A 72,089-nucleotide genomic window follows, 5' to 3' on the forward strand; every position below is an offset into this window, starting at 1 on the left:
AGAAATGTGAATTTATTACTCTCTTTATTACGTAGATCCGGCTTCTATGGCTTACACACTTGTTGCTCCATTAAGCATGCTATTGCACATGCTGCATATGCCCACTTTGATTTAATGCTGACTTTTGAGTACCAAATGTACGCACGTTAAGCTCTTTATATAAAACATGTTTTTTTATTAACTAAAAGAAATCAACACAGTATAGTCATCTAAAACTTGAAATGACGAAAATAATTAATAGAACGATCCTAAGTTCCTATTTCCTAACACATTAAAAGTTATTTGTATTTAATCCTAACATGTTTAAAGCTAGGTTGCAAAATCGCTAGGCGACTCCTAAGCGATCGAATGGGGAGTTGGGTGTACTCGGAATACCCGGAAAGTACTCAGATTTTGTAAATATAAAAAATTTTTTGAATATTATATACATGTAAAAATACCATAAATTTACTAATATTTATAACAAAATAACTGAATATCAATATTAAATAAAAGATATACATTAATAAATGCTAAAACATTCTAAAAATTATTAATCATTAATTAGAAAAAATGATATACTTTCTTTAGTATTTTGGAAGTACAAATTATGTTTTATTTTCTTAAGTCAAAATCGATGCGATTCTAAATGAGGTTGACCACCATTGATCGTTTCTTAGTAACTAGCCGGAGTTAAAGAAACTCGTCTCGACGCCATGCCTTGTATCAAGTACTCGGGGAGTCTGCCTTATAAATCTACTTTTACAACATTAGTTTAAAGTGAGTGAAAATCTAAAATCACAAATTACGAAACGAGACGTTCTATAGACATTTGAAAAGAAGTACACGGTGAACATAACCAAGACAACTTTTTTTGATAACCAAAATAACTTAATAGTATACCGAGACTACAAATACATTGATAATGCATTCTTGTAATAAATGAAGCAAGTGCCGCATGACACGGTCACATTGAATACCAATGTCTAGCACGTGATTAGATCTCACTTTGCTGTACTAGATTCAGATATCTAGCACTATTTAGTCCCGCTAATCCCAACTCCATCTCCACAATTAATCAACCATACTTTCATCTTTTATTTTCTTCAACCCATTGATCACCAATGGCCAAAATGTTGATCATCTTTGCTCTATGCCTTCTTCCCGCACTTTTAACCGCTGACACGATCACCAATAGTCCATTCCAACTCAAAGGTCGTGTCTACTGTGACACTTGCCGTTGTGGATTCGAAACATTTGTCACCAAATACTTATCGGGTATATATCTTTACCTTTTTCCTTAACTTGTTTGTAGCAAATTGTACTAGAAAATATTTTGTGAAAGTTTATATTTTGTTATATTTAGGTGCAAAGGTTAAGGTAGAATGCAGAGACAGGGATTCACTGAACCTAAGGTACACAACGTGAAGGGGTATGCACCCGCCTTAACATCGAGCGGGGCGGGTCAACCCACAAGATATAGACAAGAGGCTTGAAATCAGGATGTCATGAAGACACAAAGCCAAAACCTATGCGCAAGCTCATGAAACATCTGCGCGTGGCGCATATCACATACGCGCAAGCGCATGAAACATCTGCGCGTGGCGCATATCACATACGCGCAAGCGCATGAAACATCTGTGAGAATAAAGAGAAGACCTTGCGCATCCCGGGGATAGGCGCATAAAGGCCGCGCGTAAGCAACACACAACAAATGAGACAATAGTCTAATCCAAATCAGGATAAGGACAACCATGATTGCTCATCAGGCAACCTTCCAGAAGGTATCTTTTAAGGAATAAAGAATGTGCTGATGTTGACAGCTGCCAATGAAGGGTGGACAACTCAGCAAAGCCCATGTGCCACCACGTGATGGCACATGGGTCAGGTGAAATACCTTGGTCAGAGAATAATCAATGAAAATGCACCAGGTGTCCTAAGTACACGTGGCGCGAAGCAATAGGAGGAGGCCAAAAAGGCCCTAATTGGGTCTGAGCCCAATCATTGGAAACCCTAATACTATAAATACCACACCACCTCCACAGTTGGAGGCAGGCAAGAAAATATACTCTAAGTCCTTTACTCATTTTCACATCTTGATTATCTTCTCCTACAATACCTGATTCTCACACCGGAGGGTTACCCCAAAGAGGACCCCTCAGTCCCTTTCTGAGGGGTAAGCTCACGGTGCTGTTCGTTTTGTAGGTGGAAGAACTCGTATCCCGGAAAATCATCGGTGATATAGCACACTCGTACCCGAGGAACGTTGATCGTATACAAGTAAGTCGATACACACTTCTTCTTCTGGAACTCGTCTGAATATTTCATGGCATAAGCGCAACGAGTCACACCCTGTGAAATCAGCCAATGACGATCATGCGCAAGAGAAGAGACAGACGCCTCAAAAGCAGGAATCTGAGAGTTTAACAACTCAACAGTTTCTTTGGCTTGCTTCAGCTCTTCCTTTTCGGACGCCGCCGCCGCCAAGGCCTCTTTCTTCTCTGCTTGCGCAGCAACAAGCTCTTCTTTCAGGCACGCAACCTCACTTTCCAACAAAGATTTTTCAATATTAACCTGCGCAATAGTTTGGTCACGCGCCTCCACTGTCAACTCCATGTCACGCGCTTGACGCGCGTGCTTTGCCGCATCTGCCTCTGCCACTTGCAGTTTCTCCCGCGCAGCTTGCAGCTCAAGCCCGCGCTTCACAAAAGCAGCGTTGGAACTTGCCCGGTTCTCGCTAAGTTCTACTTGGAGTTTCTCAGCTTTCTCTCGGGCATCAGAAAGATTCCAAGCAGAAATCTTAGCCTCTTGCTTGGCCTCCACAAAGGCATCACGTACCTTTATATAATCATTGTGAAGCTCTTGGGAGGCAGCAAAAAACGCAGACCCAGCAAAAAGGTGGTCATTAAGCAAATCCAAGCGAGCGCAGTCCTCTTGAAACCTTCTTTCAGCTGGAGGAACAGAGTGAGCCCAAAAGTCTTCACATACGCCCAAGGATTGGAATGAGCTTTCTTCAGTGATACTCCAGCTCGGGCGGTATATGTGATCGGCTCCCTACAAACACAAAGCAACGCAAAGAAACGTTTTAGTTATCTAAACACTAACTTGGAAGTCTGCACAGCGGAGCAAAATAAACTTAAACCTGAGGAGAACCGGCAGGAAGATTATCGCCAGCTGATGAGCTCCTGCCTGCCCCATGAGAAGAAGGCTGCGCCACGAAATCACGTAGCGCTGTAGGGCTTACGCGGCCACCATCAGAATTTTCAAAATCAACCTCCTCATCATCCTCTATAACAGGTCTCTTCTCCTGCGACTTGGAAGAATCAAAAATAGTCTCACGAGGAGGGCTGCGCGCAGGAGGAGGTGAGGGAGGTCTTGACGCTGTTAGAGTAGCGCGAAATATAGTCTCCTGCTCCTTAGTGATTCCAATAAGGAGAGATTCAGTACTTGTTGGAGCAGGAGCAGAACTAACGGCGCCAGCGCTAGCAGTGCCACCAGCAGCTTGTGTGCCAGCTATAATTCCTATGAAAAAACCAACAAGGAGAAATGATTCATGACTTGAACTAAAGGAAAAAATCAGACAATCAAAGCGCAATAAATACCTTGGCGCACCGCAGTCCGCGAATTAAGCATCGTCGTGAAGTCCATTTTCCCCCTTTTTGAGGGCAAAACAGAGGACTTCAAAACAACCTTCGGCATAGCCTTGGCACCTTGCTGCGCCTGAGGTTGAGCCACCAACGTTGCCGGCTCTACAAACATTTGAGTGAACAAAGCTTCATTAATAACTCTATCGGAATCACGCTCATAAAACAACAAAATATAAACAAAGTATACCTGTTGGAGAAGACGAAACAGCAGGCGCAGCACCGCTTCCCTTGTCCGCTGCGCGCAGAGATGAGGTGGCAGCACCATACCTCGTGTGGACTGGAGGACTGCCCACACCTTGAGGCAAAGAAGACGAGAAAAATTGGAAGTAAAACCCTTGGTTTTCTCAAGTCCCTTCACTTGAGTAGAAGGAAGATTCTGGGCAACAGAGGCATCATTTTTTTTCTGTTTTTTACTGGCCCCTGCGCTAGTCTTGCCTTTAGCCTTACGCTTGAGTTTTTGCGCTTCAGCTTCTGCCTCCTCCCCTTCCTCTTCCACAGGCTCCAACTCATAATTAGCGAGCGCATCTACAATGCGCGCAACAGAAATGTTAAAACCAAATTTGTTATTCTAAGGGCCTAAACACAAATACAAGGGCTTACCAGGCGCATCGCTGTCAAAGCAAAACTCTAAGTCGACAGGGATGAACATATCATCGAAGCGATCAGGTAAAGCAACTTCCCCAGCGTTCAGGGCGACAGAGCCACCTTCTGTATGCTCGTCATAGGTGGCGTGGATGTATTCCTTGCTTTCTGCATAAAACAAGACAAGTGATATCAACAAAACGAATTATACTCGCGCAAAATTAATGCAATGAACAAACAACCCACCTAAGCCATCAACATGGATGACAGGCTCAGTCTCACTGTCAGTCCACCTCTTGCTCATACCAACCCCCACCAACGCTTCCTCGCAAATATTCTTGGCGGGGGATGGTTCAGCAGTTAATTTTTTAACCCATGTGCCCGTTGGGTTCTTAAGGACATTGTCATCCGCGAGCGCAGAAGTGATCGCGCGCACAGTCATGTGGATTGGAATAACACAAGCTTTGACGTAGAAAAACTTCTCAGTCCAGTCATGAAGGCTCTTAAAAGTGACAGTAGAGCATTTAACCTTCTGACTGCGCGGAGTAAACGAAAACCAAGAATCTTGAACCTTTGGTTTATAGAAATATTGAAAGCGGCGAGGAGTAGGCTCTTCGCGCTGAGCTTTGCACATAAACTCAAAATGAGTCATGCGCACCAACCCAAAAGGGTGAACTTGGGATATGTGAATCCCATAAAATTGAAGGAGCGCACCTATAAACCTTGTCATCGGAAGACGAAGGTTACAGTGAGTAAGAAAATGAGAATATAGAGAGATATAGCCGGCAAAAGGATCCGCAGCCGTCTGCCCGGCTGCCGGGAACAGACAACCATACTCAGGGAGAAAACCCTGAGAAGCAATGAGACTATCAAGCTCAGGCTGTTTCAACTTGCAGGGGATCTCGTCCCATCTTTTCGCCGTTTTATTCTTTCCCCTCTCCTCCGACGAAGCCTCGGCAACCCGAATACCCTTGCCGGTTTTCTTCAAAGTAGACATAACCACTGATTTTACACGGCCTTTACTAGGGGAAATTGTGGTGTCTGGGTTATCAGACATACAATTGCGAATCGAACAATATGGTTACTTTAAGCACGGAATTCAGGGACGAAGACGAAAGCTCTTAATCGGAATGTAAATGATAAGCAAAAGCTCTGAAATGACAGTGAAGATGAAGAAAATACCGTTCAAAAGGTTTGGTTTTATAGGCCCAGGGGAGAGAAAGAGAAACAAGTAATAATCAGATCTACGCTCACGCGCCCCCACTCGCAGGCGTAGGCCAACATAAGCGCGACACGTGTTCCTGACACCGCATGAGGAGACGTGAAAGGCCACTGTAGCACCTCGAGCACACGAAAGGTCTGACACATAACGTCTCTATCTCTGATGCATGTCAACACCAATCAACCACGTGCATTGACGATTCGTTTTAACCAAAGGGATGGAATTTCGCGCAACGCGCGTACAAGAAAAGAAAAAAAAAACAAGCCCTATTGAAAAAGCAAACTTTTAAGTCTAATATCTATCTTACCTCGCTCGCGCGAGACAAGACACACATTAGACTGGGGGGCTTGAAGGGGTATGCACCCGCCTTAACATCGAGCGGGGCGGGTCAACCCACAAGATATAGACAAGAGGCTTGAAATCAGGATGTCATGAAGACACAAAGCCAAAACCTATGCGCAAGCGCATGAAACATCTGCGCATGGCGCATATCACATACGCGCAAGCGCATGAAACATCTGTGAGAATAAAGAGAAGACCTTGCGCATCCCCGGGATAGGCGCATAAAGGCCGCGCGTAAGCAACACACAACAAATGAGACAATAGTCTAATCCAAATCAGGATAAGGACAACCATGATTGTACTCATCAGGCAACCTTCCAGAAGGTATCTTTTAAGGAATAAAGAATGTGCTGATGTTGACAGCTGCCAATGAAGGGTGGACAACTCAGCAAAGCCCATGTGCCACCACGTGATGGCACATGGGTCAGGTGAAATACCTTGGTCAGAGAATAATCAATGAAAAAGCACCAGGTGTTCTAAGTACACGTGGCGCGAAGCAATAGGAGGAGGCCAAAAATGCCCTAATTGGGTCTGAGCCCAATCATTGGAAACCCTAATACTATAAATACCACACCACCTCCACAGTTGGAGGCAGGCAAGAAAATATACTCTAAGTCTTTTACTCATTTTCACATCTTGATTATCTTCTCCTACAATACCTGATTCTCACACCGGAGGGTTACCCCAAAGAGGACCCCTCTGTCCCTTTCTGAGGGGTAAGCTCACGGTGCTGTTCGTTTTGTAGGTGGAAGAACTCGTATCCCGGAAAACCATCGGTGATATAGCACACTCGTACCTGAGGAACGTTGATCGTATACATGTAAGTCGATACACGCTTCTTCACAATGGAAGCAGAGACTGACGAGACTGGAACCTACCACATGGAAGTTAATAGTGATCATGGCGATCAGAAATGCGAGTCCACCCTTGTTAGCAGTGGGGACTCTGAATGTGCTGAGCCCAACATTGGTCGTAACCGTGCCACAGTCATCCTTACCCGCAACAATGGCATGAACCAAAATGTTCGTTATGCGAATGCAATGGATTTCATGAAGACAACCCCCTTGGCCGGTTGTACCGAGCTCATCAAATCTTACTTTGCCGAGGACATCTAGTTTGATTTCTTCTTATAGTTATTGGTTTTAAACATCTTGGTAAAATGTCTCATTTGCTTAAGAATAATAACACAGTTTAGTGCATGTTATATTGTCCCCTTGATCATAAAGGTACAATCATTATATTGTTCTTTAAATTCTCTTGTTTGATTAACAAATTATATTGTTCTTTGATTTCTCTTGTTTGATTAACAAAATGTGTACTTTCCTACTTGCAATCTCTATTCCTACGTTCTAAAAGAGAACAATATATTTTGTTGTATTTAATTTTCCTAGCTAGGAGTCATTCATAAAAAATAACAATACTAAATGAGTATTATCAAAGACACTTGGTCGAAATCAAAATTACTAACTAGTGCTGACAAGAATTTGTCGGTGAAGGCATGGCGCTAGTTCGGTGGGTAATCTTGCAGTTGTTGATCCAAGTGATAATCTTAAAGATGTGACCTACACATCAAGTTAATTGCATAATCAGTTGCCTTCTTGTCTTCTTTTTTTCTTTTACACCCAAAACAAAACCCCGCATATTTTTCCCACGCTGAAAATTCTTCACGACATAACTCCAGTAGGGATATTTTTACCATGAAGTTGGGTACTAGTTGATTGAAGTGAATCACCTTATCCATCCATATTGCCAATAATCGAAACACAATATACGAACGGGTTCAATAACAATTCAAAACCAATTACAAACTAATTAGTAGAAGTTAAAACGAAACGAAACACAAAACCTCACGAAGATGAATAAAATACTCCCCAGAACAAAAAAATCGTTGGAGGCTCTCCCAATACCAGCTCGAAGCAAATTAATAAGCATGGATCGAATAAGGCTCTAATATCATGTAAATAGACGATAATAAACAGATATTATAGTTATAAAAGCAAGACCATAAATAAGAAAAGCTATCTAGCTTAACCTAGCTAGATGGCGAATTGAAAACACGATTCAAAAATAACACACTAATAACTTGCCTCAAGCACTGAGATTCTCACACCAACCGTTTACCGTTAGCTATTTTGGATAAGCAACTTACAAAAAAAAAGGTCCATTGAAGATTTTCAACTAAGATTTCTAACTTGTTGAGTATTAAGGTCAAAATGGTGCAAGTATTGTTATGGTAAGGATAAAAAGTTGAGGGCTCAATTTTAATTGTTTAGTTACTCGGTGTAATGTGTAAGTCATAGACACCCCACTCCACGGTAGGCGAAAAACGACCTGCACACCGTCACATAGGGGTGTTTTTAATGCGTTAGCAGTGCAAGCTTGAGGATTAATATGGCCTTGAAGTGGGAGAGTGTTTGTTTCTTTAGTTTATTTGTTTTTAATGCGTTAGCAGTGCAAGCTTGAGGATTAATATGGCCTTGAAGTGGGAGAGTGTTTGTTTCTTTAGTTTATTTAATTTCTAAACCAATCAGATTATTACAGAACACACATTCTTAATATTTTTTTTCTTTATTTAATTTTTATATGAAATCATTGTTAAATCTTAGACAAGTGAATCAAGAACACCAAACACGATTTTGCATAAAATGTTTATGTGACTCTTTTCATTAATAAGAAACAATAACAAAATAGTTTCTACACTCTAACAAAAGAAAACTAATGATGGTTTATATAACACCCAATACCATACTCCTACTCAAATTAGGAAACATAATTAAACTAAACTTCTAATCTAACTATCTAAATATACTAATAAAAGAAAATAATGAGGATGATGTGGCAATCACATATTCATTCTTGGCCTAATCTCTCTTCTCATTCATCCTACTTATCCATGGGTTATGGAGCAAAACCATATTGACAAATGAGTTATAATTTACTTTCTAATTCTCTAATCTCTCATTTAATTCATCCTAACAATCGTCATTGGTCAAGATAATTTTGACAAATAGGGTTATAATTTCATTTCTAATTATCTATTCTCTCATTTTATCTATCCTAACAATCTATGAGCCATGTGACAAAACAATTTTAAGAAATGAGTTATAATTGTCATTCTAATTCTCCAATCTCTCATCTTATTCATCATAGTTATCCACGGGTAATTGGTCAAAACAATTTATGCAAATATTGTATATAAAAAAATCGATTTTGTAAATTTGAGATTTTAGACTTTTTATTGTTTGTACTATATATTTTATTTTTACCTTTAATTTTGTTCATTTCTTTCAAATAATTGATCTTTTTATTTTTATTATTTGACAAATCCCGTGTAATACATGGGTTCAAAAGCTAGTTTATTTAATAATCTTACTACTCTAATAAATAACTACTACTACATGCCACTTGTCACACTCTCATCCATTCTCATACTTTCTAACCAATTTTCTTAAATATTGATACTACATTGGTCATTACCCACCCACTTTATTTATTATTTAAAGCTCCTATCTTTTATCCAATCAAATCCTAGATCCCAAATTTCTCTCAACTACATCACGTATGCCTTTCCATCGTCCCTCTCAATGGCCTCCACCACCACCCCAAGTGCCGGCAACGAAATAGACCCATTTTAAGTTATTTAGGTTTAAGCAAACCTTGTCCCATTTTAAGTTAATAACATAATGAACTGTTCGTGTTATGTCCCATTTTAAGTTATATAGGTTTAAGCAAACCTTTATAACATGATTGTGTATGTATACAACAAAATAATCAGCATAAAATGAAGTATTATGTTGTGAAAAAGTTAAGTATGGATAAGTATACGAATTTATAATTTTATTTTTTTTCACTCAGTGCAAGGATGTTTCATTGAGCAAAAAGGTATAATTTATGAATTATTAGTACTTTGTCCCACTTTAAGTTAATAACATAATGAACTGTTCGTGTTAACCTATAAGTGAACTACACGGTCTTTATAAATTTCAAAATAATTAAAAATTCGTATACTTATCTACTCTGTATATTTAAATTTTTCCAATAGTTTAATCTGCTCAACTTATTTTTCGGGCCCGTGTTATCTATCTATTCTAATAAAAGATTACCATTTTTGCCCCTTGACAATCTCATAATTTTTTTTCAACCAATTTCAATATATGGTCCTTATCTTTTAAGTCATTTCAATTTATGAATTCAAGGTTATTTTACTAAATGCAGATACTTATGGTATTAACATTAACGGTGAAATAAGGAAATATCAAAATTGAATTTGCAAACTTGCTATAATAAAATTTGAAAGTCACATGTAATTGCAAATTAAAAAAAATAAGGTGCATAGATGTCGAAGAATTTGGATTTGTATTGTAAACTGCAAATTGTATTTAAGATGTGGTTCAAGCAGTAGTGCATAATATTTTTATATAATTTGGTTTCAAATTTGAATATAAAATTTTCTCATATGTATTTGAACTTAGGAAATGTATATTTTCTTAATTTTCTACAAATATTTTGTATAAATATTGCAAACATGAAGAATATCTATTATATATATCTTGGTGTTTAGCATTAAATCATTGATGTTGAATATTATAATTATAATTCATATGTATACGATTTACTATATCTACTATGTGTTATCTATTTATATGATTATTTTGTGTAGTATAAAGGGTTTTAACAATAAAAAGATCAATATTTAGTTTTCAATATTTTATTTCATAACTCAGACCAAAATGTTTCAGAAACATATATTTTATTACTTGATTTATACTTTTTTTATACTTAAATATATTTAATTTAATATGCCTTATAAGCTATATTACTTAATTAAAAACATTTAATACTTTAAACCAAACAATTTGTTTCAATCCCATTCCATTATTTTCGTTTTTCAAAAATCATTTAGGATATTGAAACATAGAATATCGTTTTCATCGATTATTTACATAATTCCAATATTATATTAACTAATTAATTTTATTTTTATACAAATATAGCGAATTGAGGTTATGTTAGTGTTACCCGTTGGTTAGTACATAATTAAAGTGTTTATTATGGTTATATTCAAAATAGTAAACAATAAACATTTGATTTATAATATGTGGAATGAGAACAATCGACTTTGAACTAAATCCTAATAACGCCAGCGGCTAAGGCTTAGCTCTTAATACTTAAATATATATAATTTTAAAACTAAAAGTTTATTCGGGTTGATCCGAAACCTAGAATTCGGACCCAAGAACCAACCCGAATTACTTCGGTTCAGGTTCGGGTTTGTATTTTCTTGGATTCGAGTTTCTCGGGTCGGGTTAGTTTGGGTTCGAGTACGGGTTTTCTTGGGTTGGATTTCAAGTTACGGGTAAAAGTGACAACCCTACTTTCAACTATTATAAATAAGAATCATTACATTCACTTATACAACTTAAATCTTCTTATATTTTTCTAACTCAAAATAATCACACTATTATTTGAACATAGTTTTAAAGTTAATATGTATTTGTCATGTTTATGACGATTACATTCATATGAAATTAAACAAATCATTTTGTTATATTTTAATTTTTGGTTTTTATGTTGCTTTATTATAAAATTTTTAATTGTAGAATATAAAGTCAATTAAAAATTTTGTCATACACGGAATATCAATGACAACAAATTTATCATGATAAATCAATTTCAAATTCTAAAGATTCTAAGGATGATTATATCATCAAAGTTCACGTAATTTGGTATTTGGGATAATCATATGTTTTTTTGATAATCATGAACATATGTTCTCAAATGACATCATATTAATTGATTAAAAGTTATGATATTTTATGTGCATGAATATTGTTTTTATTAGTTTCATGGATACATTATCATTTATCTAGAGTTGGTATATAATTGGAGAATCTTTTTTGTCACACAGACAATAATACATAGCTATAACAAGAGTTATAAACAGACCTATATGATACCTTATTAATAAGCAGACATGAAATAAAGATTTTAATGTGTTGATAAACAATGTATACCTACTAATACAATCACAAATGTAGTGTGAATATAAGTTTTTACTTATTTCTAACATATTTATGTAATCTTATTTATGTATTTTTTGTAATTTTAGTGTAAATTGTCACTTAATAGTTAAATCTTAAATTTTTCATCAATTACCCGTGTAGTACACGGGCCTCAAACTAGTAAATAATAGATAACTATGACACCAAATTATTCAACTTGGTCAAGTCCCGTATCGATAATCAGCACACAAACTAAACGAATAACTCGCGTTTATATTAATCAGAAAATATTACTCTAAAAACTGATTACAAACCCTCAAACCCTAACTCGGTTTGACTCTTGATGAACCCTAACTCGGTTACATCTTGTCCACCCTAGATGAACCCTAACTCGGTTACATCTCGTGTGTGCCTCTTGGATGAACCCTAACTCGGTTGCATCTCGTATCACCCCACACAATCTATAATGTCTAACCATGACATGTTTATATAGGACTAACCTAACTTGCTATCAAAGACATTACCTATTATAATTACAATACAATTAGGAAACATAACCACTATGACCTACTTGTCAATATTTGTCCCTCAAGTTCACCGACTTGTGACTTGGAGTCTGAAATTACTTCCAACACTTGGTCCATGAACTTTAGATCTCCACCAGACCGCCCATTGAGATCTTCCATACCACCCTTACACTTTTCGTATTAGTCGTTCGGGTCCTTCAAGTTGGTGTTGCTCCAAGTTTTACAATCATTACACCCTTTTTTGGTGGGGCGTTTTTCACCTACGTACACATCATTTACTTATTATTATACTTTTTTGTTTGGAAGTATCAGAGATGTCCTTGAGTGAGTCGAACCAATTGTTTTGCAATGGGATATTCAAGCTCGTCCCTTATACAAGATTGCAAGATATATTGATAGTTCATTCTTGTAATAAATGAAGCAAGTGCCGCATGGCTCGGTCACATTGAATATCAATGTCTAGCACATGATCAGATCTCAGTTTGCTCTTCCAGATTCAAATATCCAGCCCTATATATTTAGTCCCGCCAATCCCTTACGCCATCCAAACAAATCAGTCATACTTCCATCTTAATTTACTTCAGCCGATCATGGCCAAACTGTTGATCATCTTTGCTCTATGCCTTCTTCCCGCGCTTTCAACCGCTGCCACGGTCGCCAGTTGTCCATTTCTTCTCAAAGGTCGTGTCTATTGTGACACTTGCCGTTGCGGATTCGAAACATCTGTCACCAAATACTTGGCTGGTATATCCTCTTCATCATAACGCTTGCCCCGAAATGACCTGAAACATCTTCATCTTTTTCCTTAACTTGTTTTCTTGTTTGTGGCCAATTGTACTAGAAAATATATTGTGAAACTTTACATTTTGTGATATTTATAGGTGCCAAGGTTAAGGTAGAGTACAGAACCTGAGGTACACCTTAGAAGAAGTGACCGACGCGACCGGAACCTATCATATGGAAGTTAATAGCGATCATGGCGATCAGAAATGTGAGACCACCCTTGTGAGCAGCCCAGACTCTGAATGTGCTGAGCCAAACATTGGTCGTAATCGTGCCACTGTCATCCTTACTCGCAACAATGGCATGAACCAAAACGCTCGTTATGCGAATGCAATGGGTTTTATGAAGAAAACCCCCTTGGCCGGCTGTACCAAGCTCATTAGATCTTACTTTGCCGAGGACATCTAGATTCATTTCTTATGGTTATTGGTTTTTAAACATCTTGGTAAAATGTCTCAATTGCTTAAGAATAATAACACAGTTTTAGTGCATGTTATGTTGTCCAAATAATCATCATGATATATTCTTTCGGTTTCTCGATCCTGTTTGTTTACTAAAATGTTATCCATAGTAGAATGGAATACTATAAGATGTTACCGTTAATAATATTCCTAAGAATCATCTTAAAACAAAGGAAAATTAAAAGGTTTAATCATCAAGCGGTTAGATTTGTGTCAAGTGTTTTTAGGTGTGAACGAAAACTCTAACTTTACTTGTTATATAATTCGTAATCATTATTACAAAACACCGGACGTGTCCTCAATCTATAACTCTTTTAACTCGGTGAATTTGATGAGATCCAAACTAGCCAATCAAAACTGGTTGGATCTATTTTCGCCACACCAGGAAAATGGACACGGCGTGAGCTTGACGTGAGAGTGGTTTAGGCTCTTGATACCATATAAATGTATAGAGATTATGATCCAAAGTGAATGTTATTCGTTGATCTTCTTACGTGTATTTGAATGTAAACAAACTATATGATGTTATAATCTTTATCCTAGTTTAAAAATTAATCCTAGAAACTCATGAAGACATGTATAAGTGATACTTTGTTTAGTAATGTTTGATTCTAGTAGCTTCAATATGTGAAAATTAATGTTTTCCGGTTATTCAAAACTGGTTGATTCAAACAGTCATTGGCAAACATAAGTCAACTTACTCATAAATCAAATAGCAGTGAACAGTGAAGAGGATGAAGTTGATCTGATAGTATTTCTTCAAAGGAATGGAAATTAGAGAGAATGAAGATGCTATGACCCACCAAGCACGTCTGCCTGAGAGAGCGAGTGACCCACACTCCAAGTCCGCTGCAGGTTTGCAGAGCCGGGCCTGCAACACTCCTCAATGCTCCACAACGGTGGAGTCCGGCTCCCTCCACGTCCTTCGGCTGCCACATAGGGTTTCGAACCTCAGGACATGTAACCCGACGTGGATGCTAATTTTTCTTTTTCAACCAGTATTACCCTATGTCTCAATGTGAAGGTCATATAATAAAAACAAATCACTCAGAATGTTTTTTTTGTCAACACTATTCATTTACTCTCCTCTGTGTGTATCTATTACCATTAGTCCATTATTCTACCGTTTGAATATATTCTCACTTTTTCCTCCTTTTCATCATTAACATCTTGAGTACCCACAATCACTAAAACCCTTCAATCCATTCACCATAATTTCACACTATGCACATTCCCCTGCTTCTTCACTCTCCAAATCCCACCTCATTCCGACCAAATTCCTAATTTCACCAACTCTCCAAAAACCCCAATCCTTTTGCTTTGTTTTAGGCTTTATTACCCACATTTTCGGACCAAATTGCTGATTTCACCAACTGGGTTTGCTTTATTATTCACAAAAACCCAATCTTTTTTCTGGGTTTTAGGGTTTATCGTTTATTACCCACATTTCAAGAAAATGGGTATTTCACAGTCAAAAGCCGATAAATGCGAAGCTTTAAAACTATGCAAACAAAGAAAGAAATTCATCAAACAAGCAATCGACTCACGCTACGATTTCGCAGCAGCTCATCTTGCTTACACCCAATCGCTTCGTGAAATCGGAATCGCATTACGCAGATTCGCAGAATCTGAACTCTTACTAGACTCGCCGGTGACGACAGTAAGTTACATGAGGTCTAGTGCCACCAATGCCGTAACCGTTAGTCTTAACCCATCTGTTATTGATATTAGTTCTAGGGTTTACGTAGATGATATCGACACGACACCGTTTACAATGCCTCCGCCCCCGCCCCCGCCCGAATCGGGTTCTTCGTGGGACTATTTTGACCCGGCGGATGAACCCGAGAGCTTTCGGTTTGTGGGTCATGATGGGTTTCATGTTAATTTTAATAACATGAGTGTGCAGAAACAGTTTAGTGTTAAGGATACTGAGCAAGTTAATCATGATGATGTGAACTCGGTTGCTTCGAATAGTGAAGTGAAAGCGGTTGAGTTTGAGGACAATGAGTCTGGTGCTGGGGCTTTGGTGTGTAGAGTTTCGCAGACGGAATCGAATAAGGATAGTTGTTGTTTGACTGAGGGGTTGACTGAGGCGGAGGAAGATCTGACGGAGTTTATAACGCATCGGGCGAAAGATTTTCTTTCTAGTATTAAGGAAATCGAGGGGAGGTTTTTTTGCGCGTGTGAATCGGGGAAAGAGGTTTCGAAGATGCTTGAGGTGGATAAAACTAGGGTTGGGTGCTCTGAGTCTAAAGGTATGAAATGATATGATATGATATGATTTTTGAATTGGATTATGTTTTGTTTCGTGTTAATATGGTCTAAATGTTAACTATTTGTAAATGTTTAATGTAGGTAGCTCGAATGCGTCGAATTTGTTGTGCGGGAATTGTCGTAAAGGGAAAACTACACTCATTTCACATGGTAACTAAGTATCATAGATTTTGTTATTCTTGATGTTGTATTTCTTTTCTAATTCTTGCATGTAAGCAAACTTGAGCATGCCCCATTCGTGTTCGCTAAGTTCGTTTACATGCCTACTTGTGAATATCCTATTGTTAATATTGTATATTTTTGTTTGAAATTATAACTAAATAATACATATTATGTTATATATAAAAAATTAGAATTATAAACATACATAAAAGTAATTACAAATAGATAAGTAAAATAATTAAATTGCAAATGAGGCGAGCTCGGGCTCGGCTCGTTTACACCCCTACGATCATGACGTTATTACCAATAGGAAAAGATAAAAATGTATGTTATAGGCTAAGAAAATTAAAGAAAACAGATACCTTTTTTACATGGAAAGAATGAAAGATTAAGGCTAAGGAAATATATTAATATGAGGTAAAAATGTAACGTTCGTAAGAGAGAGATTGCTTGACTGCTTATTAAAACGGATGGTGTTTGTAATTAGTTAAAGAAAATATAGGAAATATAAAAAAGCTTAAAAGACGCAAAAACTTTAATCATGAAGAATATAACAATAAACTTTATATATATTGTCTTAGGCTGTTTTCAAAGTTTTGTTAATGTTCGTTTATTAAATAAATGAACATAAAATGTTTGGACTCTGTTTGCAGTTTTTAAAATCTGGGGACCAAACTTTCAATATGGTCAAACTGCAGGGACCATTTGTGAAATTTTCTATCAACTTAATGTCTTGTGTGTTGTTGAGTTTTAGACGTGGCGAATATCATTACATGGAAACGATCTACATCATTACATTCATCGTCTTCAAGAAACCCTCTAGCGCCAACATCAAAAGATGCTAATAATGATGATAGTGGAAGTGATTTCTTTGAAGAGTTTTGCATGATCGCGGGAAGCCATTCTTCGACTCTTGATAGATTGTATGCGTGGGAAAGGAAACTCTATGACGAAGTTAAGGTAGTCCGTTTTGCTCATTTAGTTAAACGAACGAATATGAACACATGCCTCATTGGTTTATTTAATAAACAAACATACATGAACAAAACTTTTTGTTCATTTCGTTGAACGAACAAACGTAAGCATATGTCTCGTATGTTCATTTAGTTGGTGCATGTTCGTTTATGTGTGTTGATTCACTTTTGTTCGTTTATGTATTAATTTAAAATGTAAGGCTCATTACAATTTAGTCTAGTTTTATTAATTCAACAGATTGATATTCACATTAATTTTAATTGGTGTTTTATCAGTTATGTTTGTTTATACTCATTTGTTTATAATATTCATGAAAAAACATAAATGAACATGAACACATTCATTTACCAATGAACATGAACTAAAAACTCCGGCTAACTGTTCGTGTGTTCGATTGTTTGTTCCGTTAAAGTTAAACAAACGAACACGAACATGCCCTTTTAATTAAACTTGCTGACTCATCAACTCGTTTAAGACTAGAAATAAAAGTATATTTTTTTTAATTGACACTTCTCTTTTGCAGGCTAGTGAATCAATCAGGAAAGTGTATGACAGAAAGTGTGACCAACTTAGACACCAATTTGCAAAGGATCTGAAGAGTCACGTGATTGATAAAACACGCGCTCTAGTGAAAGATCTTCATTCAAGAATAATCGTTGCATTGCACACCGTTGATTCCATATCAAAACGGATTGAGAAAATGAGGGATGAAGAGTTGCAACCGCAGATTTTAGAACTTCTTCAAGGGTAAGCTCATAATTTGATTCTAATTATTGAACATCACATAATAATTAATTTGGGTTACTATAATGTACATCTAAAAAAGGAGGGTTTGTTTTTGGATCTGGGTAGTGTTGTTAAAAAAACTTCCGGCTTGTGACTCGCTCAGAATCGGCTTGTTTGTAAATTAGTCAAGCTGAGTTGAGCGGGCTCGGCCTGTAAACGAGCTGACCTCGAGACAAGGTAAGCTTGGCTCCTTGGGATTCTTGTAGCTTGCTTGTCAGCTTGTTTAAATTAGGTGAACTAGACGAGCCAAGCCTGAGCTCGTGCTCGCTTAATTTCATTTGAGTTTGAGCCCGGCTTATTTCGAACTCTATTTTTAAAGTTCGATCTCAGCTTGTGAGTAATTTCGAGCTCGAGTTCGGTCCAGGCTCGGCTTGTTTATTGTTAATTTATACACATTTGTTATTTTTCTTTATGTATATTTTAATTGTAATTTATATATATAACATTATATATACTATTTAGTTATTTTTTCATAATTTTATACATAATAATTATTATAAAGATATATATTAAATTGAGTAAAATTGAATTGTATAATATATTAAAAAATAAAATAAACAGTATCATTTTTATAAATATTTAGTATATTAAACAAAATAAATAATGGGCTCGTTAGGCTTGAGATCGATAAGTGAAGCTCGGGCACGTTTATAAAACAAGCTTATTTTAAAGATTGAGCTTGTTTAAACTCGGCTCACTTTGAGCTTTTAGCGAGCGACTCGGCTCATTTACACCCTATCATACCCTACCAATAGCTCTGCTATGAGTGATGTTTTACTAGTCATGTTTGTTTGTTACATGATAATCACTTTCAACTTTTGAAACGCCTGCAGATTAAACCGGATGTGGAAAGCGATGCTCGAGTGCCATCACGCACAATACATAACCATCTCACTAGCTTACCACTTGAAGAAGTCGAAAAGTCAACAACAAGAACCAAAGAAACCGATTATAGACGAGCTTCAACAGAAGATCGAACACTTCGGTTTAAGCTTTACCGACATGGTCAACAGTCAAACCGCATACGTCGAATCAGTCAACAGCTGGCTCCAAAACTGCATCATTCAACCGAAAGAACGGTCCAAAAAGCGAGCCTTTTCGCCTCGAAGATCCGTGGGCCCGCCTATACTCGTTATTTGTCGGGATTGGTCGGCCGGGATCCAAGGTCTGCCAGCTCAGCAAGTGAGCGACTCCATTGAAGCGTTTTTGTCTCATCTTAATGAGCATTCGGTCAATGAAGGCAACACGGGTTTGACCGAAGATCAGGAGGATGAGGGGCTGAAGTTGCAGTCAATGCATTCGAGTTTGACGAAAGATCAGGAGGATGAGGGGCTGAAGTTGCAGTCAATGCATTCGAGTTTGACGAAAGTTTTGGATGCGTTGACCAAGTTTTCGGAGTGTTCGTTGAAGATGTATGAGGATATTAAGATGAAAGGTGAGAGTGCACAAAAGGCTTATTCAAATTATTGTCATAGGCCACCACCAAGAGCTTTTAGTATATGATTGATGATGTGAAAGCCCATGTAGGTGTCAAGATTATTACTATTATGGTTTACTTTGGTTGCTTTGAATTATTTTGAGTTTTGATTTTATTATCTTATCTTTAGTTTTTGTTTGAATGTGTTTAATTATGGTTGGAACATTGTTGAATTTGGAGTCTAGATAATGTATAAATTAATTTTTAGGTGAGTGCTAGATATGAAACCTATTTCAAGTAAAGGTTATGTTACATATAAAGTTATAAACAAACTAAATTCAAGTGACATTTATGAATTATGATATACATCATGAGTGTAAAATGAGGTTAATACAATGATACTTAAATAGTTAAATGTGAAAATTTGAAGAATTTTTTTTTATATAGATAAATATACCAGAGAGTGTTTTGATTGTACTTATGAACACCAACAAAAAGAACAGAAATCAAAGACCATCAGTTGCGGATTTGAATCATCGAAGTCAAAAGAATAGTGAAATTGTTTGGGGTGTGGGTGTGGGGGTGGGGGGGATGCAATGCAAGAAATGATGTCCGTGTGCTGATTCTAAAATCAGGGCCGTCTTTGAGTCATGGCAGGGTAGTTGACGGCCACATGCCTGATACCCCGCTAGGCCCGAATTTTTTTTTTTTTCAAAAAAAATTATATGTATTTTTATAAAAAAATATGTAATAAATGTTTCAACACAATTACATAACTACTGCATCTAACCAAAAAGTTGTGTGTTCTAATCTTATTTGAGACAATTTTAAGCTTATTTTTATGAAAAAGTTTTTTACACAACTCAAATCGTAATCAAATAAGCTCATTTAAAATTAAATTGTTTATATCCAACAAAATGTTTCTTTTACTTAAGAGCCAAAAACAATTTCGTCTTTGAACCAAAAAAATTTTCGCCTTCTCGGAACCGGCCCTATCTAAAATAACTAAGTCTGTCACTCTTTGTTCTTTTTCTTTTAACATGCTTGCAAGTTTTAAACCCTTCCCATTTTGGTGAAGGTTTCTTTGCTATTACTTTACAACCATTGGGACGCCCTTTTTACGGCTCAAAGCCTCAAACTCTCTTCTTCAATTTGACATACAACATGCTAATATATCACATTTAAGTAAATGATAAAATCTAATTATTTCACCAGTTATTTTTGAAAAAAGTATAGTTATATTCATATTAAAAATCCATAAATTGAAATATTTTAAATTCCAATTACTACCTAATACAATATTAATAAATTACATTTAGAACCTTGGAATCGTTACACCGCAATAGCCACACATCGCCAGGACTTTCCTCCGGACACGATAAATATGCTTAAGGGGTAATGGCACCCACTACAATATCCAGAACATCTGGTTAATAAACAATTACAATTTATATATAGGTCCATATTTGGTCACCAAATTATAATCTGTATTATAGGATGAAAAAACTCATAATATGTCACCTTTTATTATTTGGTCACCAAGATTATAATCTAAGTCATTTTTTTTTTCTATATTACTAAAGGGCTTGTAGCATAGTGGTATTAGATGTATTTGTATTTTTTTTGAGAGATTAAATGTTTAGAGGTGTAGAGTTAAAAGTAGTATTAATGTTTTTTTATACCCTTTACAAAAAACAACTAAGAAGTAAGAAGTGAGCAATCTATATGTATTGAATCGACATTGAGAAATATGATTATATAATGTGAAAAGTGATATAATAGATTTATAAAATCGTCCATAGGGTAGTAAATGAGGCAAACATAATCGAGAAAGGTATTTTCCATGTATAGTTAGTTAAGTTTTGATTGGACAAATGAAGGTTCACAAACACCTAAACGAACACATTTTTTTGTTCGTGTAGTTCATTCATTAACGAAGTGACCTTACTTGTGAGCAGTTCACGAACAAAAATAAACTCAAACAATGTTTTATTTGATTTGGCTAACTAAGAATGATCGGTATGAACGATTCAACCCGGGTACCACTTTTGTGTTGTCGTGTTATTTGATTTGATTAACCAAGAGTGTTTAGTAACAACAATTCGGCCCAAAGTACCAGGTTTGTGTTGGTGTGTGTGTTAACATTTTTATATTCATACGTTAATTTTATATATAAAGTAATCATATAATGCTTGTACATATATTTATCTTATAATTAATAATTTTGCTTAAATATATATGAAAATATTAGAAAAGTAATAAATATTGTACATATATTTATTTTATAATTAATAATTTTGTTTAAATCTATATAAAAATATTATATAAGTAATAAATATTAAAAGCATTTAATTAACAAATATTAATAGATGCATTAACCAACATAAAAGAACACATTATTCAATGTTTACAAACAAAATTGAACAAACATGGTCTCTGTTCCTATTCAGACATTTAGTTCATCTTGTTCATGTTCATTTGTTTATCAAACGAATAAACACAAACGAACATTATGTCAAGCATTTCATGAACAGCTCGTTGAATGTTCACCTTGTTTACAAAGCTATTAGTTGTTTTTATCGTTTTGAGTCTTTGAGATGAATTAATGTTTGTAAAGATTTCTAAAAAAATGATGTAAAAGTTTAGGTGAGTACATGTAGCTTCTGCTTGTGAATTGTGATGGTCCATCCGTAGTGATGTCCATACTGACGTAACGCTTGATAACCTTTCCACGTTTTAAACGTCTTATTAGAATTATTATTTATTTAAAAAGTTGAAAATAATGTCCAGATCTGAAACCGAGCTTTTACAAAAATAAATAATATTAATAATAGAGGTATTGTGAGGCATGTTATCGACGTGTCCAAAGGATATTTGATTCTCTTATAAAATTCTTATCCTGTACCTAATGTTAATCTTTCAACGAAGTCGTATTTCTATTTTTTAAAATGAAATCATTCTTAATAGTTTTCTTAAGACGAGATGTCTATCTTCATTTGATTTTGACGTTTAAGAAGTGACTCCTTAGAAACACCATCTAAGAGATTCAATACTGTGAAAAACCCTCTTGAGTTAGGTTTCAAATCGAAGATCTCAAGAATTCCAAGCCTTAACTATTACCTACATGTTATTAAAACAGGAGGCCCAGGTGATTTGTATTTATTAGTTAGTTTTTCACTTTATTTAACTTTAGATGAATTAGTGTACATAAACACTTAAGGTTTTGAAATGGACGTTGTAAGAGGAAATATATGTAAAAGGAGTGTATGAATAAACAATGCCTTAAATAAACATATTTAAAAAACTGAACATTTTCACGTTAATTCGTTAATATTTTAAATGAAAATAAATAAGGATAACAAACACAAAAGAACATACATGAACACAAACAGACCAACATAAATTAAATACAAATAATTAGTTAAAAGTAAATGACTATATCCAAATTAAGGTCTAAATATTATGAGCATATAATACGATTTAACAATATCCTTAGACAACGTATATCCAACTTAAAGTCGAAATAACATTACAACTTACAAGATTCCAAAAAAAAAAAAGTAATAACAAGTAAATAACTTTGAATGATTATGTAAAGACAACTAAAACGAACAACATAACATAAAACAAGATAAACATGAAGTTCATCACATAATAAATGGATTGCTAAATAAATTAATAAAGATTTTCTACGTAATAACTTCTATATCACTAAACAAAGTTACCTACTTTACTTAAAAAATGCCATTATGCCAGAGAAAATCCATTAAAAAAAATTATATTATAACTTTTAAATTGTTTTGTGCCAAATTCATGGAGAAAATAGAATATTGAAATGATGGAAAATACATACAAGAACCGCGTGATCATGTCCGCAAACAGACAGTAAAAAGAAATTTTATTCTTCATTTATGTCATTAATTTTAAATATATTTTTTTGAACCACAGTTTAATTTTAAATATATTTAATATTCATACAAAAAAAACATTAAAATAAAATATAAAAAAAGTGCTTTATTTATGAAGGAAATAAATGACCCTAGAAGAAACACTAAAGGTAGGTTTTATTGATAAAAAAAATCTTTCATTGTCAACAATATCGATACAAGCCTATGTTGAATCTTTTACTGTCAATATCGACACAAAGTAACTCAAGTGAGTATCAAACTTGAGTCTTTACTGGAAAACCCAAGCCTTTCTAGGCTATCACTAAACCTCAAGTAGGAATATCTAGGGGTGCAAACGAGCCGAGTCGAGCTCCAGTTCGGCTCTATTTTCAAAGCTCGAGCTCGACTCGTGAGTAGATTTTCAAGCTCGAGCTCGGCTCGGCCTCGACTCGTTTATTATTTATCAAATTATTTTGTTTAATTATAAGTAATTTTATATATAAAATAATATATATTATTTATTATTTAGATTTATTTTTTTCATAACATTATAAATATTAGTTAATAATTATTAAATATATATTTTAAAATTTTAAAAAATTATATAAATGATATGCTCGTTTAATCTCGCGAGCTGGTTCAAATTCGATAAGTGAAGCTCGGGCTCGGGCTCGGGCTCAGTTATGCTCGGCTAATTCAAGCTTTTTAGCGAGCCGATCCCGAATAGCTTGCGAGCCGCTCGGCTCGTTTGCAAGAATATCTATACTAGTTATTAGATAAAATAAATTATTATTATTATTATTTTATTTAGGTAATGCAGGCCAAATTAAAGAATCGAAAGAAACGTTAATTGTTAGAATAGAAAAATAATGAAAGCAGAAAAAGCGTGTCATGTGATGATATATGCTATTTATTGCCATCATAATTATTATTTGGGTTGAGAAGTTGTAACCGAAAAAACCCAAAGGTAGAAGAATTAGAATGGCGACACTGAAGCTCCCATCAAGTGTTCCTTCTCCTTCACAGGACTCTGAGCAACTCCACAAGGCTTTTGCAGGTTACTTATTATTATTATTTCGATCTTCCTCTTACATGCATTTCATATTTTATTTATTGTTTCCAGATCTATGCTTTTTTTAGCTTCCGATTGTCTTGATTTTGTATGTGTGTCATTTTGATGTTCTTCCTGTTGTTGATCGTTGTATTTATTCATTCCTGTATTATGAATCGGATGTTTTTGTGACGGTGATTTTGCTTTCGTGTTTGATCGTTGTACAAATTATGATCTGATGCATCCAGGATCAAACTGATTATTATTATTATTATTATTATTATTATTATTATTATGTTTTAACATATGGTCAAAATCGCATTGTATTTCAATTTACACGGTGGCCAGCAACCGTGCCGGTGGTGGTGGTGACGGTAATGGAGATGGCGGTGGCTGTTCGAGAGCCCGGAGCAATTAAAGAAAATGAGCCTTTAAGAATATACATAAAAGAAAAAAAGAAAAATTATATAAAAAACATTTAAATTTTAGAAATTTCGGGCCCCTTGTCCCTTCTCTGTGCCGGCCCTGGGATTTGAAGCGGCGGCATCAACGGTGGTGCCGTGAAAATGACTGACTGGTAGATGAGACAAACGATGATAATGAGTGGTGATAACTAATTTGGACCTTTTCAAAGTTAACAAGTTTTATAATAGTCGGTCTGAATTCAGCATGATCCAAATTGACTATTTGAACCAATGAAGTAAACCCAAATAGACAAATTTTATTTCTCAACATGATTGCCACTCATAGTTTTAAATAAAGGTCAAGCCTGAGCAAGATCATCTATAATCTACATAAGTTTCAGTTAAATAATGCTGAATATCTCTAGTAGTCATTAATCATTCTTATGCATAATGAAAAAACACTAGATTATTATATGTAATTTCACACATATACATCAAGAGTGTAATTGTCAAGTTGGAAAAATGAATTTATATCACATTCTAAGGCTTAAAATGCAATTGTCAAGTTTTGAATTTTTAATTCTGTGTAGGTTGGGGAACGAACGAGGATCTGATTATTCAGATTCTAGCCCACAGGAACGGAGATCAACGCAAAAAGATTCGAGCGACATATCATGAAACATACGGTGAAGATCTTCTCAAAGATCTGGACTCTGAGCTTTCAAGTGATTTTCAGGTTACTTCAGTTTTTTTTTTTAAATTATAATCTGTTGGCCAAACAATCTGTATTTAACTATGTATTATACTTTTTATAAACAGCATGCAGTGTTGTTGTGGACACTGGAACCAGCTGAGCGCGATGCGTATCTAGTTAACGAAGCGACAAAGAAACTTACTGCAAGCAATTGGGTGATCATGGAAGTTGCATGCACCAGGTCTTCGGATCATTTGATTTCAGTCAGGAAGGCGTATCATGCTAAATATAAGAAATCTATGGAGGAAGATATTGCACATCACACATCTGGGGATTTCAGAAAGGTATATTTGTGCGTTTCATGTTTAATCGTGTATGATTTGGATTGCGATTTACATATGGTTTTGAAAACCGGACCTGTTGAACCGGGAACCACCCGTTTGATGTATAGTAGGCTGTCCAAAGACTAGAGTTAGGGATGTAAACGAAACCCAACCCGGCTGGGAAAACTGAAAACCAAAACCCGAACTATTCAGCCCATTAGGCCATTACCCAACCTGATTAGGACCAGACAATTTTGTACCAAGTATCGTTACCTTACTGAACCGGTACTGACTGCACAATTGGTACCGGGTACCGGGATTTTTTCCCGATATAAGTCAAGTTCGGTTTCGGTTTTTATAATGTTACCGGTGCCGACTGATACCGAAACGGTAAAACGATGCGGTATTTGGTTTATACTTTCCCTCGTTTTTGCTATCAGTATTTGTTGCTACAGTGTCGATCTCATTTCTAAACCTGATTACCTGAAACATATATAGTTGACACGAACCATATTGTAAAATGTTTATTTTTTTTTCATTTTCTTTTGTTTTTAGTAGATAGAGTAATTTACAAATTCACTAACTTTTAGCTTGGGTAATAAAGATATAATAATTAAAACAGTAAAAAATGTATTTGGAAATCACAACATGTAATTTTTAACAAACTAATGGGTACACGTGAACGTGATACGTGAAGGGTAATTACCTGATAGGCATTGGGCCGGGTATGCGACGAAAGCAGATAAAAGTCTTTTAAATCTGTCAGAATCAGTTATGCCTTTAGAATGGTCTTTAGTTATAGGTATCATGAGTCTCAAAATGATCCTTACAAATACTTTATATTCAAAGACTTGGTTTTGTTTTTGTTTTTGACATTGTAGCTTTTAGTGCCTCTTGTAACTGCTATTCGGTATGAGGGTGATGAGGTAAACATGACATTAGCAAAATCCGAGGCTAAAATATTCCATGAGAAGATCTGTGACAAGGCTTATACTGATGATGAGCTGATCAGGATTCTTACGACCAGGAGCAAATCTCAGCTCAATGCAACCCTCAATCATTACAACAATCAATTCCGAAACGCCATTAACAAGGTATTATCCCAAACTAATAATCTGTGAATCAACTTATGAAGTCGAACGGGTGAGGGTTAATTCATTAACGATTTATAATATTGTTTTTAGGAAAAAGTAGAAAAAAGGTGTTTGTGGTCAATCCATACCTATGTGTACTAGTCTGTCTTGTCCTAAGTTTTGATGAGCGGACCGGACACGGTTTTAATTCTATTTTCTTTTTCTGAATTTTTTTAGGATGTTTTTTCAGCTGTAAGGATTGTGCATGGGTTGGTTTGGGCTCAAAACCGAAAGGCTTTTGAAAACCATTTGGTTTCGGGTATTGGTTTTACTATTTGGGCTTGAATTTTTTTGGGCCTAAACCTTTTTGTTAATTGATAACTTTTTTTGAACGACCAACTAAGTAACGCCGGGTACTCCGTACGCGGCCCCCATTGGCTAAAGGTAGCCTGAGCTGGCCACTAGTCCGGACGGACGAAGCCCCTAGCGGTCCACCTATTGAGGGATTCACCGGATAAAACCCGACCCCCACGCCCGCCAAATGGCACGACAGCGAGGAGCCGGTAAAACCGGGTGAGATCAGGACTCGAACCATGGCAAGCCATGGTCATCCCTCATATCTCCTATATAAATTGGTGGTAGTGAGGTTTGAACCCCCTACCTCTCACTAGTAAAGTGAGTGCTCTACCATTGAGCCACAACCAATTTATTGTTAACTGATAACTAATTGATTATAATAAATCTTGGTATTTGGGTAACACTAGTTATCAAAATTTTTTTATAAATGACTTAAAATTGAAAAATAAAATGAAAACCTATTAATTGGGTTTGATTTTTTCGGTTTCAACTACAGTCTGATGGAGTATTTAGTTCGGTCACAGAAAACATTTGTCTTACCATCTTTACTCACTCTTTATTGGTGCGAACGGTTTGGTTAGTTATCGAGTTAACATCTTGACCCAGAAGTATCTCAACCTACTCATTAACTTTGTAGGATTTGAAAGCTGATCCAGAAAACAAATATCTAAAACTTTTGAGATCAACCGTCAAGTGCTTGACTGTTCCCGAGAAATATTATGAGAAGGTTCTTCGGTTGGCGATCAATAAACTTGGGACAGACGAAAGGGCTCTGACACGCGTTGTCGTCACTCGTGCTGAGGTGGACTTGCAGCGTATTGCAGAAGAATACAAAAGAAGGAACAGTGTGCCTCTGGACCGTGCCATTGCAGGGGACACGTCTGGTGATTATGAGAAAATGCTTCTTGCATTGTTGGGACATGGCGATGCTTGTTGAGGGAAAAACCGCGGCTACAATCTTGTGTCTTTCTTAAGAACTCGAATAAAAATTATGAGTGGTGTGCTTGCTAGTCTTGTGATTGTGAGTGTGTTTTAACATTATATATGGTTTGATGGTTTATGTTATTTATGTGAGATTTGTGTTTTTGTTTATTTCTCTATAGACAATGTATGTTATCGGTCGTGGGTAGTCGTGACTGTCATCCATCCGATGTGGCAGTGCACAAACGAGTAGCGGCAAACAAGCCGCGTGGTAGCAGTTTGTCCGATGAGGTGGGTTTAAGCCTGCAAACGTGAGGGCGGACGGTGTTGTGGGATCACTCCACTCCCAACTGCTACAAAATAAATTCTATAAATATAAACACAAAATCACATGCACTAAAACATTAAATTTTTCTCCAAAGTCTCAAACATTCAAATCACACTTTCAACCAAACATAGAAGATTATAGTCTATTTCAACATCTTCAACATGATGCCACAACCAAAACCCGAACCATCCCATCCGGAGTCAAGTCAAAATGGGTTAACTAAACTGTTTTGCCTAATTAAATTTCATCTCATTATTTGGATGCAATTTCATTTAAAGTACTGTACTATTAAATTTGGCATTTTTTATTTATAATAATTAATATAATAGGTCATAGAAGAGTGAAATTTGATATGAGCCGTCCGATAAGATCCAAGATTGAATATTGGTCGTTCGATAAGGATGGATTAAAAAACGGTTACTTTTAATCACATGTAACTACCCCACTACACCTATTTACATGGGTAACCACCCACTACTAGATATATTTATATAAACTTTGAAGAATTCTTTATGCATACATCAACCATTGCACAAAAGATGAAAGAAAACCAAAGTGATAAACATGTCCAAGTAAGGTGCAATACATACGTATGATGCTTTTGTCTTACCATCATCATTTAATCATATTATTTGAAAGATGATTATGTTGTATTTTTAGTTACCTTGATGACGTACACTTTATATATTTTCTTTTGTTGCTTTGTGGTCTTGCTTATTTTTAGACATGCTGTGAGAGTGTTGAAGTTGTATCATTCGGACCCTACAGTCCGTAGAAATCATAACTTCCTCGTGAATTCAACGACGAGGTATTTTGCATGAAGTTATTCTATTCGACTTTTAATGTATTTATGTCTTATTGAGTTTATGAACTTCCAACAAACAAGTTATTTATGTTTTGTAGATCCGTCGTATCGAGAAGAAAAGAAAAAGAACCGGAGCCTTGCTAGAATGGAAATGGAATGACGTCGAAATCAGCAGTTCTAAGGAATCCATTGAGTTTGTTGAAATGACTGTCGATGCTACCATCCCGTTTGATTATGATTCGGCACCCTCCAAAGATGCAACTGCCGACACGGCTGATTCGCTAGAGAGTTTCTACAAAGGACTGAACATTCCAAAAGTTTTCACTAAACGCCACTATCGTGTTGTCAAGCTTTAAGTTGCCGCTTTGTAGTTTTTTTTGGTATGTTGTTTTGTGTCTTCTTGTGGGCTTCTTAAGTTGCCTTATGTTTATGTTACAAGATTTACTTTATCAGTTAATATTTTCCATCCCTACCCAGTATCATCTTAATTAAGCTGTCAAGATTGAAAATTTATAAATTTAATAAACATGTCAAATTTGTCATGTTTAGTAAATGAGCCAAAAACTACCATGCTTAGTAAATGGGTCAAAATTATAATTTTGATAAACTGGTCAAATTAATCGTTTTTAGTAATTGGTTCAAACATATCACTTTTAGTAAACGAGTCAAATGGTATCATTTTTAGTAAATGAGTCAAAATTGTAAGTTTACTAAACACACCAAAGTTGTTATTTTAATAAAGGGGTAAAAAAATACAAGTTGAGTCGCAATGCATATACTACTTCAAGTCTTCCAATTACAAACAGTTAATTGTATTATAGTTAGATAAAATGGAATGCTATTGTTTGGGAAGAGTGGTTTCAAAATCCACTGCAGGTTTTTTAGTTTCGTTATTAAAAAGGGTGTTGCTATACTTTTTGTATGGATGTATTAGGCCATGGTGTCTACTGATTCTTAGTTTTATTTAATTAATACAATCGTTCAAATACAAAGTATAGATATAAATCTAACATCAAGATGTGTTTGATTTATATATCGGTGTCCCTAAAAATAATCAACAAGAACATATTTTTTGAGTGAAGAACTTGACTAAATGTAAATCAATTATTTATCACGTAATTTCGAAAATATGAATCTACTCTTTGTTTCCCAAATCAAAGATACAAGCAGAACGTTGTTATATAGATGTGGTTTATGATATGAAATGGGTATTCTACAGAATGTCGGTGCACTAGTGTGTGATTATTGTTAAATGTTAATTTTCAGTCGCATGTTATGTCATGTTTTTAATTTTGAGTCATTTAGCAAGTTTTTTGGGTTTATTTGGGTCATATTAAATTTAGTCAACCTCATAATTTATGAAAAAAATGAGTTTTGGTCAAAACATGTTATTTAATAAAAAAAAAAAGAAGCGTATTAGTTTTGTTGATGTCAACCTTTTATTTTTTATTTTTTACCCAACCAAACTAATACTTATTTTAAATTGCCCATGTTAATGTGAACTTGCTTTACCCTGGTAAGTGGCAACTAGACATTATCTAACTTTGAACTCTTTACACATGTTTGAATTTATGTTTTGTAACATTGAAGACACAGTTAAGGTGTCACACCCCGATCAAAGGCGGCGGAACATGCCGGGGTGCAACGATTGCCCATAAGCGCATGACACTATTTAAAGCGACAATATTTAACAAACTCATTTCATTTCACAACATCGAAAATGTCACATAACCAAATATTCATAAGTCAAATACAACAACATATGACAAAATATAGCAAATCAAATATTGTTTATTTTTGCTAATATCTTAGAGGTATTTGTGACATTTTCTTCTCCCAAACTCCATAATCAACTTAGATGCAAACCTGTAACATTTCATAAAATAAAGTTTATCAACACAAAGGTTGGTGAGCAATTCATAAGTTTGAGCACATATTTATATAGTAAAAAAAGCCACAAAACTTGTATACAAAACAATAAATAAGAGCAATAACTTGGATAAATAGATAAAATCGCTAATAGAATTACGTTAGCGACACCTTGCTATAAGGGGATGCCAAATAGTCTAGGATTTCATAGTTATCGTTAATTGCATTACGTTAACGACACCTTGCTATAAGGGGATGCCAAATAGACTAGGATTTATAGTTCCACCAACCGAAAACGATAAACACATATGCATATAATCATAGAACACCAAATCGAGCATTTATTTAAGTAAGGTATACAAATAACGTTTGTGGTTTAAGACCCAAGTATAAAACATTTAGTTTAGATAAGATGAAATCTCACCCCCCAAAACAAATATAGAAAACGGGGTATGCAGTTACTCACGTTCAGGTAATAAACTTGAAAAGTTGGTAATTTGAAGATTTGTCGGAACGACGAGTTAACGTATGAAGCCTAAATAAAAGAAAATCTTGGATTTAGAAAGGTTGTCTTGAAGATCTTTAAATAAAATAATTGTTGCAAAAAGTAAACAAATAAAGTTCAAGGTTTATAATGTAACTATCTAAGCATTTATAAAAATAACTCTTTAAAAATATAAGTTTGCTCGAAACCGGGTTAAAGTATCTAACCTTAATATTTACTTAACCTATGTTAAGTAATAAGGTGAGAAAAATGCTAAATACAAGTTCATTTGGGACAAATATACTAAAACGGGTCTTTAACGAGTGTTCGGGTTGTTGGTTCGGTCTCGATAATTGGTCAAATCCAAAGTCAACTTTCCAAAATAATGAATGTTATGAGATAACTCAATAAAACCTATTAAGACTTAACAAAGTATGTAGTTCTATTGTTTTAGAACTAACAACGCACGTTAAGCGGTTGTTCGGTTTTGTCGGTCCAAACTATGTTATGAGATCAAGTTGGATCCAAGATTTTCAAGTACTTAAGAAAATAACTAAAATCATTTTGTAAAGTATTTTTAAAGAAATATACAAGTCTTGATAGCTAAAAACACACCTGTGTGTCTTAAGCGAGTAAAAATCGGATTGGTTCGGTTTCCATCTCACAATACGTTCCTTGATGGTCTCCACATGCACAAATAACCAAGAACTTGTACAAATTAATTTAGAAACTTAAATCTAACATAAAGCATGTTTAAAACAATTATTTAACAAAACTAGTAACAAGTTCGGTTCACGGTTTGGACTATTTACGGTTAAACCGAGGTTAGTCTCTACAAACCCCCACCATGGAACTTCATAAATATGACAAACAAACTAAAAAGAGCATAAGTTAAACAAGATTAATATGTGCAAACAAGTTATGTGTGTGTATATATCAAGAACACGAAGTCCTCCATGAAGCCTTGCCTTACGAGGTCCGAAACTTAACCAACCGGAGTCGGAGAAGTAACTACCAAAGGTAACAAGGGGTGTTGTGTATTATATATATGTTGTGCCACCATAAACAAGTATTAATAATACTACATAAGCTAAATAGAATGAAAGATTAAACTTGGTTTGACATTTGGAAGTCAAACCTTCAAGAACACATAAATAAAATAACCTTGGATCTATGGAGAATTGAGAGAGTTTTTGGAGATGTAGCAAGAAATAATGAAGGGGAAAGGGTGTATATATATAGGGTAATGTTGGTGGTCAAATATGGGTGTTAAACACAAGAAGTTTCATGCAAAAAGGGGTCAAAACAACAAAAACGCAGTTGAATGTTTTCAAAACAAGGACCGAAATGAATGTTTTCAAGACCCAACAAGTGTAAAACAATATTGTAACATAAAATCCATCATTTTGATTATATCATAAGCTTCGGTTTACAAAATGGTTCGGTTTACATAGTAAAACAATTGCAAAACGAATACAAACAAGACCCGAAATTGACGAATGTCACATAAGGAGCACTATTACATCAACAAATATGTCATCTGTGATCTTTTATTTCTTCATACGTTTACAACCTTTTTTTCTTCTGATTTGTTTTTGTTTTTTTTTCTTGCTCTATAAACTTATTGATTTATTTGTTTGCTATGTTACTTTGTTTACACAACTGTTTTTGTTTTATAATGTAATAAAATTAAGAAAAATATTTACGCAAATGGTTCACATATTTTGAATTCTTGATTTTAAACTTTTATAAATTGACAACTTTATTACAGTTATTGTAGTCGTTACATTCATGTGTTGATGGTCACCGGACGGGAAAAGTACTAGTTAACTTGGTCGTACTATATTAAAAGTTAAAAAGATATATTTAGACCACAGTATAAACATATATGATATTGTTTATCCAAAAACTCCAAAAAGAAACCTAGATATTAGTGTGTTCGTTCCTGTTATAACCCAAAAACATATAATTTTTGGGACACCCAAAATCCAAAAAAAACATATATGTAATATATTCAACATATAGTTTTTGGAATTTTTTGGATGCTAAATTTCAGGGTTAAGTTAGATGAACACACTAATCTTTAGTTTTGTCGTGATTTGGATGAACAATACCATATATGTTCATGTATTATGCGTGTGTATATATATAGTTAATCGTTTATATTACATATATGTAATAAGAGACATCTCAATTTTTTTTATTTTTATAAAAAATACTACTAACCAATATTTTCAGACCCGACCCGGACGTCAACCCGGGCTTCTTACCGGGTCAAAAGTCGGATCGACCCGGGAGGGCGGACCGGTATTTGACCCGAATGAGTTCATGGCGTCCTTTCATATCTCATTTTCTCTCGCTGGAAAATTAAATTGCTCCAACGAATCTTTACTTTCCCGTGGCACTCCGTTTAAGCCGTCGACGCTTCAATTAACTACGTATTCAATGTAAGCATAATGACTTTGGAGCGGTTAGGGTTTTTTACATCCACAAAATCAATTGAATAATGGGGAATTGAAGATGAAAAACAGACAGGCGATTGCTTAATGGGGAATTGAAGATGAAAAACATACAGGCGAGTGCTTGTTCCTGCTTTGATAAGAGAACGATGGAGTAATTCAATTTGATAAGGAAAATAGGAAAGTTTAATGGTTGTACAATCCTGGTGAATGGTTTCTCAACAGTTCTTGAAATTTTGAAGAAAGTATGAAAGTTTTCTGGGTTCTTTGCACAGGTCTGTTTTGACACATGTTTAGTTTACAGTGTTGGAAACATCTTAGTAGGCATGTAAAACATGAACAAGGGCATGTTCTTGTCCCTTCATTTAATATTAAACGCATGCTCGTTTATGTTCGTTCATTTAAAATGTAAACGAACAGTTCACGAACATAAATGAAGATAATTGAACAAAGATAAACGAACATAAATGAACTTATATGAACAAACGTAAGCAAACACAAATAAACATAAACTATTATAAACAAACACACTTAAATGAGCACAAACGAAAAATATAAAACATTAAGTAGATGAGTCCTCCAAAGTTACATCCAAAAATGAGCATAAACGAACATAAATAGATGAACATAAAATGAACAAACATAAACGAACGGTCACGAACATAAATGAACGAACGACACATGTGTTTGTGTCCGTTTGTTTATTAAATGAATGACCATGAACGAACTTCCCGCCGAAAGGTTCACTAACAGTTCATTAAAAGTTCGGTTTGTTTACAGGCCTACATCTTAGTTTGGTATGTTTGGTTTATAACCCATATTCGAGATTAATAGGTCCAAATGGATGGTGGTGTTCACGTGTTGTCACATTCGTGGAAGATCATGATAATGGATCAACACAGGTGCACTTCTAATCTTGGATTTTGGGTCAATGGTTATCTTTTAAGCTTTAATTATATGGTAGCTTAAAATGTAAATATTTAGTTTTGTTTCAGGTCATAGCCACGAGATAAGCTTATGCAAGGATATATGTACATCTTGCCCCATCACGAGATACCAGGACGGTAATTTTGTTTTTTTTAAAACATAAGCTGACTTTTTTTCTTTTTACCACCGTTGTTGAATTTTATTTTTTTCCATTCTATTTCACACCTTATAGCGCTTCACAAATTTATTTGGTTAAATTGGTCCAAAATGGGTCACCCACATGATTTGTTACAATCTTTGCAGTCTAGAAGCTCAATTAATTGACCAGAAACATTATGTCTTTTAACTAACGCTGAACTAAGATGCAGATAACAAGCTTTGTAGTGTATTGTAATATTGGGCCTCAATCTTTAAACTTCAAACTGTTTGTCAACCATGTTTAGCTTAAGTTCAGTACTTTGGATTACTTTAAATTGTTTAGGCTATGCGTTTAATTGTGATATATGTTTAGATTAATTAGTTCAGATTATTCATTGTTTATGGTCATCTAATATTAGAAGGGTTTTTTCTTTTCTTTTATAGACAACTTGTGGTTAAAGCTATGCGTATCAACACTTGCACACTTTATACGCTATCTTGAAAGCTAAAATTAACATTAGGCTGACCCACTACGCCATGTTATTCTACTTAGAAAATACGACTTGATGTGCATTTTAGTGGATTAGTTGATATTTTTGAGACCAATAACATGGTTTTCTATAACTTATTTCAATATATTACTTTTTTTGAGGTTCGAAATTATTTGGTTACTTAAGAATGTATGCACAGAGAAACAAGTAATGGTAATATTTCTTATAATGGTATTCTGATCTAAATGGTTCTACACCAGTTGATCAGGTAGGGAAGGGCCTACATAGTGAGAATGGAAAATAAATTGTTATAGATGATAATGGTGATGGAAATATATCTAATAGCTCTTCAAACTAAACCTAATCGAAACCGAAACCAAAAACGAAAACGAAAACCGAAACCAAAAAACTGAAACTAAATTAAAACGAAATCCAAAACTGAATAAACTGAAACCGAACAAAAACCAAAACAAAACTAAAAAACCAAAATCGAACCAAAACCAAAAACGAATAACCGGAACTGGAGTACTGGGCTGAAACAAAACTAAAAAAACCGAATCGTAACAAAAAACCGGACAAACTAAAAAAACCGAATCGTAACAAAAAACCGGACAAACTAAAAAAACCGAATCGTGCACAACTTGCTTTAGTGCGGGTCGGGTACGGTTTGGTTGATCTGCACATTTTTGGTCATTTTAAAATAATAACAACCTTTCTTGTTACAGGTGTGCCAATCCTTTCGCGGGCCGACATGTCCATCCTGACACAAACCCAACATGAACCTGAAAAATGTGATAGGAATATGTGCTCGAACATGACACGAACTCGTGGGTTGGCATGAACAAGATGTGTTTAACCTAAATAAATTTTATTTTCTTGCGTATTGATACTTTAAAATGAACAAATGTATATAAAAAATTTCATTATATTAATAAAATTGTATGTCAATTTTCTTGACGGTTTGGTTTTATGTTATTTGAAATGGGTAGTTATAGATATATAGTTCCATCTTTAATTAGTTTCTTATTTTCTTCTCCTAACTTTGGTTATTACGAAGACGTATTTTTTAACAGACATAATAATAAGTAAACAAGAATTAAAAATCAATTTTTTATCATTATTGATCCACGTTGCATTTTTTTATCCAAGTATCCCAAATAATCTCCGATCTAAGGGCGCAATTTGCGTTATTTATCCAACCTTTTTTAATCAGTATTGCATATTGATGTTGTTAACTTAAAAAAAACATACTTGTCATTAGCTTATTTTTTATGATAGTGTTATACAAATTTCTATTTATCTTTGTGTGATAAATTATATTTGACTATAAATTTTTACATCACCAATGTTGGTACTATAACGAATCGGACCCCTACCGATTGAATCTGCGTTGCGTCTCCGCCGCAACGCGCGGGCTCTTTACTAGTATATATTCATATATGAAAAAAATTACTAGTTTACATGAATATTTAAGTCCCTACACATGATCTTTTTGAACATAATTGGAAAACCATTTTTAAAAAAATATTTAAATTACAAACTTGGTCCTTCATGTTTAAAGTAAACAACCATTTTCATTATTTTCTCATTTTTAATAGCTACAACCTTACCTTTTCTTCTTTCACATATACGTCTCCATCATCTTCTTTGCTTCTTCAATGTTTTACAATACAAGTTATATTATAACAATATAATAATATGTATGTATAAAGGATACATATTATTGATAACATTGCCACTAACTAGTTACAAATAAAAAGTGTTGTATCTAATGATAAAAATTTGAAAAAGAAAATCAAATTTAATTAAACTTAAAAAAGTGATTAGGTGGAATTATTGATTATATATAGGCCTGTTCACGAGCCGAGCCCGAGCCAAGGCCAGCTCGAGCTCGAGCTCGAGCTTGATAATTATTTGAGCTGGCTTGGCTCGAGCTCGAATCTTAATCGAGCCAAAAATATGAGCTCAAGCTCGGCTCGGTTTTAAATCGAGCCGGCTCGGCTCGACTCGATTTGGCTCGATTTTGAAAGCAGAGGAAGATTGATTGATTGATAACAATAAAGAGTAATTAACGTTGTTTAAAGTAGAGGAAGATTGATTGATAACAATAATAACAATGGTGAGCGGCTGTTTAATGTTGTTGTTGAGCGGCTGCGGCTGGTAGTGGTGACTGGTGAGCTGCTACGGCTGGTAGAGTGGTAGTGGTGACCGACGGTGGTGGAGACATGTGACCGACGAACTAATGGTGGTGGAGAGGAGGTCCGATTTGTTGACCAACGGTTAGCTTCGAACCATGAACTTTTTGAACAGCCCTAATTATATATGTAAAAGACTAATAATCTTAATCTATATCTATATCTATATTACATTATTATAATAGATACAGGCACCTTTTCATCTTCTATGGTGAGACGCCGTGTTATTAATTTCAATTGAATGCTCCGGCCTAATCTAAGTTTCTCCGGCGATATATTAAGTGCAATTGCAATTGAGAAGCCATATAAGCATTCCAGACAATCGTTCAACATTTAAGTCATCCGTTACAGTCATTCAACAGATCATCACGTTTACCCACCCCTATTAAACATTCCAGTATCCCCATATCGATCATACCACTTGAAAAGTAGGGTTCATCATTCAAGCTTTGAAGCATTCCAGTTTCTCCAACATCTACATCATTCCAATTCAACTATTACAGTTCACATTCAAGCTTAAGGTATGATTCTTGATTATGTATGATATGAGATGATTACATGGACAAAATAACAAATAAATGTAGATTGATTCTTCAGTTATTGAGTCGTGATGCTCCTGTCTTCATCCGTTTTAGATCCAACATTTAGTCCAAATTTTATCCAATCAAACACTCACAATAATTTTCTTAAATATTTTATATATTTTTTCAATTAAATTAATAATCGTTCGGATTGCGTCCTTTGGGTGATAGAACTCCATAGATTCCAGCATTCCTCCTAAAATTGACGAATTTGAAAAGAAAGTAATCAAATATACATATAATATTTTGCAATCTGTTGATTTACCCTTTTATTTAATACAAAAATAGTTAGTAAAAATCTTAAAAGTTATAACTGTTAGTGACCAATAGATAGATTTTGAATCAACTCTTTGGAGGTGTAGGGGCAGAAGCAGGTACCGCTAATCGGGTACTATGGCCGGTCGATAATCTGAATAAAGAACATTGTCGTTGATGGTTTAACCCCAAAATCGGGTACATGAATAACCCAAACTAAAAGACCATACTTTTGTACTTTCATTTAGAAAAACACTCATCATTATTACTAAAAAAGATGTTTGATTTATGCATCAGGTTGGTCAAGGACATGGGGTGACGAACACTTTGGAAACGGGTATAATATTAATATGATTATAAAACAAATTAATAACAAGTTCTATTTTATTTGTAATGTTATTTAGAATTAAAATCTGATGCATGTACATCTTGGTTTTTAGCACGAAGGTGCACAAGTATGGAAAAAGCATCTATGGGGTATTAGGCATAAAAATTTGGATATTTATAGAAGGTGGATAATAAACCTTTATTTCCCTTTGCATTCTATCCAGCGATGGAACAAAAAATGATCAATTCGTTTATTCTTTTTTTTTTATGTTCAATAAAAAAAACGAACAATTATAATTCTATAGTGTTTAATAAAAATTCAATGAATCTTTTGATAAAATTGCTATGCTTAGTGTGTGACTCGTTGGTTTTTTGAGGTAAACAAATGGACACAAGTTGGGTAATGGGTTAGAACGGGTTTGGGTTGAAAATGGCCAGTTTAAAAAGGAAAACTTTTTCCAATAGTAACCAAGTTTTTCATGTGTTTCATTAAAGTTACTGAAAGTTTTTTGTTACTTATAAGTGGAAAAGTTACTCCACTCTTATTAGGTGTTCCATTGTGATGAAATATTTCATAAATGTTCATTTTATAGAACTTGACATGAACATTAAAATTTGTATGAATCACCTAAAAAACAAGACAATATTAAAATTTGTATGAATCATATTATGTGAAAGAAACGAAAAGGTTGAAACTTTACCACTAGCTGAGAGTTCATAGCAAGAACCACTATAGTAACTCCTATAGCCTTCAAAGCCTCAATATGATACAAAACCTACACATTTTTGTGAATAATTATATATATAAGTTTCATATTATCAAGCAATAGGAAAGTGGCAAGCAAAAACTAACGATCGATGACCTACAAGGTCTCCAAATGTTGTTTTTTTGGACTTTAATGTTTGTGTTTTATTTTAATTTTTATTTCTTTCTTTGCAGGACTGACAAATGGGCTGAAATGGAATTCGGGACTAAGTGGGGAGATAAATGGGAAGAAAATTTTTTTCCGGATATCGGATCCCGCCAAGGAGAAACATGGCATGTATCCGCCTACTGGTGAACGTATGTCTCATTCTTTGTTAACGACTAATATGCCCTTTAGTCCTATTATAAAATAGGACAAGTGTATATATGTTTTTTTAAATGACGATGAAGATGTTCAAATAGGTAAATGGTAAAATGAAATTCTATACTATAAAAATGAAACTTTCAAATAAAAATTAAATAATTGACATCTTAATATTTTTAACATACACATAATGCATAGTTAATAAACTGCAAATTTTATAATTTAATACATTAATATTTAGGTTATCCTCTTGGGCTATAACTTATATATATTAAAATTTTTGGCTTTTACTTTCTACTGATTAATTAATAAAATGGAAACCGTTTCTGTGAAAAAAGATTTGCATTTTGTGATGCTGCTCCGACTCCATCTCTTTCAGCCGGAGATTACCTATCGAGTTTAAGAACCACATCTGAAACAATCTCTAGGCATGATGTGCTCAACTACAGCACAAAAGAATATTCTATCGAGCTCAAGCCATTATTCTCAGCTTTCCAACCAAGACCGTTTATTGAAATTAGGGCTTTTGTGTGTGTGTTGGGATTTATTCATGTGTGGTTCTATTGTATAGTTTAATGTAAAGATGAAATCTTTATTGCTGCTCAACACCACATAATTTTGGTTGTGTAGGTGATTAATTTTGTAAACGAGAGTGTGCAAACTTTGGCTGGAAATGGTACCAAAATTTTTCATATTATAAAGAGGGAGGAAAAGGAACTAGCTAGGCAAGATTTAGCCAAGATGATATATGAGTATTTTGAACTGTTTAAACGGGCTTACTTTTGGACATAAATGGCTTACTTCTGACCAAGGCAAGATTTTCCTTATTACTGCAACATCTTGTGTACTTTAATTTTTCTTAGTCATAATTGTTGGTTTACGTATCTTTAGTTGAAAAGGTAACAAGCTCAGGTCGTGAGTTTATAATAGTGACTGTTCTGTTCGGTTTGATATATTTTTCTTTTTTTTTTTGTATAATATTTATTAGATTGAACATTTGCTCATATGTTTATAAAAAAACAGGCGAGAAGGATGTTAAGGAATCTTCGTGTCAAGACGTTTACCTCTATCATCGAGTATAAAATTATCGGGTTGAGTGAGAAGCGTTGTAGACAACAGACGTAAGTATTATTATTGTTATTATTATTATTATTATGCATGAACAAAATTAATGTCATGTAACAAAATAATTGTTTTTGTAGGTTTTTCATGAAGCAAAGGAATGCTGATAGTCCTGGTGAACCCATAGAGATTACGATCTCTGACTACTATGCCAAGTACCGTATTTATCAGCTGACAGTATCTCACAATTATCCCTGTCTAGATGTTGGGAAACCAAAACGCCCCATTTTCATTCCCCTCGAGGTAACAAGTATTAGCAATATGTGTTAATATTAACTTTATTTTTAAGTTTAATTGTTGATGTTTCTGCATTGGTTATATGTAGCTCTGTGAACTGATCTCTCTACAGTGCTACACAAAGTCGTTATCAAATCTGCAAAGAGCGAAACTTGTTGAGCAATCAAGACAGAAGCCGGAAGACAGGATGAACTCGTTGATGCATGTAAGCTAGCTAAACTTGTTTAATTAATAATATGTTTACAGTTCGCATAATGTAAGCCGCATATTTTGTTGTTTTAGGAGATGAAGAGAACCAACTCTGCTGCCGATTCTTTGATCAACTCAACCGGCATCACAATCAGCAATTCGTTTATCCAACTCGAGGGCTGAGTACTGGAACCGCCAAAACTCAAGTTTCGTGCATCATAGGGTATTTTCGGTATACTCTCAAAACATGCCAAAATTTCGTGCTGCAAATCTAAGTTAATAGTCTTACAAGCACCACATCATGAAAAAATAGGCTTCTCAAAGAACCGGACAAACACGAACGGAGCATGTTCATGTTCGCTCATGTAACTCAAACGACAACAAACAATCGAAGAAGAAAAACTAAATGAACAAGAGTTTCTTGTTCGTGTGTGTTCGTTAAGAAGATGAATTAAATTATTCTCTTTTTAGCTAATATTGTTGTCTAAAATTTCAATTCTTGGTATCGTAAACTATATGAAATCCAAATTTTACTATCGCATATATCGGTAACATAACGAGCCACTACTAACTGAATCACAATTGTGTTCCCGCCGCAATGCGCGGGCACTCTTACTAGTTTAACTTTAATGGTTATGAACCATTGGGAAAAATTAAATGGAGACAAAAATAAGAGTTGTAAGAATGATTTATGAGGAAAAATAGATCTTAAAAAAATTCAAAAAAAAATCATAACTCAAAATATAAATAAAAGACAAACAATTTTAAAAAACTAAAATGTTTCTTCCGTCATTCCCATTAAAAAAAACGATGTAAAAACACAGTGCCGAAAATAAACAAAAAACACATTTATAAATAAAAAAGACATAATAGAACGCAAAAGATAACACAATGTTGAGTAATGTAACACGATATTATGAAAAAAAAAAACACAATGTCAAGAAAAAAGACACAATTATCTTTTTTCCTCAATATATTTATATTTTTTTATTTGTTTAGAACGAGGAAGATGGTGGAAACATTTTTGTGTTTTTTCCTTTTCATTTTTTTTATTAAATTTTGACTTATGATTTTTTTTGTAAAAAAAAAATCATTATTTTATATGTTTTTTTTGTTACAAATCTTTCTCATCAATCTCATTTTTATCAATTGTAAAATAACTTGACACATGAACCAACCATATATATTACATCAAAAAGTGAAATTTAAATCTCAACCATTAATTACGACTTTATGCTAAATAAAGACAAGATTTAATTTATTGGTTCTACATGGTGAATGAATTTAAATAAATACAGGGTTAGTATATTTTAAAAACTCATATGAGATGTAAAACCATAAGAACCATAAAAAGACATATTTTTTCTATTTATCAAATTTGAAAGAGCTTTTATACACTTTTAGGAGTATTCGAAAAATAAAAAATAAGAAGAGATCATCGAAAGAACTTTGTTTTTTTAATCGAGAAAAATTATTGTTATCACATGTTACATATGTTACATGCATTTTTACATAAGCCGTTACATATGTAACATCTGAAAATGAGGATTTTTTTTTGTTTTTTTTAAATTCTTTCGGCGAATGTTTTTTTGTGTTGCTCTCACAACTAGGATTGGTTCTTAAAAGAACCAACAAATTTGAGTTTTAATGACTCGAAATAATTAAATGTAACAATTTTGTTTTTACATATATGTTATCTTTAAAAGATTATTTTCTCTCCCCGACTTAATTTTTTATCAGATTTAATCTCAGCGATAAAGCGTTACTCATTTAGTTGATTATGTGGTCCACATTATTTATTTAAGTTCTTACAACTCATCAAGTTTTTAAAATATACTTACCCTATGTACGTACGTATGTATGTATGTATGTATGTATGTATCTATCTAATGCTCATTGTCATTGCACTATAAAACCAAGTTAAAGATCTCCAGAGAAAATACCAGTTTATATAGCTTTTCTGAATCTAATATCGTTACTTTCCGGTTTAAGCACTGAAACAGGTAATCTTGATTTCTCTTTTCCATTTGGAAATAAACTTAGTAACGCATGTTTTGAAATTTATGAAATATATTTGATTACATATATGGTTATGAATTTTATATGAATGCTTTTTTGATCGGAATAACTGCGATAGCCAGTGATTCCCTTTTTTATATGCAGTATTATAAAGATCGGGACTAGTCGGCGAATAACCGCTAGTCACCGGGACTGATTTTTGGGTAATCGACCGGAAAATTAGTAGTCAGACCCAGTCGGACATAACCGGGCCTTAATCTAGCCGTTTCCGGCAATTAACGGCAGTTTCCGGTCAAATTCCGGAAACTCTGGTAGTTTTGGCTAATTTTCAGCAGCCTTTTTTATTATAATATATAGATACATATAAAAATGTGTGTATATAAAAATTACACATAAAATTGAATTTATATGTAAAAACTCAAATCTGATTAATCACGATTAATCCTGATTAATCGTTAGTCTTCACTCCATCACTACACCTCTGACTGGCGATTTTGAGGTTGGTTTGGTCTCAAAATTGATTGATTAACGTGTTTTTTTTCTAATTTTCATCGATTTTTTCATTAAAACCCCTTTGTGCATTTGTGTTCGACTCATTGCGCAATCAAACAAGTTTTCTAAGCATAGCTTTTCATGTTTTTAAGCATTTTAATCTTATGTGAACGCGAAGGAACTAAGTTTTATATTAAATTAAATGATTGATGTTGATACGATGTCATAGTATAATATAATAGTTTTGGGAGCTCAAAGCACATAATATCATGGAGTCCTTTTCATAAGAAAAATTGTTTTTGATCATGTGACTCCTATATCAAGCATCATCTATGCGTATGAGTGATTATAGATCATCATCAAACAATCTCAAAACTAAAATTAGCTACATCTAATTTGTTACTTTTTAGACTCTAAAAAAGCGAGGGTTTAAAGTGGTCACTTTATTTCACACACCGCCCCAACCCCTAGCTACCCCTGTCAATATTAATTAATTGCATTTATTTTGTGTAACGTAAGTCGTATTTAAATACTTAATGATATAAACGTAAATACTACGTAATTATTTTGTATTGTAATCATGAGTTTAAATTATTTTAATTTTTTAGTAATATTTGATGGTCTTCGGTATTTTCCTAATATTTATGTTCATAAAGAAAATCATAAACATGGTATTCTAATTAATTATCCGTGTAGTATATGGGTCTCGAGCTAGTGACATCATGTAGATGTATATAATTCTTGGGTTTTCAGTAAATATTTTGCAAAAGATTTGATGTTGTGTATTAATTATTTCAAAGAAAGTGAAGAATGGAGGATAACAGGATGGAAATTGAGAGGGGGGAGGAGGCACGTCAGAGGACGCGATCAATAAAAGAAATTTATGCAGCATTAGATCTGCAACAACTTGCAAGTTCTCGTGCGAAGAGGGTACGAAAAATGCCAGAGTATTTGAAAGACTACCATATGTGAAATTGTTGTTTGGAGCATTAGGGTGTGATGAACCGTTAGTAATTTCTGGTTTATTTTGTTTAATGCATGGAGAAATGTTTTTATTTTATCGTTTTAATAAAGGAGCCGTATTATCAATATTTGCTTTGTTTATTATATACTAATACAAATGAGTCAAATGACAAATATCTTTTAAATGTTAAAAAAATAATACAATTACCAACGCATACAATTTTGAAAATTTTAAGATAATATGGTCTTTGCTCACATGATCATGTACGGTTAAAGTTAAACAATTTATTATGAAAAATAATTATAATAATGGTCATTCAACTTAATGGTAAGTTTAGTAAACTTATTAAATAGTTGTAGATTTACCACTTTATTCTAAACCAGCCACACACACGACTTTTAACGACCATATTTTTTTCGCACACTAATATTTTTTTTAAAAAAAATTACACCATAAAAACGAGCATATTATTCTCTTTAATTTGAATATGGTACTGCTATACTTTTTTAATTTAAAAAAATTAACATGTTACGTGATTGCAGCTTAGGACCGACAAGAGTCCGGTCAGGTTGGGTGGGCTTAGGTCATGTGTCAAATAGAGCTACGTGTTCAATCGTTGGTTACACGCGTACTGTCTTTGCACAAGTTAAGTCTAATTTCGGTTTATGTCACACCCCGACAAAAGGCGGCGGAACATGCCGGGGTGCAACGTGATCGGACAAATACACAAGACGCTATTAAAACGACAATATTTAATCAACTCATTTTATTTTATAGAATCAATAAACAACACATCTTGTTCATACAAAACAAATCAAATACAAGTAAACAAATATATATTGTTCGTTTTGCTAATATCCTAATAGTCTTGATAACGTGTTTCGTCAAGTTCTCGAGTCAACAAAAGTCAAACCTGTAACATTTCATAAAATAAAGTTTATCAACACAAAAGTTGGTGAGCAAATTCATAAGTTTGAGCATGTAAGTATATAGTAATAAAATGTCACAAATCTTGTATACAGAACAAAAAATAAAAGCAATAACTTGGATAAGTAAATATCGCTAAACACATTAGCGACACCTAGCTATAAGGGGATGCCAAATAGTCTAGGATTTTATAGTTATCGTTAATAGCATTACGTTAACGACACCTTGCTATAAGGGGTTACCAAATAGACCAGGATTTATAGTTCCACGAACCAAAAGCGATAAACATGTAGGCAAATAATCATGTAAGCATAGAACACCAAATCGAGCAATTATTTAAGTAAAGTATACAATAACGTTTGTGGTTTAAGATTCAAGTATAAAGCATTTAGTTGAATAAGTATGAAATGTCACCCCCAAAACAAAAGATGGAAAACGGGGTATGAAATTACTCACTTTTTAAGTAAGAAACTTGGTTCGGAAAAAGTCGGGTAATCGGAAGAACGAGTCTAACGAGCAAAGCCTAAATAAAAATAAAAGCCTTGAATTAGAAAGGTTGTCTTGAAAGTCTTTTAATAAATTAAATGTTTGAGGAATGTTAATAATTAAAGTTTGTAACATCCCGAAATTTCTAAAGTAATATTTATTATATTATTTTGTCGGGTGAAATAAACGAATTAGTGGAACGATAATAATAATAGCAAAATATGAAGACTTAGTAGGATAATTAGATGGGATTAGATATGGACCAAAAGGAAATATGGGCCTTCGGTCCATGGGCTTAAGGGAGTATAAATACCCCCTTAAACCCCAATCCTTTCCATTCCATCCATTTATCAATCCTAATCTCTACACACCCCAAAACACACAACCCGAACCAAGATCCAAAGGCGAGGACCCGAGCTCGTTGGTGCTAGATCGTCGTGACGAACCAAAGCAACAAAACCAGCTCGTGTTCGTAGTTCGACTCATTTATGGTACGTTTATATCGAGAACTTGTTCGTTTAGGTTTGGATTAGTATAGAAATGATAGATCTGTGTTTGTATGGTAAAAACGAATCCAACAAAGCTAAACTTACTGAAAATGGTTACGATTTGATGGGTTAATCGATTGATAAAAGAACCCGTAACCTATATGCCTAAATCGCACCCTTTAAACATCGATGTTAGGTCGATTTGATGGTTGGGGTTTGTAGGCGCTGGTCAGACGATTCCGTGGATACCTAAATCGAGTTATTTGGTTAAGAAACGAAGATGATTAAGGACGAACAGTAGCTGCAGCCGACAACTTCGCTTGCAAGCTAAGTTCGCCTGATGAACTTCGCCTGCAAAGCTAAGTTCGCCTGATGACAACTTCGCCTAAAGCTAAGTTCGCCTAAGGTTTAACTTCGCCTAAAGCTAAGTTCGTCTGATGACAACTTCGCCTAAAGCTAAGTTCGCCTAAGGTTTAACTTCGCCTAAAGCTAAGTTCGCCTAAGGTTTAACTTCGCCTAAAGCTAAGTTCGCTTAGAAAATAAATTAAAAACCTAATGGAAAATGTGTTAAGACAGTTAATGTAAATAAAATTTTTCCAAGCCAGGGGCTCTGCCCCTTGGACCCTGCTAGGGGCTGCCGCCCCTAGACCCTGCTGCCAGGGGCGCTGCCCCCGGACCCCCGTTCGTTGTGGGTCATATAAAGATAGAAATACAACATGAGTAGTAGTAGTTAATTGATACGTGTAATTATTATACAGTCAGCCGTTCACAACTGAAGAAAGGGATTACGATTAACGGTGAACGTAACCGTGTTCAGGTGAGTTTCTAGCCCCATTTCCTTGTTATGTTTTCGGGGCTGTGTGCATACTCGATGTGAAGTGTGAATACACTTACCTTAAGTGGTAAGTGTATGCTATAGATGTTATACGAGGTATATATTTTATAATGCTTGTCGGTACGTGAACGATCTTCGGATATTGCACGTATCGCCAAGGATAGTAAATTCCAAGTGGTTGATAGTGTGTATGAATGTTATGATGTGACTTGTTTATTACGTAAATACTGAACTGTTATGAAGCGTGTTGTAGACAAGTAGAGGTAGAGCGTGTTAGAAGTGACAAGAGTCTAGTAAGAGTGTTAGTGACATAACGATAGTACGTGGTAGGGTAAGCCTAAACGTGCCTTCGTTATTAAAGTGGCAAAGTGGCATAACGTTTTACGTTATTAAAGTGGCAAAGTGGCGTAACGTTATACGTTATTAAAGTGGCAAAGTGGCAAGGTGGTAGGTGTAAATAAGAGGCTAAGTGGTAAGGTAAGCAGGTTAGATAGTGGACTACGTGTCTGCGGATACGTATATGATGCATGTAGTGGTTGTATGATAAGTTGCTTGATTAACTAGAACTCACTCAGCGTAGCTGACTTTTAGTATGCACGCAGGTGATCAGACCAAAGAACTAGCATGAGGATGGCACATGGCATGGATTGAACGGCTGGCATCTGAAGATGGAAGAAAAGATGTTTTAAATATAATGATTTGTTTTATGGTATCAAAGAAGAGATTGAATGTTTTGTAACGAATGCTTCAAGTAAACGTTTCTGCGAAAGTTTTAATTAACTCTGATTGCAAGAACTGTATTTATGAGTAAATCCGATGCTAAAGTAGGGCTACCGGGAACGGGGCCTTACAAAGTTCAAGGTTTAAAATATAATTATTTAAGAAACTATTATAATAACCCTTTAAAAATGTAAGTTTGCTCGAAACCGGGTTAAAGTATCTAACATTAATATTTACTCAACCTATGTTAAGTAATAAGGTGGGTAAAACTGCAAGAATGCAAGTCCCATTGGATTAAAGATACTAAAATGAGTGTTCGGGTTGTTGGTTCGGGTCTTGATAATTGGTCAAACCCAAAGTCAACTTTCCAAAATATTAAATTTTATGAGATAACTCATAAAAATATATTAACACTTAACCAAGTATGTAGTTCTATTGTTTCAGAACTATGTTAAGCGAGTGTTCAGTTTTGTCGGTCCAAACTTTGTTATAAGATCAAGTTGGATTCAATATTCCAAGTACTTTGATAAAATATTTAAAATCAGTTTGTAAAGTATTTTTAAATAAATATACAAGTCTTGATAGCTAAAAACACACTTGTGTGTCTTAAGCGAGTGAAAATCGGTTTAGTTCAGTTTGGTTCGGTTTCCATTTCACAATAAGTTCATAGATGGTTTTCACATGCCCAAATATCAAAGAACTTGTATAATAATTTATAAATGAAGAAACTTAAGTTTTACAACAAAAAAGTTAACAAAGAAACTTGAAAATCGGTTAAGTTCGGTTTGGTTCGGTTTTCATCTCACAATAAGTTCATAGATGGTTTCCACATGCCCAAATATCAAAAAAACTTGTAAAAAATGTTTTTAGAAACTTAAATCTAACAATAAGCATGTTTAAACAGTTATTTGACCAAAACTAGTAAACAAAGTTCGGTTTACGGTCTTGAGCTATTTATGGTTAAACCGAGGCTAGACTTAGAACCCTTAACCATGAAACTTGTAAATATATCAAACAAACTAAAATGAGCAGAAGGTAGTAAGCAATAATAAAGTTAAGTGGTTAGATGCGGAAAATATATAACAAGGACCACGAAAGTCCTCCATGTAGCCTAGCCTTACGAGGCCTGAAACTTAACCAACCGGGGCCGGATAAGTAACTACCAAAGGTAACAAAGGGTGTATATTATATATATGTAGATTCAAGTATTAATTAAGACTAAGCAAGATAATAAAAACAAGAGATGTGGTCAGTTGGACTTTCAAAAGTCAAACTGTCAAGAACAAGCATAAACAACCTTAAAGCAATGTTTTAAAACCCGGTATTTTATTTGTATCGGATTAGGCTAAAAAATGGTACAACCGGTTGAACCGGGTTATACCGGGAGGTTCAACCGGTTGAATAGTTTACCTCAAAATTTTCTTATAAACGTAACTTTAATCCAAAAATAACCCAAAACTAAATGATTCTTATAACAAAAAAATAATTCAAAAGTTTATCCGTATTAAAAAAAATAATGCAAAAATACTCAATTTAAAAAAAATACTCTTAAAGTTTACACGTTTGAATGTTAATTATTGGGTTAAAAGTAATTTTGAAAAATATGGGCCGCAAATATCAAAAATCTATCGGGCTTAAACCCGGTTTGCCGGTAAAAACCGGTATTTTAGACAAAAACCGCCGGTACGATGTTTTAGAAAACCGGTCAAATATTACGAACTCAAAATACCGGCCTACTGTGCGAAATCTGGTTTAACTAGTTTAACCGGCCGGCTTGAACTGGTTTTTAAAACACTGCCTTAAAGATCAATGAATTTGAGTGTGGAAATGAAATGAGTGCAAGGATTGATGTTGGAATGGGCCTTGTATATATAGGGAAAGGTTGGGAGGGTTAAACATGAGGTTTGGTGTGTAAAAACCGAGTTTTGGACAAAAGAACAAACAAGAAAACACAAAAAGCAACATCTGCAGGTCTGAGGCCGCTACCTGCGACCTCAAGGGGCTCCCCCGTCGCACGGCGCGGCGGTGTAGGGCTGAAATGTTTTTTAACTTTCAAAATCGATAGTTTTGGCCCCCGGAGTTGATTTTAAGTGTTTTTAACGCATTTTAAGGCCCGTAAAGGATGTTTTCAAGACCCAACAAGTGTAAAACAATATTGTAACATAACATCCATCATTTTGATTATGTTGAGGGTTTCAGTTTGCAAAACGGGTCGGTTTATAAGAAAACAAATATAATAACGAAACGAAACCGGATCCAAAATTGACGAATGTCACAGTTTACGTGCGCATCGTCATCGAGTTACGTGTGTACTGACATTGGTGCGTTCGATGTCGGGTTGCACGCATACTAGCATTGGTAACACGTACAATGCCGGTTACACGTGTATCGTCACCGTTTATGCCTTTTATGTAGCGTTACTCGCATATCGTCGCAAGTTACGCGTTCAATTAAATTTAAAATATTTATATTGTTTTACCCTTTTAACTTTAGTTATCTTTTTTTTAATTTTAAAAAAATCTTATATGATAAACCACTTATCTTTATCCCCCAATTTAATAATTTTATTTAAAATTCTTATTCTTTCTATATCTTTTAATGTTCATCAAATGAATCTGTGATTTGTTGTATAAGGGTCTCAAAATATTTTGCTATGGGTAATTTATTCTATAACGAACATACAATATCATATGTTTTGTTAATCACATTGCCTTTTTTTGTTTTCATACTTCACGTATACTAATATCTAACTATCTATATAACTGTTTACTGTAAAATCCTATGTGTCACTCTCACATCGCTTCCCACCTCCTACAGAGCTACCCTATTTATCTCATTGATTTAACCTAGTTTGACCCGTTTAACCCTTATACGGGTTATAATACAAAACCTAAAAACGTTGTTCAACCTATAAACTTCCATAATCATCAAACTTTCAACCTAGATTTGTATACCCTTACCACGTTCATCGTTTCTTCTCTGATTCATCACTCACTTGATCCAATAACATGGAAACCTCTTATCAAGAATCAAAATCAACAATTCTGAACCCCAATTTCAAGAATCGCAATACCCATATCTTACTTCTTCAAACAAATCGTTCAATGATGCAAACATATGGAAACCCCAGATCCAGAGAAAGAAGAAAATCGAGTATTTCTTGAAGGGTATGTCGAGATGCCCGATGAAGAAGACACCCATCAAAGGTAATTTTCAAACCGCTTTCTAGGGTATCCGTATAGATTTCGTTTAACTTAATTTTGTAAATTATAATGATATGACACTGAAGTTAATTGATGGATGCTGCTTCTTCTTAGTTAAGTATTTGATCATACTAATTTAATCATATTTGATCATACTAGACGCCCAATATGTAAATTGTTAGGTGTGTTACGGGATTTCTTATTAAAAAATGATTATTTCACTTAATAATAAACAAATTAGGCACTAAGCAGTATTCTTTCGTGTCTGCAAATAGTTCAATTTGGTAGTGAATACGTTTGTAACTCAAAGCATGTTGTATTATTATAGTGGAAACAATGGTTGTGCACTTTATCGCTTCGTTATAAACCCTAAATTGATTGGATTTCATTAATCAGTCCTCTGTTAACGCCAATTCATTTTCACGACATCGTGTTCAATCATATCATTGTTGATTTCTATTAATTTTTTTTGCTAATAAGGTGACTATAATTATTTTGCTTTAAACTTTGATTTTTGTCTCCAACTGTCCATCGTACGTCTACATACAAATATGGATCTGTGTTATGTTGTTTTCAATATGTCTATGCTTCATTAGTGTTATTCACCATGGTAATGTTTATGTTGTTAAAAGTTTTGTGTGTTTGTGTTTAACCGATTATCTATGTTATAAGAATATTATAACACAGGTGTAAATGGTTGTATGTTATTAAGTTATTCATATCGATCACTGATATTAAAAGTTATGTAGATCATAACTTAAAAGATTGGTAACTATGTGAATTCCATTAATTTATATCTTCATAAACTTTATGCTTTTGGATTAATTTCATACACGTTATGCCATGAGCCCATGACTGAGTTTCTATTTCAACTTGAATGTAGAGATGAACACATAGACTTTTATAAGGACATGACATTTATGTTGGTGAGTACTTTTTTCTTTAAAACACATGTGATGGTTTCTGTTGGCTTAAACCCTCAATGTTGTTATTATATCAACTAAGATGACCTTTGTGCACGCTACTATCACACTCTAAATTTAACTCAAATAACAACATATACCTGCAAAATTACCAATTTAGTGAATTACATGTTGAGGCTTTAAACAAAAATATTTTCTCATCCGTTTTAATGATACATACCTCAAGTGGTTATACAGATCATGGAGTCTATAAAAGCAACAACAACTGCTGAATGCCTTTAAATCGATTATCAAGGTTCACTTATCTTGATATGATAATATGTTTTGTCTTAAAGATTGATTGTGGTTTGTAGGGATTTGATTTGATGTGATTTGTTTGGCGTTGTGCACGGTTTATAATCGGCCTTTCTTCGAAACGCTGATATGAAGGTAAACTATCTAGAAATCATCTTTATAAACTTTATGATATACATGTATGTGTATACACATATATGTACATTTATATTCACGCATGTTGAATTGAGTAAACATAAACAACTATTACAAGTCTAAAGAACTACAATAGCATAACATGGAATGCTAAAAGTTTGTTTTAGATGGGTCGGTCTCAATAACTGAGTTTGGGTCAGGTGGTTTCGGCTTAGTTCCTTTATTCGATTACGGTTAAAAGCGACAACAGGTTAATTAATATAATTTGGGATTCATCGGTTTAAATTGTGTTCATTGTTGACTATAAAAGTCAAACCGTCAACTTTGAAAAAAAATGTCTTCATTTTTTACTGTTAAAATTCAAAGTATCAAAATGGTATAGAATGTTGATTTGGTTATTGTAGTTGAGGCAATAAAATATCAAATAGGTATAGAAAGTCGGCATGTATTGTCTTTAGGAGCAAATTCAAGATAAAAAAAATGAGTACACTGATAGAATATGATGTTTGGATGGGTTCCTTATTGAATTAACTAATAAGATAAAATGACTAGAAATGACATAATAATAAATTTTGTTGCAATTGCCATAAAAAGCGTTTTGGTCGAAAGTTTTGCAATTTGTAATGCACATTAACAACTCTACATATTAAAAGGTCATTTTCAAAAAGTGTGACTTTCAAAAGTCAAACGACATATTAAATCTCTATTTCTTTAGGTTTGTTATGCTTCAAAAGTCAAACACATATATTCAAATGTCACTTGCATTTAAATAGATACGTTTACCAAAACTGCATATATTGAAATTGAATTACAAACATGCATACTTTGAACATATTAGAGTTCTATGTCTTCAAGTGGAATTCTAAGGCAGTCCTTGTTGTTTTTCTGTCAAACACGAGAAGATAACAATAAGCTGTTAAATTACGACGGATGATTAAATATCATAACCATAACACTACATTACACATTTAAAAAAAATATGCTAATTTACAGGTTGAGTAAGTAATCGCCAATCAGTAACACTCAGTTCGCAACACAAACTGATGCGTATACAAACCACATAGGTAGGTTCACTGTGAACTATTTTATAAGATTAATTCATCTTTTAGTTCTCTTTTAATTTTATGTTTAGTTTATTTATTGGTTTTAATATTATGCATAATTTACAGCAAATACGTTCGCTTGACAAGATGCGGTTATACGGGTCCATAGTAAAATTGTTGAGGCTGGTTTTGACTCTGGTGCAGCCATTGTTGCTAGGCTTTTGTTGCACTCAAGACAGATTGGGTGTTTATGGGCTACATGTGGCATGATAATATCTAAGCTTAGAAGACTTACATGTGCGAGCATCCAAACTTCAATCGGATAAATGCAACAAGGATGTGCGGCAACTTGGAAGCACAAACTTCAACCTAATACTCTTTACAACCCACGGCCATCACAACACCACCGTCCACCACCCCTGCAACCATCGCCGGAACCCCGATCACCACCAATTCCATCCACAGCAACCACTACTGGAACCCACCACCTGCAACTGGCCATTTTCCGGCCATCTTCTCCAACCGACTACTTGCCAGATGCAGCCCTAATCTTGCCGGAGTTCACAAAACCCAGATCCGCTCTAAACCCACCACCACCACCATATTAGGGCAAAACTCTCTCTCTCTCTCTCTCTCTCTCTCTCTCTCTCTCTCCCCTGCAATTTACCCACCACCACCACCACCTGCCGCCACCAAACCCTAGCACCACCACCACCTTCTCGTCAATCAGTCAATTATAAGATCAAAAAATCCCAAATTCAATTCCTTACCAAAAGCCCTAATTTATATCAAACCTACCTCTCCAGATATGCTCTGTAAAACCTTAGCCCCGACGCTTGGTACACTCCTCCAAATCTGCTCGGCTCACAATTAATCGCATGTGGAAGCGATAGTGGTGGTTGATGGGTGGTTATGGTTGGGTGGTGGTATAAAGGAAGACGACAGTGGTTGGGTTGTGGGAAAGAAATGTGTGGGGAGCTAGGGTTTTATTATTATTATTATTATTATTATTATTATTATTATTATTATTACTACTGGTCTGCTAATAAACAAACAGTCGCCATGTCGCGTTCCACGTAATCAAGTTTGCCTACTGGGATGGCCACGTCAGACAAAGACTAACGGAGTTAACATCCATTAGTCGCGGCCCGTTAAAAACAAATGCACAAGTAGTTGGTACTGCCAGCAGGCAAGTATAAAGTTGTGATGGATATTTACCGATAGGCTATAGTTGAGATTATTTAAAACCAATTTTTCAATTAAAAATGATTATTTATTAGTTTAAGTTTACTCTCTAACGAGGAGTTTTTTCTTAAATATATATACACATACACACATAGACTTAAATTCATGCAAAAAGTCATGTTAGTGCCAGAAATCAATACGAACCACTAGTTTATTGTTAAATCAAAAATGTTTAAAAATAAAATAAAATGGTTTAAATGAAACAATAAATACATTATCTCTTCAATTAATACAACCAATAAACCATTTTTCTCTATCATTTAACATAACTGTAGAGGTAGAGTACCAAAAAGACCCAAATACCCTTAAGTACCACACGCGGGTCACAGAAGAACCTCTCACAGGCCACCCGCGGAACATATGGATCACCCGCATATCACGATAGAGGAGGAACGTCCTCATACCACACGCGGAAACATCCTGGCACCCTCAAAAGTCATCCGCAGGGCGGAACATCTATTCTCCAAAATGACCGGAAGGCAATGCCAATTGGACAGTTGTCACCAATTAATTACCATCTAAAAGAGTATCCACGATTGTTAATTGAGGAATATGTGACCTACCAGCCAATGAGCAAAGGACACATGGCTAGGTTGTTATAACCGTGCACATGGCCAAGGTGTGTTTCGTACTATCGTTGGGTGACGCGTGTCCAGGTTGTTACGCCCATGCACATGGGACGTATGGCTCAACCTATCATGAGAGGACACGTGCCCAGGTGGTTACCAAAGATCTTCTAGAAGAGGACAGCTGGCCCAATCATCTTCCTACATCCTTCGGCTATAAATAACTTGTCAAACGGTATGAGGTATTCATTCACTCACCTACATTCTGACTACACTTAATCTATATACTTCAGTACTTTCTCCATTTACGATAGTTACTGATTCTCACACCGGAGGGTGGTTATAGGAAGACCCCCCTCTTGTCCTTCCTGTAACGAGACTCACGGTGTCTGTTGCAGGTTCCGGTCATTGGACTTTGGGAAGTTATACTCATATTATGTTAGTAATTACCGTATAGTACCCAGTAGACTCATTGGATCCAGGACCCATACCAGGGGAACGGATCCGTGTTTCTTCATTGGCGCCATCCGTGTTTTGTGTTAGAACAACAAAAGTTTTTGTTGGTTTTTTTGTTCGTTCGATATGAGTAAACTTCCTGAAGGCCCGACGGGAACCCCTGCACCTGATTCACGTGTAACTAACACAGACGCACCTCAGGGTCTTAGTGTTTTTGCACATATTACGACTCCAAGTGGTCGTACTCTTGAACGTGTCACAGCTTCGGGGTCACGAATCACTGACGTAACACCTGGGGGTTTTACCCTAGAAAATGTTACAGCACCAACCGGTCCCACTCCCACAGACGTGGGACGTGTCTCGGCACTGGAAGGTTTCAATTTGGGTAATCTCAGACGAATTACGGAAGAGACTCGCCGAAACAGGTCAGTATTTCAAGATCCAGAGGAACGTTAACTCCTGAGGAGTGGCTCCACGTGCAACAACAAAGTTTGGTGGCTGAATACGAGCGCAGAAAACGTAACGAACGACTTCATGCTCGCACTTTGAATTATGAGCAATCTCCCAAGAGATCTCCTTCTCCTCCACCAACAGTGAGAGGAAGTCAGATCCGTTACAGCCAACAGACGGAGCCAGAGTTTGGCGAAGTACCGAGGTTACGCCCTCGTCCTCGCATAGATATGCGGATGTCGTCTTACTTAGAAGAGTTTGACAGTCATGATCCCACTTATCAACCGGGAGACAACAGTCTGTACACCGGAGATAATAGGATGAGTGTGCAGGCAAGAAGCAGCTATCCGCAGGACATAGTCCGCCACACAGAGTATCATAGTAATGCTGAGAGGGACTTTAGCAAACCATACCGCCCGGCAGCTTTTGCCGAGAAATCAAAATTCATAGCAAGTATTGCTACGACACCCTTTCCTGTTAATGCTAAAATACCTACATCGGTAGGTAAATACAATGGTATGACTGATCCAAGTGATCATCTCCAGAACTTCGTGGCAGTAGGTGGTGTTAGCGGTTGGACGCTCCCCTATTGGTGTCACATGTTTGTAGTGACACTAACAGGGGCAGCGAGAGTGATTTGAAAAGTTACCTGATGGTCAAATTTCTAGCTGGGATGACCTCGCAAAAAAGTTTTCTCAACAGTTCAGCCAGAAGAAAAGGCATACGCGAGACCAGTCTGAAATTTTGGATGTCGTTCGCCGCGATAACGAGTCTATAGAAGATTTTATCACCAGGTTCAACGACGAAAGTCTGAACATCGGTGGGATCAACAAAGACATGCTTCTCGGTGCCTTCCGCAAAGAATGTCAAGTGTGATGATCTAGTCTGCACACTTACTGGTAGAGATGGAATGCCAAAAGAATGGGATGATCTTATGACCGCGGCAAAGTTGTATGCCAACACTGAGAAAACATTGAGAAATAGTAATTCGAAGCAAAAATTTAAAGTCGAGTTTCAGACTCCGAGACCAAATAGACAGGCGAAAGGCCCTATCTGGTCAAGACTTCAGCCAAGTACGGAAGTGTCAAAACCATTTGATGCGATATCTCTCATAGGCAACAAGAACAAAACGGGACCCTCGAACCGAGGTCCCAATAGTCGGAATCCTCTCTCAAAGACTCCCGACGAAATTCTCATTACAGAAAATGTGAATTTTAGAAAGCCACAACCACTGTCAAAAAGGTCATTCCTAGATGCCAAAAAGCATTTTTCGTTCCATGATGACATCGGTCATAACACGAACGAATGTAAAGCACTAAAAAATGAAATTGAGGCGGCTGTGAAGTCTGAAAAACTCGGACACTTGGTAAAAAATGGGAAACCCGACAACGGTAAAGCTCCCGCTCGGGACAACCAAGGCCCGAGTAAAAAGCAAGTTACAGATTTAAACGTTCATATGATACAAGGCGAGTACAATACAGGGAAAAAGATGAGAGAATCTGATGATGAGGAGTGGAAAAATGAGCCAGTGATCTTCCCTCGAATCAAAGGGGCCCGAACAACAAGAATCCCCTGATCATCACTGCCCTCTTCGGACACTATCGCTCCCAATACGTCTTCTTCGACACCGGTAGTACATCGGATATCATGTATGAATAATGCTTTGAACAGCTTGACGAAGAAGATAAGGAAAGATTGAAACTCATCCACGCTCCAGTATCGGGGTTTGGGGGGAAATAATGCATCTGCGAGGGGTAATTTCATTCCCAGTCACCCTAAGCGATGGAACTCATTCGAGTACCGAGGAGGTCGAATTTCTGGTTATGCCAGCAACATCGAAACATGATATTATCCTCGGACGAGAGGCAATTGGTGACTTCAATGCTCATCCGTCCACGACGCATGGTGCAGTAGGAGTTCCAACTTGCACTGGCATAGCAATAATTCATGTCAATCGACATTGCTTTGCAACCGAGAGCTCAAAACCCATTAAGATTCCAAAACAAACTGTGAAAACCGAACCAGAAAAATGGGTTTTGAATAAGAAGTTCCCTGATCAAACTGTAACAATCGGACATGCTATCTCCGAGATAGTAAGGACTTTCCTGAAACAGTTATTATCAAAAAACATTGATGTTTTCGCATGGCAATCCACGGACATAACTGGTGTCCCGTGGAGCATCGCGGAACACAAATTAAGAGTAAACCCGTTGTTTACACCAATTGTTCAAAAACAACGTAAGATGGGTCTGGAACAAACAAAGGCAATGAATGAGCAGGTTCGGGACCTCTTACAGGCTGGAATCATTCGTCCAATACGTTATCAGACATGGGTCGCTAACCCAGTTATCGTCCCCAAGAGCAACGGAACATGGCGGATGTGTATAGATTTCAAGGATCTAAACAAAGCATGCCCAAAAGATTGTTATCCTCTGCCAGAAATTGACCTCAAGTTCGATGCTGTGGCACCATTCAAATTCAAATGCTTCCTGGATGCCTACAAAGGCTATCACCAGATCCGCATGGCAGCGGGCGATGAAGACAAGACAACATTTCATACTGATCAGGGCACCTTTTGTTATAAAATGATGCCTTTCGGACTGAAGAATGCGGGAGCCACATATCAACGGTTAATGGACATAGCGTTTAAAGATCAAATTGGTCGAAATCTGGAGGTTTATATGGATGATCTCGTAATTAAAAGTGTTGGGGAAGATCAGATGTTAAGAGATACTGAAGAGACATTCGAAACCTTGAAGAGTATCAACATGAAGCTGAATCCAGCTAAGTGTTCATTCAGAATGGAGGAAGGAAAATTTCTTGGAGTAATTGTCACGGGTGCAGACTTCAAAGCTAACCCAGATAAAGTTCAAGTTGTAGCAAATAAAAAAATATAAAGATAATTTAGTTATAATTCTCTCTTAAACTATAACAATTAAAAGAGTAAAGTGACATTTTCGTCCTTATGGTTTGACAAATAATGCGTATTTAGCCCAAAGAGTTAAATTTCTTTCATGTGGACCCTCCACATTTCCCAATTCTTCCCAATTACATCCAAATCACTAACCCCGCTAAACTTAATCGTTAAGTCAGGGGTAGACATGTCTTTTAATTATTTCTTTATTATAATACTTATTTTAATGAACTACGGTTTTTGTCTATGTGGTTTGACAAAATCTGCGGTTTTAGTACAATAGTTTCAAGTTTGCAATTTTTGTTCGTGTGTTAATTTATTAAATAAACCATAATAAACGAACTTCACTCCGAATGGTTCACGAACAGTTCGCTGAAAGTTTGGTTTATTTACAGTCCTAAATATTGTTATATGGGTAACACTTTTTTATCAATTTTTTTATAAATGACTTCAAATTGAAAATAAAATGAAAACCTGTTAATTGGGTTTGGTTTTTTCGGTCTCAACTACAGTCTGATGGAATATTTAGTTCGGTCACAGAAAACATTGGTCTTACCATCTTTACTCTCTCTTTAGTGGTGCGAACGGTTTGGTTTGTTATGAAGTTAACTGCTTGACCTAAAAGTATCTTAACCTATACTTGGCAACTTTGTAGGATTTGAAAGCTGATCCAGAAAACGAATATCTAAAACTTTTAAGGTCAACCATCAAGTGCTTGACTGTTCCCGAGAAATATTATGAGAAGGTTCTTCGGTTGGCGATCAATAAACTTGGGACAGACGAAAGGGCTCTGACTCGCGTTGTTGTCACTCGTGCCGAGGTGGACTTGCAGCGTATCGCAGAAGAATACAAAAGAAGGAACAGTGTGCCTCTGGACCGCGCCATTGCAGGGGACACGTCTGGTGATTATGAGAAAATGCTTCTTGCATTGTTGGGACATGGCGATGCTTGTTGAGGAAAAAACCGCGACTACAATCTTGTGTCTTTCTTAAGAACTAGAATAAAAATTATGAGTGGTGTGCTTGCTAGTCTTGTCATTGTGAGTGTGTTTTAACATTATATATGGGTGATGGTTTATGTTATTTATGTGACATTTGTGTTTTTGTTTATTTCTCTATAGACAATGTATGTTATCGGTTGTGGGTCGTCGCGACTGTCATCCATCCGATGTAGCGGTGCACAAACGAGTAGTGGCAAACAAACCGTGTTGTAGCTGTTTGTCCGACGAGGTGGGTTTGAGCCTGCAAACGTGAGGGCGGACGGTGTTGTGGGATCACTCCAATCCAATGCAATTTAGAAAACCGAAAAACAAAATAGATTCTATAAATAAACACAAAATCACAACATGCACTAAAACATTAAATTTTTCTCCAAAGTCTCATGCATTCAAATCACACTTTTAACCGAACATAGAAGATTATAGTCTATTTCAACATCTTCTACATGATGCCACAACTCAAAGCCCGAACCATCCCATCCGGAGTCAAGTCAAAATGGGTTAACAACTAAACTGTTTTGCCTAATTAAATTTCATCTCATTATTTGGATGCAATTTCATTTAAAATACTGTATTATTAAATTTGGCATTTTTTATTTATAATAATTATATAATATATTGTTCCCCGTTAAAAAGATTAAATTTGTGGTAAACTCCACCATTGAATCATTCTAAAACAAAATCTAACTCATAAATTTGCTTTTAGAAGCAGAGGTTAACAGCAGTTCCTAAATCCTTAAAAAACGCAGGACGTGTATCTACGGCAGTTGATTGCAAGGTAGGTTACATCATAATCTACGAATATAAGAGAATAACATAATTCTATTTCTCTCTGCAAGATTGAAGATATAGGGTTAAGACGAATATTGATAGAAGCTGATTTGGATTTTACGTTCTACAAATACGAAGATGTGGTGCCTGAATTTTTCACATTAAATCGTTTGATGATCTACTTTTCAATGTGATGGTTGTATTTGCCCTAATTTGCGATTGGGTGTTTCTGCCCTTAGAATTTTCAATTTTGAATTTGAAATTAATTATGATGTATCTTTTTCAACAGTTCATGCTGTCAGGAGCATGACAATAGAGCATAGGCCGCTTCACTAATTTTAAAGGTACGTATTAAGTGTTGGTTTTAGGAAAAATTTCACACACACACTGTATTGGTACTTTACGCAGCACCATGGTGTGTGACAATTTTAAGTATGCAGCCTAATTTTGTATGTCGTTCTCAGTTAGAATGTTACTAAACCTTTTTTTTGCATTTCTTTCAGCTTACGTTGCACAACAGTGTTGTTAGCAGTTTAGTATAGCTCATTATCGAAGACGACGAATCTTTTTGGCTGTAGTCGGTAACTATATATCATCTATATTTGTCTGTCTCTGCAATATCTTTATATGTCCATGCCATACTAAATAATATATATTTTCCCTTTTTCTGCAGGTTTCTTTGTAGCACTATGGTTATAACAGACTTTAAATTAATGAAGGATAATTCCTTTGCATGTAAAGTGTTTTCAGGTATACTAATTGAGTTTTGTTATCTTGGTATTTTATTTTTTCAATTATTATGTAATAGGGTTGAGCTAGCATAACCGAAATAATCGAATCGAACATAACCGATAACCTATTTAACTAATGGAATTAACCGAATGATTAGACATACCAGTTTTGGTTATTTCGGTTATATTATTATTATTATTATGTCCTGCAGATAAACTTGTATATGTTTCTTCAAATTGTCAAAATGCAGTCTCAAATTTGACTACTGTGTCTTTTTTTGATTTTCATTTGTGTGGTCTTTTTTTTATCATTTAGCCTTGATGATTTGGTTAACCCCATCTTATTTTACCAAGTCATTGTTTTAGTCATCATGTGTTCTTTCAATGTTTCATCATGTCAAGTTTGATACAATTCGTAATTTTAATTTGATATGAGCGTATGGATTGTTATTTTGTTTATAGGTTATCGTATTTTATTTTGATATTACAGAAGTTGATTTTATAGTAGGCTTAAGTTTGATGATGAACGTGTTACCAAAGAAGACATGAAGAGGGCATTGGGTGAACAATATGGAGGATAAGAGGAGGTGACTTGACAGATAATTTGTTATGGTTTGTATAGAAGTTTCTATACTATATAATATGGACTCATTTTGAATATCTTGTGTGTTACAGCTACCTCAAGCAACCCCTGGGTTCTACAAATTCACACAGTATTCAAATGCATATATGCTTGTGTATAACTAACTGTATATACATGAAAGTGACAAGGAGAATACAATAATGTGGACGATAAGGATATAGCAGAGCACCTAAGAGTAAGTTATTTAATCTTTTGATATGGATTTTTTTTTTCTCGCCTCAGGCCCAACAAACTATATTAACCTCTTTCAGCTAAGGTTGAAAAAGAAGCAAGAATAAAAGGTACACAAAAAATAAGAGAAAGCAGAGTCTCATTTATATACTGTTATTATAAAGGATAACAGTTTTTACTAAGCCCCTTTTGAATTAGTACATTGTTTTTTAGAAACCATTTGTTTGACCTGCCTTGTAATTTAACATGACCAGGCTAGAGATCAGGACCTTCATGAACATATAGCAAAATATATTTATTTTGATATGGTGGATCATGGCAAAGTTAGTAGCTTCCTTATTCAAAAACAAAGCCTTATTCAAGGTAATGCATCTTTCTTATATTATTATTTTTATAGCAGAATCAGTAGCTTTTTTATTGCTATAATCATCACCAATACTTTGATCCCCAAACAGACCTAGATTTTGAAAGGATGATTGCCAACATAAAGTAATGTCTTTTCCCATATAATTGTTTTGGTATTAGTATCTGATTATTTGGAAAAAGAAAAAAAAAATTTGGTATTCACTTTCATGCAGCTTCAGAAGGATCTTTTATGTGCTCACGACCCAATAGGTATTGATCCAACTCTTGAACAGTGTGAAGAAATTGCTGATGTAAAAAAGAAAAGAAATATATGATGTTTTTTTATGTTGCTTATCAGATTTTGTTTTTAACTTTTTAAGTTTTAGCTGAAATTTATGATTCACATCAAATTAACAATATACGATTAACAATATACGAGAAACTCTCCAGCAATATCTACCGGTAATAATGCAATGATGTTTTAGCTTAATTTTTACCCGCATTATGGCTCTTTTTTAAAGCAATGATGTTTTTGTGCAAAAAGTAAATAAAAAATAGTTATGTCATTACGACATTAAAACGCCCGTCCACCGGACGGGTATAAAACTAGTTAATATAATAGGTTACAGAATAGTGAAATTTGATTTGAGCCTTACGATAAGATTCAAGATTGAATATTGGCCGTTCGATAAGGATGAATTAAAAAGCGGTTACTTTTCATCACATGTAACTACCCCACTACACTTTTTTCCTCACATGTAACTACCTCGCTACAACTTTTTCTTCACATGTAATTACCCACTACACCTATTTACATGGGTAACCACCCACTACTAGATATATTTTAAAAAACTTTGAAGCATTCTTTATGCATACATCAACCATTGCACAAAAGATGGAAGAAAACTGTAACATCCCTAAAGTTTTCATACCAATTTTGTCAAATTAGGAAGTTGAGGGACCAATTAGTCATCTAACTAAAATAAAAATATAAAACTCTCTTGAAGCGACGCATGTCCGATGACTAATAAGATGAAATCGACGTGTCTGATGACTAATCTAGTGAAATCGACATGTGTCCAATGACTAATCATATGGAATGACATGCGTCGCCACATGTCAACATGAAATGACACGTGTCATCACAAGAATGAATGGTGGCAAGAGACAGTCCGACCGAGGGTGTGAGTTTCAACTATAAATAGTGGCCATATGTTGCTCATTTGTGACATCTCGAACACCAAACCACTTTCACTTTCTCGAAGTTTGTGCCACCGAGTTGGAGTTCCGACGCCACTATAGAGTTTCGACGTTTCATACCCCCGACACCTTACATATAGTCGAGGTAGTCCTCGTTTGTCCTTAAGCGTTATACCCATTTTAAGGTAAGAGTTATGTAAAAGATATTTCAATTCATAGCTTAGATCTTAGCCAAGGGTATAGACTAAACCTTGGAAAATTTATAGATATATTTAAGTTTTTTTATATATAAAGGCTTATAAAAATTAACATTTCTTTATTATTAAGAAATATAAGCTTTACCTGCAAAAGTTATTGTTATTAAATTTTCTTATAAACAAAGAAACATTAATTTTTATATAAAAGATATTTATAAATAATTAAAAAGAAAAGCGTGACGGGCATGTACTAACTGTAAGGGTGACAATACCGGTAGTCGAGTTTCTTGTCTAAGGAAAGTAATTCGTATAAATCCCAATCAACCGCGGGACCCGTTTACTTTCCTGGAGAGCTTGATGAGAGTATTTGAGCCTATTAGGCCAAAACATGCCACACCAAATGTTATGCGAACTAAAATAAGCATTTTGAATAAAAATTACTTTTATATCAAAATGAAAGTTTTATCAAGGTTTAAAGCTACAAATTAGACTAAAGGTCTAAAGCTAGATCAATTGATCTAGATATTCATACAAAGATATTCTCGTAACTACAGGTTCGAGATAACATGCACAACATAAATCATTAAAGACATTTTGATCATAACAAAGGTGAGTACATTGACTCTAAAACTAACGCGAAGGCGTTAAGCATTTTAAATATGATTTAAAAATCAAAACACATGGCTTGAATGGTTTTCAAAACGTTTGATGCGTAAAGGTAATCTAACGACATAGCATTCAGGCCATAAGTGCACGTATAGTTGGATCCAATTTTATACACGTGTTACGGATGAAAGGTCGTTACATGGGTAGTAAAGAAAATCAGTTGTAGGCATACGTAAAACTATGGTCAATTTGAGTAAAAAGACTAGTGTGCTCTGTGGTTGTACACTCGGGTGAAACAGTCCTGCTGAATGTGTAGATATACTAATACAAATTACGATTGAACGGGTTTTAAATTCTTGCCAACATAAAATACTTTGTGTTTGTTAATGTTATTCACCAGCTTTTAGCTGACGTAGTATTTTAAACATCTTCAGGTAATAAGTAGTAAGTGATAAAGACAGTAGAGTAACAGGGAGACAGCTCACTGGAGATATAGAAGGATCTGTGGGCTCATTTTGTTAAACTCCTTATAAAATATGATTATGTTAAAATAAATGTTTTATATTATTAAGGGTATTTAAATCCCTGTTTATCTAAAGAAAATATTTTGTCAAAAGAATTTTCCGCTGCAACAAAATAAACTCTGATATATTTTCAAAACCGATACCAACTATTGGTCAAACGTCTAGGCCCATATGGTCGGGTGTGACAAAAACTAAAGTGATAAACATGTCCAAGTAATGTGCAATACATACGCAAGATGCGTTTGTCTTACCATCATCATTTAATCATATTATTTGAAAGATGATTATGCTGTATTTTTAGTTGCAATGATAATGTACACTTTATATATTTTCTTTTGTTGCTTTGTGGTTTTGCTTATTTTTAGACATGCTGTGAGAATGTTGAAGTTGTATCATTCGGACCCTACAGTTCGTACAAATCATAACTTTCTCGTGAGTTCAACGACGAGGTAGTTTACATGAAGTTCTTCTATTTGACTTTTAATGTATTTATGTCTGATTGAGTTTATAAACTTCCAACAAACAAGTTATTTATTTTTTTTAGATCCGTCGTATAGAGAAGAAAAGAAAAAGAACGGAGCCTTGCTAGAATGGTAATGGAATGACGTTGTCGAAATCAGCAGTTCTAAGGAATCCATTGAGTTTGTTGAAATGACTGTCGATGCCGAATCCATTGATTATGATTTGGCACCCTCCGAAGATGCAACTGCTGACACGGCTGATTCGCTAGAGAGTTTCTACAAAGGACTGAACATTCTAAAAGTTTTCATTAACCGCCACTATCGTGTTGTCAAGCTTTAAGTTGCTGCTTTGTAAGTTTTTTTGGTATGTTGTTTTGTGTCTTTTTGTGGGATTCTTAAGTTGTCTTATGTTTATGTTACAAGATTTACTTTATTAGTTAATATTTTCCGTCCCTACCCAATATCATCTTAATTAAGCTGTTAAGATTGAAAATTTATAAATTTAATAAACATGTCAAATTTGTCATGTTTAGTAAATGGGCCAAAAACTACCATGCTTAGTAAACGGGTCAAAATTATAATTTTTGATAAAGTGGTCAAACTGATCGTTTGTAGTAATTGGTTCAAACATATCACTTTTAGTAAACGAGTCAAATGGTACCATTTTTAGTAAATGAGTCAAAATTGTAAGCTTACTAAACACACCAAAGTTGTTATTTTAATAATCGGGTAAAAAAATACAGGCTGAGTCGCAATGCATATACTACTTCAACTCTTTCAATTACAAACAGTTAATTGTATTATAGTTAGATAAAATGGAATGCTATTGTTTGGGAAGAGTGGTTTCAAAATCCACTGCAGGTTTTTTAGTTCCGTTATTAAAAAGGGTGTTGCTACACTTTTTGTATGGATGTATTGGGCCATGGTGTCTACTGATTCTTAGTTTTAGTTAATTAATACAATCGTTCAAATACTTAGTATAGATATAAATATAGCTTCAAGATGTGTTGATTTATATATCGGTGTCCCTAAAAATAATCAACAATAACATATTTTTTGAGTGAAGAACTTGACTAAATGTAACGCGGTCATTTACCACTTAATTTCGAAAATATGAATCTACTCTTTGTTTCCCAAATCAAAGATACAAACTGAACGTTGTTATATAGGCGTGGTTTATAATATGAAATGGATATTCTACAGATTGTTGGTGCACTAGTGTGTTATTATTGTTAAATGTTAATTTCCTATCACATGTTATGTCATGTTTTTTTAATTTTGAGTCATTTAGCAAGTTTTTTGGGTTTATTTGGGTCATATTAAATTTAGTCAAGGGGTCATAATTTATGAGAAAAATAAGTTTTAGTCAAAACAGGTCATTTAATATAAAAAAACGTATCAGTTTTGTTAATGTCAACCTTTTATTTTTTTTTTACCCAAACCAAATATAAACTTCTTTTAAATTGCCCATGTTAATGTGAACCTGCTTTACCCTGTTAAGTGGCAACTGAGACATTATCTTGACTTTGAAATCTTTGAACATGTTTGAATTTATGTTTTGTAACATTGAAGACACAGTTCAGGAGCACTATTACATCAACAAATATGCCATCCGCGATCTTTTATTTCTTCATATGTTTACAACCTTTTTTTCTTCTGATTTGTCTTTTTTTTTCTTGCTCTATAAACTTATTGATTTATTTGTTTGCCATGTTACTTTGTTTACACAACTGTTTTTGTTTTATAATGTAATAAAATTAAGAAAAATACTTACACAAATGGTTCTCATATCTTGAATTCTTGATTTTAAACTTTTATAAATTGACAACTTTATTACAATTATTGTAGTCGTTACATTCATGTGTTGATGTTCCCGTCCACCGGACGGGAAAAGTACTAGTTAACTTGGTCATACTATATTAAAAATTAAGAAATTATATTTTTAAGGCGTTGTTCATTGCATATATGTAGACCATAGTATAAACATATATGATATTGTTTATCCAAAAACTCCAAAAAGAAACCTAGATATTAGTGTGTTCGTTCCTGTTATAACCAAAAACATATTATAATTGGGACACCCGAAATCCAAAAAAAAACCTATATGTAATTGCTCAAACTAAATATATGCAATATATGGTTTTTGGAACTTTTTGGATGTCAAATTTGTGGGTTAAGATAGATGGACAACACTAATATTTAGTTTTGCCGTGATTTGGATGAACAATATCATATATGTTCATATATTATGCGTGTGTATATATATAGTTAGTCGTTTATATTACATATATGTAATAAGAGACATCTCAAGTACATTTTGTTTATTTTATAAAGAATACTACTAACTAGTTACAAATAAAAAGTGTTGTATCTAATGAGATATATAATTTTGAAAAAAAATTCAAATTTAATTAAACTTAAAAAAGTGATTATGTGGAATTATTGATTATATATGAAAAAGACTAATAATTTAACCTTAAAGGTTATGAACCATTGAGAAAAATTAAATGGAGACAAAAATAAGAGTTTTGAGAATAATTTATGAGGAAAAATACATCTTAATAAAATTTAAAAAAAAATCATAACTCAAAATATAAATAGAAAACAAACAATTTTAAAAAACTAAAATGTTTCTTCCGTCATTCCCGTTAAAGAAACGACGAAAAAACACAATGCCGAAAATAAACAAAAAACACAATTATAAATAAAAAAAGACATAATAGAACGCAAAAGATAACACAATGTTGAGTAATGTAACATGATATTAAGAAAAAAAACACAATGTCAAGAAAAAAGACACAATTATCTTTTTTTCCTCAATATTTTTTATTTATTTATTTGTTTAGAACGAGGAAGTCGGTGAAAACATTTTTGTGGTTTTTCTTTTTTTTATTTTTTAATTAAATTTTGACTTATGATTTTTTTCAAAAAAAATTCATTATTTTGTATTTTTTTTTGTTACAAATCTTTCACATCAATCTCATTTTTATCAATTGTAAAATAACTTGACCCATGAACCAACCATATATATTACATCAAAAAGTGAAAATTAAATCTCAACCATTAATTACGACTTTATGCTAAATAAAGACAAGATTTAATTTATTGGTTCTACATGGTGAATGAATTTAAATAAATACAGGGTTAGCATATTTTGAAAACTCATATGAGATGTAAAACCTTAAGAACCATAGAAAGATATATTTTTTCTATTTATTAACTTTGAAAGACCTTTTATACATTTTTAGGAGTATTCATAAAAATAAAAAATATGAAGAAATCATCGAAAGAACTATGTTTTTAATAGACAAAAATTATTGTTATCGCATGTTACCTATGTTACATGCATTTTTACATAAGCCGTTACATATGTAACATCTGAAAATGAGATTTTTTTTGTTTTTTTTAATTTTTTCGACGAATGTTTTTTTGTGTTGCTCTCACAACTGGGATTGGTTCTTAAAAGAATCAACCAATTTGAGTTTTAAGGACTCGAAAGAACTAAATGTAACAATTTTGATTTTACATATATGTTATATTTAGGTTACATGTACAATTTTTTTTTTACATTTTTTTAACACCGAATCGACTTTTAGCATAGGAGTAACGAGCGTTTACATTACAACGAAATCATTGCCCATCTTTAAACGATTATTTTCTCTCCCCTACTTAAATTTTTATCAGATTAAATCTCAGCGATAAAGTGTTACTCATTTAGTTGATTATGTGGTCCACATTATTTCTTTAAGTTCTTATAACTCATCAAGTTCTTAAAATATACTTCCCCTATGTATGTATGTATGTAATGCTCATTGTCATTGCACTATAAAACCAAGTTAAAGATCTCCAGTGAAAATCCCAGTTTATATAGCTTTTCTGAATCTAATATCGTTACTTTCTAGTTTACGCACTGAAACAGGTAATCTTGATTTCTCTTTTCCATTTGGAAATAAACTTAGTAACACATTTTTTGAAATTTACGAAATATATTTGATTACATATATGGTTATGAATTTTATATGAATGCTTTTTTGATCGGAATAACTCTGAGAGTCGGCGATTCCCTTATTAATATGCAGTATTATAAAGATCGGGACTAGTCGGCGAATAATCGCTAGTCAGCCGGTGACTGACTGATTTTTGGGTAATCGACCGGAAAATCAGTAGTCAGAACCAGTTAGATATAACCGAGCCTTAATCCTGCCGTTTCCGGTCAAATTCTGGCGACACTAGTAATTTTGGCTAATTTTCGGCAGCTTTTTGATTATTTTATATATATATATATATATACACACATATAAAAATGAGTGTATATAAAAATTACACATAAAATTGAATTTATATGTAAAAACTCAAATCTGATTAATCACGATTAGTCCCGATTAATCGTTATTCTTCACTCCATCATTACACCTCCGACTAGCGATTATGAGGTTGGTTTGGTCTCAAAATTTATTGATTAACGTGTTTTTTTCTTCTAATTTTCATTGATTTTTTTGTTAAAACCCCTTTACGCATTTGTGTTAGGCCCATTTCACAATCAAAAAAGTTTTCTAAGCATAGCTTTTCATGTTTTTAAGCATTTTAATTTTATGTGAACGCAAAGAAACTAAGTTTTATATTAAATTAAATGATTGATGTTGATACGATGTCATAATATAATATAATAGTTTTGGAAGCTAAAAGCACATAATATAATAGGAGTCCTTTTCATAATAAAAATTGTTTTCGATCATGTGACTCCTATATCAAGCATCATCTATGTGTATTAGTGATTATAGATCATCATTAAATAATCTCAAAACTAAAATTAGCTACATCTAATTTGTTATTTTTTAGAATTTGAGGACTCTAAAAAAGTGAGGGTTTAAAGTGGTCACTTTATTTCACACACCGCCCCCAATCCCTAGCTACCCCCGTCAATATTAATTAATTGCATTTATTTTGTGTAACGTAAGTCGTATTTAAATACTTAATGATATAAACGTAAATACTACGTAATTATTTTGTATTGTAATCATGAGTTTAAATTATTTTTTTAGTAATATTTGACGGTCTTTGGTATTTTCCTAATATTTATGTTCATAAAGAAAATCAAAAACATAGTATTTTAATTAATTATCCGTGTAGTACATGGGTCTCGAGCTAGTGACATCATGTAGATGTATATAATTCTTGGGTTTTCAGTAAATATTTTGCAAAAGATTTGATGTTGTGTATTAATTATTTCAAAGAAAGTGAAGAATGGAGGATAACAGGATGGAAATTGAGAGGGGGGAGGAGGCACGTCAGAGGACGCGATCAATAAAAGAAATTTATGCAGCATTAGATCAGCAACAACTCGCAAGTTTTCAAGCGAAGAGGGTACGAAAATTGCCCGAGTATCTGAAAGACTACCATATGTGAAATTGTTGTTTGGAGCATAAGGGTGCGATGAACCATTAATGCATGGAGAAATGTTTTTATTTTATCATTTTAATAAAGGAACCGTATTATCAATATTTGCTTTGTTTATTATATACTAATACAAATGAGTCAAATGACAAATATCTTTTAAATGTTAAAAAATAGCAGTGGAGGCCCAACAATTGTAGTGGCCTAAAACGAATAAGTAATCTGAGGCTTTTTTCAAAAAAATTCAGCTCGTACTTTTCAAATGTCTATTCATTTTGCTTCACATGCTAAATAAATAATTTATATGTAAAACCAAATTAGTTAATTCTCTTTAGACAATCTATTATGTAACATATCTTAATGAATTACAATGACATATTTGCTTCTTAAAATAAACAAACTAAAATGTGAATGTATTGAAATACAACATATTAAAAGACAATGAAAAAACATCATGTGGACGACACTAAACACGTTTGACAATTTCAGCATGAGCATTTACAACTATAATATCTATATATCATCTTAATTTAGAGAAATATG

The 72,089-nt window shown here is 34.4% G+C and overlaps 3 protein-coding genes, 2 long non-coding RNA genes and 2 pseudogenes across 7 annotated transcripts; all 7 read left to right on the forward strand.

Annotated features, from left to right (window-relative positions):
- The first annotated feature begins 946 nt into the window (after positions 1–946).
- LOC143545540 (protein DOWNSTREAM OF FLC pseudogene) lies at positions 947–6,965 on the forward strand (annotated as a pseudogene). The gene is made up of 3 exons (XR_013137443.1): positions 947–1,257; positions 1,346–1,411; positions 6,628–6,965. The product of XR_013137443.1 is annotated as a protein DOWNSTREAM OF FLC pseudogene (transcript).
- Positions 6,966–12,847: 5,882 nt separating this feature from the next.
- On the forward strand, positions 12,848–13,517 carry LOC143545539 (protein DOWNSTREAM OF FLC-like; annotated as a pseudogene).
- Positions 13,518–14,847: 1,330 nt separating this feature from the next.
- LOC143545541 (protein ALTERED PHOSPHATE STARVATION RESPONSE 1-like) lies at positions 14,848–19,245 on the forward strand. Its single transcript, XM_077037417.1, has 5 exons — positions 14,848–15,800; positions 15,901–15,969; positions 16,736–16,941; positions 17,480–17,703; positions 18,576–19,245. Exons 1-5 carry the CDS (start codon positions 15,002–15,004, stop codon positions 19,243–19,245), a joined length of 1,968 nt encoding a protein of 655 aa, XP_076893532.1. The 5' UTR covers positions 14,848–15,001.
- Positions 19,246–23,925: 4,680 nt separating this feature from the next.
- Positions 23,926–60,574, forward strand: LOC143545560 (annexin Gh1-like). 2 transcript variants are annotated; one of them, XM_077037427.1, is made up of 5 exons: positions 23,926–24,103; positions 25,092–25,237; positions 25,321–25,539; positions 26,400–26,612; positions 60,162–60,574. In XM_077037427.1, the coding sequence occupies exons 1-5, from the start codon at positions 24,028–24,030 to the stop codon at positions 60,459–60,461; spliced, it is 954 nt and encodes a 317-aa protein (XP_076893542.1). In that variant the 5' UTR covers positions 23,926–24,027; the 3' UTR covers positions 60,462–60,574. The 2 variants fall into 2 exon arrangements, with proteins under 2 accessions (XP_076893542.1, XP_076893544.1); XM_077037429.1 differs by lacking the exon at positions 60,162–60,574 and adding an exon at positions 27,586–28,040.
- On the forward strand, positions 38,007–38,871 carry LOC143545542 (uncharacterized). Its single transcript, XR_013137444.1, has 3 exons — positions 38,007–38,086; positions 38,699–38,738; positions 38,842–38,871. It is a non-coding gene; the product is annotated as an uncharacterized LOC143545542 (long non-coding RNA).
- On the forward strand, positions 39,114–41,553 carry LOC143545575 (protein argonaute 4A-like). Its single transcript, XM_077037442.1, has 7 exons — positions 39,114–39,135; positions 39,669–39,791; positions 40,690–40,697; positions 40,822–40,919; positions 41,001–41,163; positions 41,246–41,362; positions 41,440–41,553. The coding sequence occupies exons 1-7, from the start codon at positions 39,114–39,116 to the stop codon at positions 41,527–41,529; spliced, it is 621 nt and encodes a 206-aa protein (XP_076893557.1). The 3' UTR covers positions 41,530–41,553.
- A 1,201-nt stretch (positions 60,575–61,775) lies between the features above and the next one.
- Positions 61,776–62,822, forward strand: LOC143545543 (uncharacterized). Its single transcript, XR_013137445.1, has 4 exons — positions 61,776–61,851; positions 61,948–62,024; positions 62,496–62,592; positions 62,681–62,822. It is a non-coding gene; the product is annotated as an uncharacterized LOC143545543 (long non-coding RNA).
- Positions 62,823–72,089: the final 9,267 nt, after the last annotated feature.

The sequence above is a fragment of the Bidens hawaiensis genome, unplaced genomic scaffold (genome assembly GCF_021521415.1).
Source record: "Bidens hawaiensis isolate Kalapana, Puna unplaced genomic scaffold, B.hawaiensis_p1.1 tig00013980_1, whole genome shotgun sequence".
NCBI lineage: Eukaryota > Viridiplantae > Streptophyta > Magnoliopsida > Asterales > Asteraceae > Bidens > Bidens hawaiensis.

Coding starts and splice junctions, on each gene's coding strand:
- LOC143545541 (XM_077037417.1), top strand. CDS start 15,002: ATGGGTATTTCACAGTCAAAAGCCGATAAATGCGAAGCTTTAAAACTA. Junction 15,801..15,900: donor TGGGTGCTCTGAGTCTAAAG/GTATGAAATGAT, acceptor TGTTTAATGTAG/GTAGCTCGAATGCGTCGAAT. Junction 15,970..16,735: donor AACTACACTCATTTCACATG/GTAACTAAGTAT, acceptor GTTGAGTTTTAG/ACGTGGCGAATATCATTACA.
- LOC143545560 (XM_077037427.1), top strand. CDS start 24,028: ATGGCGACACTGAAGCTCCCATCAAGTGTTCCTTCTCCTTCACAGGAC. Junction 24,104..25,091: donor ACTCCACAAGGCTTTTGCAG/GTTACTTATTAT, acceptor AATTCTGTGTAG/GTTGGGGAACGAACGAGGAT. Junction 26,613..60,161: donor TCCGAAACGCCATTAACAAG/GTATTATCCCAA, acceptor GCAACTTTGTAG/GATTTGAAAGCTGATCCAGA.
- LOC143545575 (XM_077037442.1), top strand. CDS start 39,114: ATGGACACAAGTTGGGTAATGG. Junction 39,136..39,668: donor GGACACAAGTTGGGTAATGG/GTTAGAACGGGT, acceptor CTTTCTTTGCAG/GACTGACAAATGGGCTGAAA. Junction 41,164..41,245: donor CCATTTTCATTCCCCTCGAG/GTAACAAGTATT, acceptor GGTTATATGTAG/CTCTGTGAACTGATCTCTCT.